Raw genomic sequence first — 72,089 nt, 5'->3', positions numbered from 1 at the left:
CAAAATGTTAAAATTCAAAAAGCTACTCAAAAATAACTTTTTCAATTAGCGTTTTGAGAAAGTGTAATCAGCTAACACAATTAACATCTAATTAACAAAAATTTTTCTACAATTAGTTAATGCTATTAACTAGTTAAACCCACTAATCATTTACCAAACGCCCAAGATCATTAAGTTGAATTTAAGAATAGTAATAGATTTATTAATGGCAGATATAATTTATTAAAGAGCGAGGCATACCGAGCAAGTGGCTTTGACAACTGTGTCACAATCAAAACCATTGAGAATATCTTCGTTGTTACCAATTTGGGAAAGCAATGCACCCATGAAGTCTTCTTCCCCTTCAGGTTTCATATTTGTGTTCTTTTTATGTTGTTGTAGCCAATCTTCCATTACCCTGTCCATCTCTTTAGTGTTCTCCTTAATGGCCTTCTCATATCCGCCTATGTCCAACCATCTTAACCATGGAAGGTAATCAGCCATGAGAGACATTCCTAGGAGCTCAAAGTTTCTCCTGAACACCGCTTTCACCCAGCCCCCTACTTCCTCGTACCGATGCCCGAAGAGCAGGTGTAACATGGAGTCTATGATTAGTTTCCCAAACCACTCCTTCATGTCCAGCTTTACAACGTTGGACTCGTTAATCTTGTCCCTCGCCCAAGTTCGGTAGATGTCTTGGATGAATGTTTTGGCTCCCGATTCGCGAAACCGCCTGAGCGCCTCCACGCGGCGGTTGGACAGCAACTCCAGCACCACCACCTTGCGGACGTCGCGCCAGAACGGAGTGTTTGAACCGAGCCCGAAGTTGGCGTAGTTGTAGCCTATGTGCTCGGAAGCTATGGCCTTTGGGCGGCCGGCGAGGGCTTTGTCGTTGGCGTTGAGGCATTGTTTGGCGGTTTGCGAGTCGCTCACCACCAAGACTTGATGCGCGCCCAACCTGTAAGGCAAAGGAGAAATGTACGTTACACCATGAAGAAAGATTACAGACTATAAATAGTAATATAAGGGAAGAGAATTAGAAAGAAGTTACAGGCTTAACACAACCTCATTTGGAACAAAGGCCCGTATTTGTCGGCCAAGTCGCCCAACACTTTGTGGGGCATCCGATCATTGCCGGCGAGGAGGTGGAAATGGCCGATTATAGGCCATGCGAGGCCTGGTTGGGGGATCTTTGGCTTCACTTCTTTGTTGCGGAAGAGGTTGTAGAGGAAGGTTGCAAGTAGAATAGTGGCAGCCAAAGCCGCTACAAGGCTCGGTAGAGGGAAAGAATCCATGGATGGTTAAATTTGATGAGCTTTTGAAGCCAGCCAAATTTATCTTTATATATACATATCTTTGATGAGCTTTTGAAGCCAACCAAATATTTTTATATATTTGATTTACTAGAAAGTTTGTTGCTGGTAGGCACTGGGGATGGGTCATGGGTGATTAGATAATTTGTATTCGCACTTTTCCTTACGACATCTTTGTTGCACAAGTCTACACCACTGAATTTTCAAACATTATGTCTTTAATTTCCTCATCTTTTTTTTTTTTGATGGGCAGAGAAACAGCATAATCCTTTCGAGTGTAAGTAAACTCTGCTTTTGTTTCCCTATCCAACAAAGAATCAACCTAATTAAGTTACACATAGTTGACTAGCTCAAAGGGAATTCGAACACGTGACATTGTAATTATAAGCTAAATCTCTTGCCATTTTGACTATGATTACCTCATTTCTCATCCTTCTTCTTCGCATGGATGGGACTTGACTAATTGTTAACTATCAAGCCTAATCATTCTGCATAGAATGAGAACGTACGATATTTTCTGTATATTAATAAAGTGAAACACAGTACAAAATAGAGTAAATTACACTTTTGGTCCTATGACTATAAGGGGCGTGTTAATTTCAGTCCGTGACTTTTAAAACTAACAATTTAGTCCTTTAACTATGTTTTTTTTAGCAGATTTGGTCCTCCGAGCCAAATTACCGGCCAAAATTCGCCGGAAAAACATAACCCATTTTAAAGTATTTATAATTGGGGGTAAAATGGTCCTTTCACGTCCGTTCTTCTTCTTCCTTACTGCGCCTTCCGCCGTCGATTAGTAGTTTTTTTTTTTATTGAACCACTATAAATATTGAAGAGTTCCAGCTCGCCGTCAACAATGGTGTGTCTGCGCGCAAGCCCAAACCATCCGGTAATCACCCCACCGGAATCCAAATACACATGCAAATACCTTCCCATTCACATTATCGCCACTAGTTTCTCGAAGCAGCTTCGGTTCTCAATTAGCGACGCATCAAGGCGGCCCTCATTCCAATCCTTCTCCGCCGCCGCCGTCCGCTGCGAGTCTTCTTCTCCGGCGCACCGGCCGGAATACATCCCGAACCGAATCCCCGATCCCAACTATGTTCGCATTTTCGACACCACTCTCCGCGACGGCGAGCAGTCCCCCGGGGCCACCATGACCACCAAGGAGAAGCTCGCCGTAGCCTGCCAGCTCGCCAGGCTTGGCGTCGACATCATTGAGGCCGGATTTCCCGCTTCCTCCGAGGCAGACCTCGAGGCTGTTAAACTGATTGCCGAGGAGGTCGGCCGTGGGGAGGGCGATCACGTGCCCGTCATATGCGGCCTCGCCAGGTGCAATAAGAGAGACATAGACAAGGCCTGGGAGGCTGTAAAGCATGCCAAGAAGCCCAGGATCCACACCTTCATCGCTACCAGTGAGATCCACATGAACTACAAGCTCAAAATGTCTAGGGAACAAGTGGTGGAGAAGGCCACTAGCATGGTTGCATATGCCAAAAGCTTGGGTAATCGACGGCAGAAGGCGCAGCAAGGAAGAAGAAGAACGGACGTGAAAGGACCATTTTACCCCCAATTATAAATACTTTAAAATGGGTTATGTTTTTCCGGCGAATTTTGACCGGTAATTTGGCCCGGAGGACCAAATCTGCTAAAAAAAACATAGTTAAAGGACTAAATTGTTAGTTTTAAAAGTCACGGACTGAAATTAACACGCCCCTTATAGTCATAGGACCAAAAGTGTAATTTGCTCTACAAAATATATACAGAGGATAAGTGGATAACCAACTAATAGAAATATACTACAATTAGGACCGTAGAGTACGTCCTAACACATAGAAGTACTATTGAACTTCATTAATAATATAATAACCCTACACTCAAATTAATTATTAAAAAAAAAAAAAACAAACAAACCAAAATTACTACTTGTACTCTAAAAATCTACTCTCAACTTTAACTCATACTAAGTATTCAAATTTTATTTGAAGAAAAATAAAAAGAAATAGATAAAAATAATAACCCTCCTTATATTAAGCAATCAAAACATGTCACATCATATATGGAATAAAAAATGAGAGTAAATATGAAATTACATACTTTTAAAAAAAAATATGTTTTGCTCGAAGAAGTATAATTTTGTTCAAATTATATTACTTTAAACATTCACACTATCCAAAGCTAGGCTGCGCTCACATTATTTTATTTTAATTTTCAATATCACATATTAAATAATGTTTTTTTTTTTTGAAATACTTATGATTATTTACAAGGTAGTATCTATTTGATATTTTGTTAAATATTTTTAGCTTAAAGAATCTAAGTCCTCACCACGAGGATTCGAACCTATGACTACCCATTTAGAGTGGTAACCTAGATGTCATCAAACTACATTGTAATTTTTTTTTTTATGTTTTTTGGTGAGGACACTACATGGTAATTGGTATATGCATTAATGTATTATTTATGAATTTTCTATAACTTTGATGGTTCACTAGTAAAATTTGCAATACTTTTTTTTCTTACACCCATAATTTTAGTAGCTGATCTGACCAAACTTAAGTTGAACTTTATTGATCGAGTTAACTTCTAAAAATATATACGGAGTATAATATTGTCGAAAGTTGATTAAAAATCTTAAGTTTTAGTTGAGACAGGATAGGTCTAAAGAGTGATCGAGGTAATTGTGCAACATGTGTAAAGCCGAAATGTTGAATTGGTTGTCCAATTGTTGTTCAATTTTGAAACAATTTAGTCCATTGTGATCGAATGGAGATGTTTTTCAGTTATGGAGCAATTTAGTCTTGGGTGATAACCAGCCCAGATTGAAAAAAACAAAAAAGTAGTATTGTTTTAAGCTTTATCGACAACGACGGTCTGACGAAGCAGCCTTAAGACATACCCTGCAGGAAACATAATTTGTCAATATACCAAGAAACTTAATCTTAGAATTATTGCACTTCTAGATATATTCATCTATTGCACTTCTAGATATATTCATCCATTGCCGTTGTTTAATTTGACCGCCATAATGGACTGCATAATATCAACCACAAATACTGGCGATGTTCAATTTTTGTGACAGCCAACATTGTCATTTATGAAGCAAATTGAGACTTCCCTTCAGAGGGTCAGACTAGGTTACGTAAGTGATGAATATGCATATATATATATATATATATATATATATATATATATATATATATATATATATATAGGGTTGAGTTCAAATGAGGACAACAATATATAGAGGACTGTGAGGACAAATAATGGGCACACAACAAATTACTATTAGGCACACAACAAATTACTATTAGGCACACAATTTAATACATAATGGCACACAAGAATACATGTAAACATCAGGTTTCGAACCCAGGCTCTATTAATTAACAAATGTATGCACGCGACATACAAACTGTGGCACACGACTACATTCGGCCATGCATACGACATACAGACTAATGGCACACACTACATCTGTCCTCACAGTCCTCTATAATATACTTGTCCTCATTTGAACGTAAGTATATATATATATATATATATATATATATATATATATATATATATATATATATATATATATATATATATTTGAGTTAATACCATCTGAGGTCCTCTGAGTATAATGGTTTTACCACGTTTAGTCCTAAACTTTCAAATTGATCATCTATAGTCCTTCAACTTTCAAATTTAACCATTCGTAGTCCAAGTTAACCACCCATGGTCCTTGAACTATTTAATTTTAACCAACCATGGTCCTTTCAAGAGGACCACAAGTGGTTAAATTTTGAAACTTGAAGGACCATGAGTGGTTAACTTGGACCACGAATGGTTAAATTTGAAAGTCGAAGGACCACAGATGGTCAATTTGAAAATTTAGGACTAAACGTGGCAAAACCACTATACTCGAAGGACTTCAAATGGTATTAACTCTATATTTTTTATAAGTCATGAGGGTCGAGTAATATATTTTTGAGTGAGTGACGAGAGAAATTCATAGTTATTATGCGTAGGTGTATACGGGATTACCTCCGTCTTGTGACCCTAGCCAGCAAAGGTTCACGATGAGGTCAACTAACATAGGTTACTTATAATTGACCAGTTCAAATCAAGTGAGGCAACCGTCCTAATTTTTGTTTAGATGATTACAAGATCGAGTGGTTTACATAAATCCCTTAAACACTTGGTTATTCTTCCTCCAATCTCATAGGTTCTTTGTTACATCTATAAAATAATGCTTCGTTTAACTTTTTTTTTTTTTAAAGCAAAGAGAGCATGAATATATTACTGCAGAAGAGCAGAAACAAAGTCAGGCGGGACACAGTCCCAATACATCGAACTAGCCTGAACCACGACTTGAGCTGCTAAAGAATGAGCGATCAAATTTAACTGTCTCGAAACTAATAATAAACGAAAAAAAAAGTAAACAAAGACAAAATGTAGACATTCATCAACCACCACGCCAACGTACGATCTCGGTCTAGTAGTACAAGAAGTGATGAAGCGGTGTAGCGTTGCACAATCAGTATGGAGAACCACTGACGTGACACCATGATTTTTCGACCACGAGAGGGCTTCCTTACAAGCCAATGACTCCGCCATGAGAGTGCTGGAACAAAAGGGAAGGCTTCCATTGACTACCGCGACGAACGTGCCATCCACCGAAAGCAAAACAGCGCCGAACGTTGCCGAGCCTGTAGCCGCGGAGTAGCCTGCGTCGAAAATACACTACATGGCTCCAGGTTGCTGCTGCTGTTGATTGTATTGCTGGCCGAAAGGCTACTGCCGAACACCAGCCAAGGAGGCCGAGCATTCCAGTATCATTGCTCCCCCCCCCCCCCCCCCCCCCCCACGTCAACAATGCCAAAGCAGCGTCCCTCCAAACTTGTTGTGGTCTCCGCATACAAGAATTCCAAACGGCACTGTTTCTGGCATCCTAAATGTAGTAAAGAGCTGCAACCACTTTGACAAGGACGGTAGGTGTTAACACACTCATAGCATTTTGGAACCACATAGGGAAAGAAATCCCATTCACACAATCAACAGGGACTTTGGCTCTAACCAAATATTGGGGCATATCAGTAAGGATCCTTGGATCCGAATCATCTAATAACCAGGGGTGTCCCCAGATTAAAGTAGATTCTCCATCACCAATTCTCCGTCTCATCCCGAACAAACCAACCCATGGGCAGCCATAATACTCATCCAGCAGTAACTCCGGTTATTTCCAATAGTAGCATCAATAAAAGAAGATTTAGGAAAATACCTAGCTTTGTATACCCGAGCAGCAAGCGAGTGGGGCTTAGTGAGAAAACGCCAAGCCTGCTTGCCTAACATAGCCATATTAAATGCACGAAGCTCCTTAAAGCCCAGACCATCAACCGCTTTAGGCTTACACAACTGGTCTCATGCCATCCAGTGTATACCACTACCATTAGCACCACCATTCCCCCACCAATAGCGGTTCATAGTTCTTTCAATAGCAACACACAGGGAATTAGTTAATAGAAAAACACTCATGGTAAAAGTTGGCATCGCCTGGGCCACACTATTTAAAAGAGTTTCCTTGCCAGCCTGAGACAACAATTTCTTGTTCCATGAAACAATCCTCTGTTTAATCTTTTCCTCAATATATGAAAAGATCTACTTTTTGTTCCTGCCTACAAAAGAAGGCAGACCCAAATATTTCCCAAAATCAGGAGCCCGATTAACGCCCAACCTAGCCACCACCTCCTCCACGTCCCCGGCCTCAGTATTTCTACTAAAGCAAATGCTTGATTTGTGATAGTTAACAGTCTGACCAGATAAAAACTCATAGGTTTGTAAGCACTTCTTCACAACACCTGCCTCCTGGCCATTCGCTTTAAAGAAAAGGAGGCTATCATCTGCAAAGAAAAGATGAGAAATAGCAGGAACACCCCTAGCAACTCTACATCCATGAATTAACCCCTGGTCCTGCACCCTCTACAAGAGAAGGGACAGACCCTCTGCACAGATAATGAAAAGATAAGGGGATATGGGATCTCCTTGTCTCAAGCCACGAGTTGGTGTTACCTTTCTTCCCCTGGAGCCATTAGTAATGAATTGATAAGAGACAGTCGTAACACATAACATTAACAGATTTACCCATCTCTCACAAAAACCCATATCCATAAGCATATTTCTTAGGAAGGACCATTCCATCTTATCGTAGGCCTTAGCCATATCCAGCTTCAAGGCCCCCCAACCAACCTTGCCACACTGCCTCCTATTCAGAAAATGGCCCACCTCTGCAGCTATTAAAATATTGTTAGTAATAAGCTTGTCAGGGATGAAAGCACTCTGAGATTCCGAGATCACTCTTTCCAAGAGGGGCTTCATACGGTTCGCAATCATTTTAGCCATAATCTTATAAACCACATTACATAGGGCAATAGGTCTAAAATCAGAAACAAACTCAGGCTGGCTCTTTTTAGGCATCAAAACCACATTAGTGTAATTCAAACCAACAGGGAAAGATCCATAATGCCAACAACCAATCACAAATTTAGATACATATCCCCCTAACAATTTCCAAAAATGCTGATAAAACCCAGGGTTCATCCCATCCGGGCCCGGAGCTTTATCAAGAAATTAACATAGAAAATAGAGCCGCCTTGACCTCCTCAGGTTCAAACGGCCGGAGCAGATCATTATTCTGTAATTGTGTGACACGAGGGGGACCGAGCTAAAAAATGGGTCGTTGGTCACGGACACACTAGAAGATTTATAGATAGTTTGAAAATAATCCATAATCGCAGCATTCATAGAATCACCCCTACCCAGTTACCAGCAGAATCTTAATTCTAGACAGAGAATTTTTCTTTTTACGATTAGAGGCATACCTATGGAAAAATTTTGTATTGGCATCAGCACCCCGTAGCCAGTGTTGCTTTGCCCTCTGCCTCCAGTAAACATCCTCCTGTGCTTCCAACCGTCTCAGCTCTGTATCTAACGCATGGTAATCGGCTAGAGCTACCGGGTCAGTCTGGCCACGCAAAGCTAACAATTTAGAACGTAATAGCTTTATTTGCTTACCAAACATGTGAAAACGGTCTCCTCCCCACTTCCGAAGGCGGTCACCACACAGTTTCAAGTTGCCCATCAACTCACCAACCTCCCCATCTCTCCAGGCCTTCTCCACCACCTCCCGGCAACCACTATCAAGCAACTGCAATCTCAAAACGGAACCCACGATTTAGACCACCCGCTCTCTCCCTGTCAATCTGAAATCTCCAAAAAGAGAGCTGAATGATCCGAAGTTCGGGTCAACAAATTTAGCCCCTTGGCCCTTTCTAAAATACCACACCACCCAGAACTAGCCACTGCTCTATCCAGCTTTTCCTCCACTCAAGCCTCCGTTCCACTTCCTCGTTCCCAAGTAAACGGATAGCCCTCCATAGGCAAACTCAGCAAGCCACACTCATCTAGAACCTCCCCAAAATTGCCTAGGAGATTATCTGGGTGTGGGTCCCTTCCCCGCTTCTCAGACTGGTAAAGAAGATCATTAAAATCCCCAATGACAACCCAGGGAAGGGACGAGCGGGGAGCCAAAGAACGAAGGAAATCCCACGACTCCCTCCTCCGCACCCGTTCCGGATAACCAAAGAAGCAAGTCATCCGCCACGGAGGCAAACCGACCATGTTAACCTCAACATCCACATGGTTTCTTGAGTAACAAATCAAACGTGTTGTGTTATTTCTCCTCCAAAGTAACGCCAAACCCCCTCCTCTGCCAACACTATCCACATTAAACAGCCCTTCAAAACCTAGCTTTAGACGTAACCGCTCCGCATGGTTACGCCCCACCATTATCTCCATCAAAAATACAAAGTCTGGCTTCTTACAGGACACCATTTCCACCAATTCGCGAAATGTCCGTGGATTGCCCAAGCCACAACAGTTCCAACTAAGGATACTCATTGGGACAGGCGGTCATCTACCAACAATCCCGCCATTCCCCCTTCGACGCTTTGATAGCGCCACCACCCCAACGTCCGAGCCCAAGCTACGCTGGCTCGAACTCCTACACTTTGCCTCGCTATCGACCCTGTCCGGCAAAACCATGTCACCTGCCGGCTATACCGGCTCATCAGCCGCCTGAATGAGACCAAAACTAGGTAAGAGCCAGGGTTCGCCGATTGGTCTCGGCCCCTTAACTTGACCTGCTCCCATCCAGGACCCATATGGATACAGTTCTAACGGCAACTCAGAATCATGAGCCTTCAAGCAGAATTTCTCAGAGTGGCCCAGGAAGCCACAAAAGAAGCAAAACGTATGAAGGCGTTCTTACTTAAAGGTGATCCAGCCCCAAGACTTGTCGCATCTTATCAACTTCATACGCCTCTTCAACGGCCTATTAACCGGAACAGATACCCGAATGCGATAGAAGGTTTTCAACGGACCCCCAACTGCCTCTCATCCAGCTTGATGAAAGCGCCAATAAAATTCCCCATCTAGTCCAAAACCACATCTGTATTATAACCAATAGGGAGCTCATATACCTGAATCCATAAATCCACCGAGTCGAGGACGGCATCCCCAGGCAACACACCATCCCCGAGCTCTCTACATAGCAGAGTATTATTTTTGAACGACCATGACCCCTCCTCTAGCACACGTTGCATGTCCGTTTTATGATAAAAGACGAACTGGAAAAGATTCGGGTGGACTTCAGAGATGGCCACCCCCTTCACCAGCTTCTAAACGGAGGCCATGACCTGCTTCATGTAGTCAACCTTGATGAGCTTTTGGGTGAGAAACCGGCCAACAACCGTCCAGGATAACAATGTCGCGCCCGTTAGATCCCTCCGGTAGCGAGACAGCCTCAAAACCGACCTCCTCATCCTCCAAGACCATATCCGCCCACCTAGCAGACAAACCCTCCATATTGTCGTTGCTTCGAGACCCCATGGACCCAAGCTAATGAACCGTAGAAAGAACCCTAGGCGTGCATAGAGTAGCGAAAACCCTAGGAGCACCGCTCTAACACAGCAAAGACACAGACTCCGGCGAAGCTGCGAAGGTAGAAGACGAAGAAAACCACCGCCAAGCGATGGAAAAGCGATCGAAAACCCTAACGAAAAGGGAGGAAAAGAGAGAAAACCCTAATGTGAGGGAGAGAACTTTTTAAAAATAATTTCATGCTTCTTTAACTTGAGTCTTTTATCTTCCTTAATTTTTTTATTTTTTATTTTTATCTCATCTTATTATCTTTTTTTTTTCCATTTGCTGGTTTTACTATTTGTTCATTATTTCAACTTACTATTTATAGCTTTTTTAAGAGTCAAACCATTTTCTATTGCTAGTGCCTAATCCATTTTGTTGTCACATGATTTGTGCCATAGCTTTCAATCTCTACTGGAATACAGTTTACGTATTTACTAATCACTCTACACATGTCATATACTATACATAATTCCGTGTTTAGTTGGAGTTTAATTGATTCATATATTCATACTTTTTGTTGCATGATCTCTGGAGAATGGTTCGCTAGTAATTGTGGGGAAAAGCACACGTGGAGGGCACAAGAGGGGTCATTTCTTACATAGTTACATATCATCAACAACACCATGTTAGTCATTCTAAGTATGAATTAGTGGTATAGCATTTGTCAGGTTCATAGAGAGGCTAGACAAACTACTATATATACGAACTAGATGGCTACAAATTTAAGTGTCGTGTAAACTGTTGGAAAAAATAGCATAAAATGCCATTTTAAGTGGCTATTTTGTGGTACAATTATTAGTGGGGTTCACTTTCGATTTGGGTCGATTCAAAGTGGGTTCGGGTTCTTCTTAGTGAGACGAAGAGATTGATATATTGTACGCTCAAAACGAATAATGGGTGAATGAGATATTGTTTCTCAAAGTAAACCCATTTGAGTTGGAAAAATGTAGGGAAAAGGCTTTAAAGTAGCCTTTGTCCCACATTGGTTTGGGAAGTGGGTTTGCACCACTATTTATACAAGAATCTTTTTAAAGTTTATTGAATTGTATGGTATAGAGATTAAGCTTGACTTATGTATGCTAATGATGACTTAGGATGAAAGTTGAATTAATTTTAGTTTTAAATGCTATCCATTCCTTCCTTCTTAGTCTCCTGTATTCAAGTGCTCAAACATTGAACCTTATTACGTTTTATCCTGGGAAACCTAGGCTACAACGCTCCATTCCCAGTTTTTCCCAGAAAATAATAATTCTTTTTGTAGGATTAATATTGGTTTTCTCAACCATTATTTGAAACAATCTTAAAACCTTATCTACCCTTTTTGTGTTTTCTCTAATTTTCTTGAAGAAATGGAGAACCCCGTACTGCCAAATCATGGAGAGGAAAATGTTGTTGAGAACAACAATAGTGGGAATGGCAACAATGTTGCACATTTCCAGACACCACCCGTGAGCGTAGGTTCACAAGACGGTGGGAGCACGGAGGGGTACATCCCCACGTCTCGGGTACCTTCAGTACCAAGTGGTTCGGCTGAAAAGCCGGAGAAGTTCACTGGCACGAACTTTAAGAGGTAGCAGCAAAATATGCTATTCTACCTGGCAACTCTCGGCTTGGCACGATTCCTTACCGAGAGGGTTCCTAAGTTGAAGGAACAAGATGCACAATCCGTGATGGCAGTTGGCTTTTGGAAGGATTTGAACTTCATTTGTCGTAACTGCATCTTGAACGGATTGTGTGATACACTATATGATGTGTGTCGCAAGATTGGCACAGCGAAAGCATTGTGGAAAGCCTTGGATCATAAGTATAAAAGCGAGGATGCTGACCCAAAGAAATTTGTGGTTGGTCGATTCCTTAACTTTAAAATTGTTGATTCCAAGACTGTGCTAAGTCAGGTAGAAGATTTGTAATTAATCTTTGACGAAAGTGACGAGGGCATGGTGGTGAGTAAAGCCTTCTAAGTGGCATCTATGATCCACTTGTTGCTTCCAGGGTGGAAGTGTTAGACTAGGGTTTATTATTATTATTATTATATTGTTATTATCTGATGTATATTAGATTAGTCCTAGTCTATAGCCTATTAGTTAGTTCTCTCTTCTAAGAGTATTATTATTGTAATCTGATTCTGTTATTCAATTGATTATAAGTTTCCATATTCATCTGGTATCAGTTAGCCAGGCATATTTCTCCCAATTTTTTTCCCCGTCGACAATGTCGAGTAGTTCTGAGCGTACCGTGATCACCATCTCCTCCCCCAATAATTCATCCAACAACCTAACGAGTGCACATCACTTCGTGTCGCTCAAGCTCACGCATAGGAACTATTTGTACTGGCGAACCCAGGTGATCCCGTTTCTCCGGGGTCAAGGATTATTAAGCTTTGTAGACGGTACGCGGTCACAACCGTCACCGTTCCTGGAGGTTCCCGCTGGCGACAACTCCAGCGACGCTATCTCCACCACGGAGAATTCGGCCAACGTTGCCTGGGTGCAACAAGATGCATCCATTCTCTTGCTTTTGATCTCCTCCCTGTCTAAGGAGGTGATGTATCTAGCGCTTGGACAAACCACCGCTCGTGGTGTCTGGACGGCAGCAGAGACGGCCTTGGGATCATCCACGCAGGTTCGTTGTCTCAATCTGCTTGGGCAGATCCAATCCCTTCGCCAAGGTGACAGCTCCACCTCCAAATATCTATGCAGGGCGCAGTATCTCGTTCAAGATCTCGCACTTGCCGGGAGGACTCTGACGCCGTCGGAGCAGAACCTGTATGTATTCTGGGGATTAAGGCCGGAGTTCCGATCAATGGCTTCTGCTCTGGTGATCAATGGCACACCAGTGTCCATTCCGCAATTGGCCGATTATCTCCAGGCCCAAAAATTCATCCACGAGGATGATTTTCCGACACACACACCGGCAGCAGCGGCCGGATCTCCCTCAACGCTGTACGCAGGTCGAGGTCGTCGTCAGCATGGAGATGGCGGCCGGCAGTCACGTGGTGGCGGAGGACGTGGCAACCAGCGTGGCGGCAGGAGGCCGTGGCCGGACCGGCGGGGTGCGCTGCCAGATATGTAGCAAGCAGGGGCACTCCGCTGCTTTTTGTTACCGGCAATACTCCGAACCACCGCCGTCGGCCCACGTAGCTGTCGCAGGTGGCGGATCAGCACCGGCGTCCTCGCCCACGGTTACAACCTGGCTGCCGGACACGGGGGCTTCAATGCATGCTACCCCATATTCCAGTATGCTCACGCAATCCGAGGAGTATCACGGTGACGACGTTCTGCGAGTGGGCGATGGCACAGGTTTGGCCATCTCGCGTGTGGGTCATGCAGCATTTCCGTCTGTTAATAAAGCTTTAAAAGTGTCTAATATTTTACATGTCCCTGAACTGTCTGCGTCGTTATTATCTGTTAACCGTTTTACTAGAGATAATAACTGCTATTTTGAGTTTCACCCCACGTTTTTTGTTGTGAAGGACTGCATCACTCAGGCGGTCTTGCTTAAACGGCCAAGCTCGGGGGGTTTATATTCGTTGTCCATTCCTAGTGCACATTATGCGTTTGTTTCGGCTCGTGCCACTTCCATGGTCTGGCATCAGCGTCTCGGTCACCCACACGGTCAAGCTCTTCATCGTGTCTTGTGGGAGTGCCCCGTTGAGTCAAATAAAGTTGTTGTTCCAAAATTATGTTCTCCGTGTCAACTTGGCAAATCTGCCCGATTTCCTTTAGATAGGGTAGTCAAGTCCAGTAATAATGTACTTGATCTGATTTTCACGGATATATGGGGCTTATTTCTGCGGATGGCTCCCGTTATTTTGTATTATTCGTAGATGATAACACCCGCTATTGTTGGTATTATCCTCTACGTCTTAAAACCGATATATATAAAGTTTTTGACGTTTTTCGGGCGACGGTAGAACGCACGTTTTCGCGGTCTATCAAGTCCATTCAGTCTGACTTGGGAGGGGAATACCAAAAATTACACAAACTATTCTCCAAATTAGGGATTGTTCACAGACAATCGTGTGCCTATACACACGAGCAAAATGGCCGTGTTGAACGCCGGCATCGACATATTGTCGAGACCGGCTTGGCACTAATGGCACAAGCGTCTGTCCCACAACGTTATTGGGATCACGCGTTTGAAACAGCCACCTTCCTAATCAATCGTCTTCCATTCTGCCCCACTCTAGTTTGATATACCATATTATCGCCTTTACAAGGCCCCTCCCACGTACACATATCTTCGTGTGTTTGGGTGCCTATGTTTTCCCTATCTACGCTCATATAATCACCATAAAATCGAGTATCGGTCAAGTCCCTGTGTCTTCTTAGGTTATCCACCATCCTTTAGGGGTTACCGCTGCATGAGCCTTGACACTGGGAAAACCTATACTTGTCGTCATGTCCGCTTTGATGAGTCTATTTTTCCTTTTGCAGCAGATAGTCCCAAAACTCGGGCAGTGCCGCCTGATATACCTAATGCACCGTGGGGCTCCAGTCCGGTTCTCCAAAATGGCAGTTGCACCATACCAACACCAGCACCTCCGCCACTTGTCCCTCGTGCACCAAGGAAAAGGCGTCCACGGGCCCAGCCCCTGAAACGGGCCCACGTCATGCGGCTACGTCATATGACTAAGGGGACTGGAGAACAATTACATGCACTCACAGCATCAACTGAGGACCCTACGTGCTACTCCCAAGCCATTGGGCATCTACAATGGCGAGACGCTATGGACCAAGAGTTCAATGCGTTACTGCACAACAACACGTGGCAGCTGGTTCCTGCTACACCGAACATGAACATTGTAGGGTGCAAATGGGTGTTTCGCACTAAGCGCAAAGTCGACGGTTCGGTTGAGCGCTACAAGGCGAGACTGGTGGCCAAGGGCTTTAACCAGGTTGCAGGTGAAGACTTTTTTGAGGCGTTTAGCCCGGTGGTCAAACCGACCACAGTTCGGATATTGGTGTCATTCGCCATATCACGCGGGTGGACACTCCGTCAGCTGGATGTCCACAACGCCTTTTTGAATGGACACTTGTCAAAAACTGTCTACATGCGACAGCCACCGGGGTATGAGGATCCCGATCACCCTGATCATGTCTGCCACTTGCAGCGTTCCTTGTATAGGCTCAAACAGGCCCCACGGGCCTGGTTTCATCGTCTGCATGATTTCTTACTTGTTACAGGGTTTGTTGCCTCCAAAACAAATGTATCTCTGTTTCATAATTCTGCTGCGAATTCCCGTGTATTCCTTCTTGTCTATGTGGACGACATCATCATGCTTGGCAATGATGTTGTCTTGTGTAACACCCCGTGTTACGGCCTTCAATCCCGGATTAATTATTAAATTAATCCCGTTAATAATAATTAAATATGATTTAATTCGGTTAGGTTTCCTTTAATTAATTAATAAAGGTCCACCATGAACCGTGGACCCTTGCCTAAATTAGAGTCCTAAGCCTATTAGGAATAAAGAAAGTAAACCCTTTACTATTCAGATTCTAATTAGGAATCCTAGACCTAGTTATCTATTAGGAATAAAGAAAGTAGGCCTTTTACTATTCAGACTACGATTAGGATTCCCTTTAATTAATTAATATGGTCCACTATGGACCATGGACCCTTATCCCTAAACCCAATCCTTAGTTCCAAAAGGAATAGAATTAGCAAGCCTATAATATTAGTTCCTAACCAGGACTCCTAAATATATAAATAGGGGACTTAAGAGGCACCTAGAACCCCCCACCACAATAAACGTTCCACCACCCCAAAGTGCTCCAAGAATCCCCTTAGAAGAAATCAAGAAAGCGAGAAAGCTTAAAGAAAGACCCTTCATAGCCAAGGAATTAATTAAGGCTAAGAGGTAACCCATGTCTCAACAAAACCTATTTTCATAGCTATGATTTCCCCTTAGGGTTTCCCCCATATGATTGTAAATGGCGAATTACTATGATTATTATTGATGTTGATTTAATGATTCCATGGGGAATCTTGATAATCTTGATATTGGGAGTTTCTTGATAATTATGATGTTCTTGATGATTAATTGGGATTTTGATGATTATGTGTTGTTCTTGATGATTATGATGTTCTTGATAATTAATTGGTATCCTTGATGATTATGTGTTGTTCCTACCGAATCTTGCAATTAAAAGACGAACCGTATTCTTGTTGATATAAAAGTGATTAGAACCCTAGGTTGTATCGTATGATCTTATTCTTGGGTTATCGGGTGGGAAATCGCATGTTTGGGTGTTGATTGCGTTTAGAAAAGCATGATAGGCCATGTACCGTTCGTTTCCCGTATTTGATCCGTTAATTGTCCACTTGTTGTTGTTAATTGCGTTGTAAAGTGTCTAAGCATGGTTTCGGGTTCCACAACGGTTCCCGGGGCGAAAAGTGATGAAAAGAGTCAGTGGGGGGTAGGTGGGGGTAGGGGACCCGCCACCTACCCGCGGCATTCTCGGGCAGCTCCGGCAGCGGGCAGCTGCCCGCCGGGTACCCGCTGCCCGGAACAGTGGCAGCCGGCGGGCAGCCGGCGGGTGGACCCCCCACCCACCGGCTACCCGCTGGAAATTACACTACCTCGGGCTCCCGGTTTCCCCGTTTGATGTTTCCCCGATCCCCGTGGTGTCCCAACGGACCCCGTTTGTCGTGCCTATGTCTAGTTTGATGTTTCGGGTACCGTTCGTAGGTTTATAAGTCTATTATATCGCATGCTAGATGAATTGGTATCCCGTTGACCTAGGTGAAGGAAGTATGAACCCCTTAGGACTATTCTTAGTATGTGATGGATCACGCATAGGGTTGTTATACGCTTTACCCCCTTCCCAATGTGTAACGTGGGTTGCATGTGCTTGCTATGTGTTATGTGTGTGTGCTACCCCAATTCGGTTGCGATCGGATTGGTTATCCTGAGCTGCGGTTCAGAAGCTGGCTGCGGTCAGATTAGTATTCCTGGCTGCGGTCAGATGACATTCTCTTGGGCTGCGGTCCACCGTTTGGTTGCGATCAAACGTTTCTATACGAGCTGCGGTTCGTCCTTTATCCTGGCTGCGGTCAGATGACACTCTCTTGGGCTGCGGTCCACTGTTTGGTTGCGATCAAACATTATGATGAGCTGCGGTTCATCGGTCGGTTGCGATCGACCTCCCCGTGTTGCGATACGGGGCATGGTGTTGCGGGGCTGTGTCAGAGCTATATGCGCTGACCCTCATGTATGGGCATGCGATCGGTCCCGTGGCGCCAACAATGTGCGTTATGTGTGTGATATGGACGAATTGTGGCTATGAGTGCCTTGGGGGATGTGACTATGGGATTTATATTGGGGATTGTCATGTTGGGTTATGATTATCGTTTATGCTTTGCCTTATCTGTTGTGAACTGTATATGTTTGTTATAACTGTTGCTCATGTCTAGCCTTATCTGTCGAGTCATTCCCGGTTTTAAAAGCTAGAGTTCGTAGGATATATCTTCATGTTCAAAATGGTTTTCGTATATCTATATATATATCTCTATATGTATTGTATTTCAACGCGTTGGAGTGGGTTACCAGCATCTCTCGCTGAACAGATATATTTGGCTTTCAGGCACAGAAGATTAAGTCACTGGAGTGCGCTAGAACTTAGAAGTAGATAGTTTCCCTCACGTTTACGTATTTACGCTTTGAGGATATTAGTTAGTTAGCCTGTGCACTTGGGTTCTCTAGCCCAGGTGTGGCATAGCACCCCGAACGCTTGTATTTATATCTTGGGATTTAATAAGATTCTACCTTTATTATAAGTTTTAAATGTCTTGAAAATCTGGGGTGTTACATCTTGGTTGAGTCCCTACTACAGCGATTAGCAACATCGTTTGAAATCCGTGATCTTGGGGCACCCACATTCTTCCTTGGCATAGAAACCATCATTATTCCAGATGGTATGATTCTCACACAGCGGCGGTACATAAGCGATATCTTGCAACGAGCAGGTATGACTGACTGCAAACCGCTAGCCACACCAGCATCCGTTAGTCAACCAGTGAGCCAGTCCACCGAACCTTTTGATAATCCGACACAATACAGGCGATTGGCGGGGGCACTTCAGTATCTTTCTATCACTCAGCCGAATATATCCTACGCGGTCAACCGCCTATGTCAATTTATGCACAATCCCACACAGGAGCATTGGGGTTTGCTCAAGCGTGTTCTCCGCTATATAAAGGGGACTCTTGACTACGGGCTTCGCATCTCACCGTCCAGGACCTTGGAAATACATGCTTACTCGGATTCTGACTGGGCCAGGTGTCCAGTGGATCGTAAGTCTACCAGTGGTTATGCTGTCTTCATAGGTACCAACCTTGTCTCATGGGTCTCTAGGAAACAGCGTACAGTGGCTCGTTCGTCAACCGAAGCCGAATATAAAGGCTTGGCAGATGTCTGTGCAGAGGTGATATGGGTTCTATCATTACTTCGTGAATTAGGCATCGACTCGGCAACACCACCGACTCTGTGGTGTGACAATCTTGGAGCTACATACTTATGCGCCAACCCAGTTTTTCATGCGCGTACGAAACATGTTGAGGTAGACTATCACTTTGTCCGGGACAAAGTCTCGTCTGGCGAGTTTCGGGTTCACTTCGTCTCCACCAAGGATCAGCTCGCTGATATTTTTACAAAACCACTACCGACTGCACGCTTCGGTGTTCTTCGTTCCAAGCTCAATGTGGTGTGTCACCCACCTTGCTCTTGAGGGGGAGTGTTAGACTAAGGTTTATTATTATTCTTAATATTGTTATTATCTGATGTATATTAGATTAGTCCTAGTCTATAGCCTATTAGTTAGTTCTCTCTCCTGAGAGTATTATTATTGTAATCTGATTCTGTTATTCAATTGATTATCAATTTCCATATTCATCGGAAGGACTTCAAGAATTACCTTAAGCACAAGCGAAAGGAGATGAACCTGGAGGACCTGGTCCAGCAACTCCGAATTGAGGAGGGGAGCAAGAAGAATGACGAGAAAGGTCATGTCATTGGTGGCACTAAGGCTAACATAGTGGAGCATGGTAAAAGCTCCAAGAGGAATAAGAAGGACAAGCAGAAGCTTGGTCAGAAGGGAGGCGTTACAAAGACTAAGTTTCATGGTAAATGCTTCAATTGTGGCAAGCCTGGCCATAAGTATTCTGAGTGAAAGGTTCCAAGGAAGGAACATAAGAGTTTTGAAACCAACATGGTTGGAGAAAGCAATTAGAAAGAGGCCGAGATTAGCCTTTCGGTCATGGTGACCGAGGTGAATCTCGTGGGGTTTAACCAGCGCAAGCGGTTCATCGACACCGGTGCAACAAGGCATTTGTGTTGCAACCAAGATATGTTCAGCACCTTTGAGACAATTGAGGGCGAAAAAGGTGTGGATGGGAAACTCTAATCAGTCTGCTATGGAAGGCATGGGCAAGGTAGTTCTGAAGATGACTTCCGGGAAAGAACTGACGTTGAACAACGCGTTGTATGTTCCAGAGTTGAGGAAGAATCTTGGGTCTGGCTCGTTGTTGAACAAACATGGGTTCTGCATGGTGTTCGAGTTAGACAAGGCAGTTTTGTCTAAACTAGGAAATTTTGTTGGTAAAGGACGTTATGTAACTGATGGGTTGTTTAAGCTCAGTGTAATGCCTATTACCAATAAAAGCAAAGTTAATTCTATTTACTTGGTTGTGTCTTCCAATTTGTGACATTGTATGCTTGGTCATATTAATTTTAATTCTATGCGTAGATTAATTAGCATGAACCATATTCCTAAGTTTCAAATTAACACAAATAACAAGTGTGAAATTTGTGTTGAGGCAAAACTAACTAAGACACCTTTCAAATCGGTTGAAAGGCAAACTGAACCACTAGGATTAATCCATAGTGATTTGTGCAATTTTAAATCGATACAAACAAGAGGTGGTAATAAATATTTTATCACATTTATCAATGATAGCACACGTTTTTGCTATGTGTAAAGCTTAAAAGCAAAGATGAAGCCTTAGAGAAATTCATTCTTTATAAGAATGAAGTTGAAAACCAGCTTAATCGTAAGATTAAAAATGTTAGAAGCGATCGGGGAACGGTGGTAAGTACGAAGCACCTATTGGTGACTTCTGCGCAAGTGTAGGTATCATACACGAGCGTACGACACCCTACGCTCCTCAATCGAACGGCGTTGCCGAATGAAAGAATTGTACATTGAAAGATATGATGAATGTGATGCTTATAAGTTCGGGCCTACCTCAAAACATGTGGGGTGAGGCGATTTTGACAAGTAATTACCTTTTAAATAAGGTACCCCACAAGAAGCTCGATAACACTCCTTATGATTTGTGGAACGGTAGAAAACCTTCCTACCAGTACCTGAAAGTCTGGGGGTGTCTTACCAAAGTTTTGGTGCCAACACCTAAGAAAATAAAGATAGGTGCTAAGACGGTGGACTGTATCTTTATTGGCTATGCACATAACAGTAGTGCTTATCGGTTCTTAGTACACGAGTCCCATAATCTGGACGTAAATAAGAACACGATAATAGTCTGCTCCTACTCCTTTCTAAGTCTCCTGTGTTCTTCCCATTGCTCTAGTTCGCTAGGTTCATTTGTTTGGGTGCTAAAACATTGAACCGTAGTACGTTTTATCCTAGGAAACCTAGGCTACAATGGTCCTAGCACTTTTGGGAGGTAGCAAATAAGGTTTTAAGGAAAGAGTGTTTCGCTCGAATCGTACTAAACACATTCCCACCATATCCTATTGTCCTTCTCAGTTTTTCCCAGAAAATAATAAACTTTTGTGTAGGATTATTATTGATTTTCTCAACTGTTATTTGCAACGAACATAAGCTAATTATAAGAGGGGTTTCATTTGTTGGAGTGTCCCCTACATTAAGTGGGACTTATTCTTGTAGCTAACATTATCGATGGAGTTCTAATACATGGTGTACTCTCAATTCTTACTCTTTAAATTTTATTTTCTTATGTGACGGACTCTGATAAGTTATATTTTTCATGTGAGTCGCATTACAAGTGTTTATATTAAGATTTTAAGTGTGGGAGTAAAAGTTGGGAGTAGAAATTAGGAGTATAGATAGTATTTTTCCTTATCGATGTGGCATGACCACAATTAGTATAATTTACTTAGGGTGTGTTTGGTTCGCACATGGGAATCAGAATCGGAATGAGAATCAAATATTTGGTAATGGTTAATGGATTTTGGTGAAAGTATTTTGCATGTTTGGTAGTATGGTGGAATTGGAATGATTACCAATATTGTTGTTTGGTTATGTATGATCCTATAATGGGAATAACGTTTTTAAAAATACAAGAACAAAAAATCAAGACAATTTATTCTAATATAAAGACATCCAAAGCACACATATGAACAAAGAAAATAAAAACAAAAATCTAAAAGCATTAATCCAAACATAAAAATCAAATTACCAATTAAGAGGGGGAATAATTGAATGAAACCCTTATTTTATTATGGAGTTTTATAATTAAGGGGGTAATCAAATCTCATAATAGTGTTCTAGAAACCTGCTGTCAACCAAACAATAACAATAACTTTGATTCCCATTCCTGATAGTTAAACACATGAACAAACTCACCCTTACTTTTCCCAAGTAGCTTGTAGTTCAAACTTCGGATAATTTTTGGTTAATCGACAAAGTTCGGTTAACTATTTTTTAACAGAACATTTTCGGTACGGTTAATGGTTAAAGGATTTTTCAAATTTCGGTTAACGGTTAAAGGATTTTTCAAATTTCGGTTAACGGTTAATTCAGTTCGAAAGCGTCGATTAACCGAAATTTTTAATATATATATATATATATATATATATATATATATATATATATATATATATATATATATATGTATATATATATATATATATAGGGATGCACTTAGGTGCGAATAAGTGCCCAGGAAGGAATATGCGAACGAATCAGCGCGCGACACGTGTCCAGATCTAATAACTTAAAAAAATGCGGTGGCATTTTCGTAAATAATTGAATATCGAAGTGCAAGTAAAATCACTTACAAGTGCACCTACTTTCACCTATAAGTGCATGTAATTTTGCCTTGTTAGCATTCACTTTCCGCAAACATTCATGCACCTGGGTGTGCTTATAACTATAGGTGCAACTATTTATAACTATAGGTGCAACTACTTATAACTATAGGTGCACCTACTTTCACCTATAAGTGCATGTAATTTTTTCTTGTTAACATTCATTGATCTGAGTTCAGCGGGTAGTAATACCCCTGAAAACCACTCGCAAACATTCATACACCTAGGTGCAACTACTTATAACTATGTGCGCAACTACTTATAACTATAGGTGCAACTACTTAGAATTATAGGTGTAACTAAGTATTGATGCTCAGGGTAAATTTTTACTTGCACCTATAATACATTTTACATGCACTTGTAATACATTTTACTTGCACTTCGATGTTCAATTATTTACGAAAATGCCACCGCATTTTTTTAAAAAAAATCAGTGTTTCTCATCCATTAGATCTGGACACGTGGATGGACAGAATCCATTCCTATTTCGCGCCTGGGCGAAGCATTCGCACCTGAGTGCGATTATATATATATATATATATATATATATATATATATATATATATATATATATATATATATATATATATATATATATATATATATATATATATATAGGGACGCACTCAGGTGCGAATAAGTGCCCAGGAAGGAAATGCGAACGAATCAGCGCGCGACACGTGTCCAGATCTAATAACTTAAAAAAAAACGCGGTGGCATTTTCGTAAATAATTGAACATCGAAGTGCAAGTAAAATCTCTTATAAGTGCACCTATTTTCACCTATTAGTGCATGTAATTTTGCCTTGTTAGCATTCACTTTCCGCAACCATTCATGCACTTGGGTGTGCTTATAACTATATGTGCAACTATTTATAACTATAAGTGCAACTACTTATAACTATATGTGCACCTACTTTCACCTATAAGTGCATGTAATTTTACCTTGTTAACATTCATTGATCTGAGTTCGCGAGTAGTAATACTCCTGAAAACCACTCGCAAACATTCATACACTTAGATGCAACTACTTATACCTATGTGTGCAACTACTTAGAACTATTGGTGCAACTACTTAGAACTATAAGTGCAACTAAGTATTGATGCTCAGTGTAAATTTTTACTTGCACCTATAATACATTTTACATGCACTTGTAATACATTTTACTTGCACCTCGATGTTCAATTATTTACGAAAATGCCACCGCATTTTTTTTTAAAAATCAGTATTTCTCATCCATTAGATCTGGACACGTGGACGAACAGAATCCATTCCTATTTCGCGCCTGGGCGAGTCGTTCGCACCCGAGTGCAAGTCTATATATATATATATATATATATATATATATATATATATATATATATATATAATATTTAATATTTAAATGTAATATGTTTATAGTGTTGTTACAGTATTGTTTTTGTATATTTTGTTATGAATTAAGATATGTATTATTTTAATTGAATTTATTATTTTAGGTTTTATTTTTAGGATTTTAAAGTTTAACTTAAAAATGCTCGATTAATCGGTTAACCGAAAAAAATTTTGGTTCGGTTAATTCGATAACACAAACTTCGGTTCGGTTAACAGTTAAAGATTTAAAAACTTCGATTAAATCGGTTCGGTTAACCGAACGGTTAATCGATTGAACACCCCCATCAATGACACATTCGTGGCTCTCTCAAATGGGAGGTCTCAGGTTCAAACCACAGTGGGAGCATTGACTCTTTGTGTTTCAATAGGTTGAGAAAGTATGTATGGATAGATACTACATTGTAATAGAGTCACTAATTAGTCTAAGTCTAGAGCTCGGGTTATGACATGAGGTTAGAGGGTTCCGAGCTATGATGTTGTAGGTTGAAATGCCAAAAGTACCCCCTCCCCCCCCCCCCCTTGCATTTAATGTGGTATTTATAGCGGACGGGAGGGAGCACATGTCGGGCACCGGGCATCCTTGCCACATGTCACACATGCAGCCGGTTGGTTCAGGAACAACTCTCTGCGAGCCACGTGTATCGATAATCCTGACTACCCAATGAGAGATGTAGTCAGGTTAAAGTTAGGAACCTAGGTCCAAATTAAATCTTCAAGTACCCTGGCTCGGGATGACTGTTCCGACCCAAACAGGTCGGGCTGATCCTAGGACAACGAAGTACTACTACAATTATGGTTTAGCTCGGGCGACGCATTTATGTCGGGAAATCGAGCTAAAGGTCGGCCAAGGTCAGAAATTATTATATTCTTTTCGGTGACCTGACCGAGTACCGAACATGTATATAGTATATAGAGGGAGATATACTCAGAGAATATTCCCTATCAGTTATGTATGAATTAACTAATCTCATCATGATTTTAAAAATGAATTAATAATAAAGCCAATCAAGAGAGAAATTAAAAAAAAAAATGTGACATCATTCTTTCTTCTTCTTCTTAAAATGTGACATCATTCTTTCTCCTTCTTCTTCTTCTTCTTCTTCTTCTTCTTCTTCTTCTTCTTCTTCTTCTTCTTCTTCTTCTTCTTCTTCTTCTTCTTATTATTATTATTATTATTATTATTATTATTATTATTATTATTATTATTATTATTATTATTATTATTATTTTCTTTTTGCTCATAACATGTTGGAAAAAATAGCTTAAAATGGCATAAAATGGCATGTTAAGTGGCTATTTTGTGGTACAATTATCAGTGGGGTCCACTTCCGATTTGGGTCGGGTCAAAGTGGATTCGGATTCTTCGTAGTGAGACGAAGAGATTGATATATTGTACGCTCAAAACGGATAATGGGTGAATGAGATATTGATTCTCAAAGTAGACCCATTTGAGTTGGAAAATGAAGGGAAAAAAGTGAGCTTTTTGTCCCACATTGCTTTGGAATGAAGATTTTCCCCCCTTATATACAAGAGCTCTTTTGAAGCTTGTAAAATTGTATAACATAGAGGCTCTCTCGTGCCACTGGTATCATTTTCCAACTGGTATAGCCACTTGGTTCGGCTAGAACCGAACCGAGAGCACCTACTCCCGTGCTACAAGAGAGCACGAGAGTTTGTGGTGCACCGAGAGCACAACTCTCATGTAACAGAGTCCACGAGAGGTGCAAGGGCCGAAACTGGATGAGGTCGAAAGTTGAGACCAAACCCTGTACGCTAACGGTCAGGAACCCGAAAGTTCTGACTGTTGAGGGGATTGAATTCATCTGTTACGGAATTAATTGTCTATTAATTCCCAGGCTATTATGATAGAACACGAAAGTTCGTTTTTTCAGCTTCAAAACCTCTCTGCTTCTACTCTTTCTTGACCTACTGTGTTCATAACCACGTCTTACTCGCCGGATTCTTTGTTTGAATGCTCAAACACTGAGTCATAGCAAGTTTTATCCTAGGAAGCCTAGGCCACAACGCTCCTAGCATCTTTGGGAGGTGGCAAATAAGGTTTTAAGGAAAGAGTGCTCACTCGACTCTTGCAAAAACCCAACACCAAACACTAGCCACTTTTCTTCATCTTTTCTTCCCTTCTTTCCAGAAAATAGTAGTCAATTTTATTTGATTATTATTTGTTTTCCTACCAACGGTACCAACAGTCTTAAAATCTTATTTACTTGTTTTCCCGTTGGTGGTCTTCTCCGAATTTCCTTGAAGAAAAAATGGAGCATCCCGTATTGCCAATTGATGGGGAGGATAATGTTGTTGCGGACAACAATGGAAGAAACGGCAACAATAACGTTGTTGCGGATAACAGTGGAGGGAATGGAAACAATGTTGCTAATTCCCAAGCTACACCAGTGAACGTTGGTTCACAAGATGGTGGGAGCACTGAGGGATATATTCCCATGTCTCGGGTACCTTCGGTACCGGGTGGTTCGGCTGAAAAGCCGGAGAAGTTCACCAGTGTTGGTTCGAACTTCAAGAGGTGGCAACAGAAGATGTTGTTCTACCTAGCAACTCTCGGCCTGGCAAGGTTCTTGTCCGAGAGTGTTCCCGAGTTGAAGGAACAAGATGCACAATCCGTGGTGGCGGTTGGCTATTGGAAGGATTCGGACTTCCTTTGCCGAAACTACATCCTGAATGGATTGTCTGACACGCTATATGATGTATATCAAAAGATAAGCACATCAAAAGCGTTGTGGGAAGCTTTGGATCATAAATACCGAAGTGAGGATGCTGGCTCAAAGAAATTTGTAGTTGGCCGATTCCTCGACTTCAAAATGGTTGATTCAAAGACCGTGCTAAGTCAGGTAGAAGATTTGCAATTAATCTTTGATGAGATCCGTGACGAGGGCATGGTGCTAAGTGAAGCCTTCCAAGTGGGATCTGTGATCCATTTGTTGCCTCCAGGTTGGAAGGACTTCAAGAACTACCTTAAGCATAAGCGAAAGGAGATGAATCTGGAGGACCTGATCCAGCGACTCAGGATTGTGGAAGGGAACAGGACGAATGATAGGAAGGCTCCTATCGTTGTTGGCGCTAAGGCCAACGTTGTGGAGCACGGTAAGAGCTCCAAGAGGAACAAGAAGGACAAGCGAAAGCTAGGTCCGAAAGGTGGCGTTACCAAGAACAAGTTTCCTGGTGAATGCTACAATTGTGGCAAGCATGGCCACAGAGCATCTGAATGCAAGGCTCCAAGGAAGAAGAACAAGAGTTCTGAAGCCAATGTTGTTGGAGATAGCAATTAGAAAGAGGTCGAGATTAGCCTTTCGGCTATGGTGACCGAGGTGAACCTCGTGAGCTCAAACCCTCGTGAGTGGTTCATTGATACCGGTGCAACCAGGCACTTGTGTTGCAACCGAGAGATGTTCAACACCTTTGAGACAGTTGAGGGTGAAAAGGTGTGGATGGGAAACTCTGCTCAGTCTGCTGTGGAAGGCATGGGCAAGGTGGTTCTGAAGATGACTTCCGGGAAGGAACTAACGTTGAACAACGTGCTGTATGTTCTTGAGCTGAGAAAGAATCTTGTGTCTGGCTCTCTGTTGAACAAGCATGGCTTTCGCATGGTGTTCGAGTCAGACAAAGTAGTTTTGTCCAAGTTAGGGATGTTTGTTGGTAAAGGATATGTAACTGATGGGCTCTTTAAGCTCAATGTAATTCCTGTTATCAATAAAAACAAAGTTAATTCTGTTTACTTGCTTGAGACTTCCAGTTTGTGGCATGGTAGACTAGGTCATGTTAATTTTAATTCTATGCGTAGATTAATTAGCATGGACCATATTCCTAACTTTCAAATTGACACAAATAACAAGTGTGAAATTTGTGTTGAGGCAAAACTAACGAAAGTACCTTTCAAGTCGGTTGAAAGGGAAACTGAACCACTAGAATTAATCCATAGTGATTTGTGCGATTTTAGATCGATACAAACGAGAGGTGGTAATAAGTATTTTATCACATTTATCGACGATAGCACACGATACTGCTATGTGTATTTGCTTAAGAGCAAAGATGAAGTCGTTGATAAATTCGTTCTTTATAAGAATGAAGTGGAAAACCAACTTAATCGGAGAATTAAGAAGGTTAGAAGCGATAGAGGTGGTGAGTACGAAGCACCTATTGGTGACTTCTGTGCAAGTGTAGGTATAATACACGAGCGTACTGCACCTTACTCACCTCAATCGAACGGTGTTGCCGAACGAAAGAATCGTACATTGAAAGATATGATGAATGCGATGCTTATAAGTTCGGGCCTACCTCAAGATGCTTGGGGTGAGGCGATTTCGACAAGTAACTACCTTTTGAATAAGGTGCCCCGAAAGAAGCTCGATAAGACTCCTTATGAGCTGTGGAACGGTAGGAAACCTTCCTACCAGTACCTGAAAGTGTGGGGGTGTCTTGCCAAAGTTTTGGTGCCAACACCTAAGAAAGTAAAGATAGGTCCTAAGACGGTGGACTATATCTTTATTGGCTATGCACATAATAGTAGTGCTTATCGGTTCTTAGTACACGAGTCCAATAATCCGGACGTACACGAGAACACGATAATAGAATCAAGGAATGCATATTTTTTCGAGAATATATTTCCTTGTAGGTCCAACGAGGGACCAAGTACGTCAAAACGAACGTTTGACGAAACTATGGATAATGATAGTGGGGAATCCGAGAGAGAACCCGAGCTCGAGCCGAGACGCAGTAAGCGGGCGAGAGTTGGAAAATCATTCGGTCCTGATTTTCTAACTTACTTGTTAGAGTACGATTCGGGTACTCTAACTTGTTTATTAGAAAATGAACCCGATCTTCTATCTTGTTTGATAGAGAACGAGCCTCGAACGTATGTAGAAGCCGTGACTTCTACGGAAGGACCAATGTGGAAAGAGGCTATAAAAAGTGAAGTGGATTCTATTCTACAGAATCACACTTGGGAACTGGTTGATCTTCCTCCGGGTAGTAAACCCTTAGGATCCAAGTGGGTCTTTAAAAGGAAGATGAAACCGGACGGTTCCATCGAGAAGTATAAGGCTAGGCTTGTGATCAAGGGTTACAGGCAACGCGAGGGCCTCGATTACTTCGACACGTATTCTCCCATGACGAGAATAAACTCCATTAGGATGATACTTGCCATAGCCGCGTTGCGGAACTTGGAAGTTCATCAAATGGATGTGAAAACCGCTTTCCTAAACGGCGAATTAGATGAGGAAATCTATATGGAACAACCCGAAGGGTTCATGGTTCCGGGCCAAGAAAGGAAAGTGTGCAAGTTGGTTAAATCGCTATATGGTTTGAAACAAGCGCCCAAGCAGTGGCACGAGAAGTTTGACCACGCGATGTTAACTAACGGGTTTAAAATAAACGAAAGTGACAAATGCGTCTACGTTAAGGAAACGATAGACGGCTATGTCATCCTTTGTTTATATGTCGATGATATTCTCATCGTTGGTAGTAATGATCGGATGATCAAGTCTACCAAAAACATGTTAAATGCAAGATTTGACATGAAGGATATGGGTTTGGCCGATTTAATCCTCGGGATTAGAATCATTAGAAGACCTGATGGTCTCGTGTTGAGCCAATCACATTATATTGACAAAATTCTTGAGAAATTTAACAAGGATGATAGTCAAGTGGCTAGGTCACCATTTGATACAAACATTCATCTAACCAAGAACCACGGAGAAGGTATTTCACAAGTGGAATATGCTCAGGTTATTGGTAGTTTGATGTATCTTATGAGCTGTACTAGGCCGGATATTGCCTATGCGGTTAGTAAGCTCAGTAGATATACGAGTAACCCCGGTGCTATGCACTGGAAGGCAATAGTAAAGGTTATGAGATACTTGAGGTATACTCGTGATCTTGGACTGCACTACGGGAGATATCCCGCTGTACTTGAAGGGTATAGCGACGCGAATTGGATATCTGATATTAAGGACTCTAAGTCCACGAGTGGCTACGTGTTTACACTAGCCGGTGCAGCCGTTGCATGGAAATCCTCTAAGCAAACTGTGATAGCTAGATCCATGATGGAATCTGAGCTGATAGCCTTGGACAAAGGTTGTGAAGAGGCTGAATGGCTACGCCATTTTATAGAGGATATTCCTAATTGGGAAAGACCGGTACCTCCAATATGTGTGCATTGCGATAGTCAGGCCACAATTGGGAGAGTACAGAGTCATATGTATAATGGTAAGTCTAGACATGTGCGTCGTAGACATAATACCATCAGACAACTACTCACAACTGGAGTTGTCTCGATTGACTACGTAAAGTTAAAAGACAATATAGCGGATCCGCTGACCAAAGGGTTAGGAAGAGAAGTTGTGGAGAAGTTGACCCGAGGAATGGGTCTAATGCCCTTGGACTGAAAAGTTCTATAGTGGATACCCAACCTAGCTGGCACCTAGGTTCAATGGGACAACTAAATTATGGAACGGAGCGCGTCACTGTGGGGGTCTCGGACTCCCTACCACTCCTCGTTAAAACAGTGACTCCCGCAAGAGGCTAGCATGCTAATGCTTTAATGATTCTTGAGTATGCGGGATACTCGAGAAAGAATCACCTATGTTAGAGAGAAGTGAGGGTCGCTTCAAAGGAGAATTGTTGGGCACAATTCTTTAGAAACTCTCGCAGAACCAGGAACGGTGACCCACGACCAAAACAGGCACACTCATGAGAGCAAGAGCATGGTTGGGAGATTCCTGTGTGAGATATGTCATCGTCTACACAAACGGCAGTCGGTTCAAAGACACCGCGTTCTACCGTACAGCCAGTAGAGTAAACATGTCTTCACGAGGGAAGGTTCAAAGGGTATAGTGACTCCCTACCTATCCTATGCAGGGATCGACCGTTTGAACACAGTTGTTTCCGATTTCAAAATACCCCGAAAATCAATTTTTCATTCATGTGGGGGATTGTTGGAAAAAATAGCTTAAAATGGCATAAAATGGCATGTTAAGTGGCTATTTTGTGGTACAATTGTCAGTGGGGTCCACTTCCGATTTGGGTCGGGTTAAAGTGGATTCGGATTCTTCATAGTGAGACGAAGAGATCAATATATTGTACGCTCAAAACGGATAATGGGTGAATGATATATTGATTCTCAAAGTAGACCCATTTGAGTTGGAAAATGAAGGGAAAAAAGTGAGCTTTTTGTCCCACATTGCTTTGGAATGAAGATTTTCCCCCCTTATATACAAGAGCTCTTTTGAAGCTTGTAGAATTGTATAGCATAGAGGCTCTCTCGCGCGGGGGGGGGGGGGGGGGGGGTGCAAATCAAATTCCAACTAGCAGAGATTGAAAAAGGCTTGATTCAAGCCCGAGCTCGTGTGCGCCGGCCGAAAATTGGCTGGCCTTGCGGGCTAAGTTATGCCAAACTTCGATATCATTTTCCAACTGGTATAGCCACTTGGTTCGGCTAGAACCGAACCGAGAGCACCTACTTGTAGCACCGAGAGCACAACTCTCATTTTCCAACTGGTATAGCCACTTGGTTCGGCTAGAACCGAACCGAGAGCACCTACTTGTAGCACCGAGAGCACAACTCTCGTGCAACAGCCACCTACTCTCGTGTAGTGGTGCACCGAGAGCACAACTCTCGTGCAATAGAGTCCACGAGAAGTGCAAGGGCCGAAACTGGATGAGGTCGAAAGTTGAGACCGAACCCTGTACGCTAACGGTCAGGAACCCGAAAGTTCTGACTGTTGAGGGGATTGAATTCATCTGTTACGGAATTAATTGTCTATTAATTCCAATTTTGAATTCTGAATTCAATTCCCAGGTAGTGGCCTGCTGTTATAGCTGTTGGAAGGCAGCTTTAATGTCATTTTTAATTGCCATAATAAAGGCTATTGGCTCCTTCAACCCTATATAAGAGAGGGTAGAGGCAGTAGAGTTTTACACACAGAAACATAGAACACGAAAGTTCATTTTTTCAGCTTCAAAACCTCTCTGCTTCTACTCTTTCTTGACCTACTGTGTTCATAACCACGTCTTGCTCGCCGGATTCTTTGTTTGAATGCTCAAACACTGAGTCATAGCAAGTTTTATCCTGGGAAGCCTAGGCCACAACGCTCCTAGCATCTTTGGGAGGTGGCAAATAAGGTTTTAAGAAAAGAGTGCTCACTCGACTCTTGCAAAAACCCAACACCAAACACTAGCCACTTTTCTTCATCTTTTCTTCCCTTCTTTCCAGAAAATAGTAGTCAATTTTATTTGATTATTATTTGTTTTCCTACCAACGGTACCAACATAACATTGAAAATATTTTAACATATCACATCATATCAAATCAAATGATATCAAATAAAATAATATAATGTATAACTAAATTATTAGAATTGTACTACGGAGTATTAAAATAAGTCATGGGGTAAGCTAGCCTACCATCTTAATTGGTGTGCTGAAAAAACCTCAATTGAACTCATCAACCCACCTTGAGCCACATCGGAAACAAGATACGGCAATTTTTATTCCTTTATTTATTTATTTATTTATTACATGTGCATGTTTCTAGATAATTTCAGCAATCAGATGAGATAGATCCAGACCAGTACAGTTGAGTTACAATCAGTAACCATGAAAATTAAATCAAATGAGTCACAATCACATAAGTAAAACCAGCAGAAACTCAACCAGATCAAATAGTCGAATGTTTTTATTCCTTTAATTTATTTATTTAGTAAATGTGCACTTTACGGCTTAGGAATTCATATAAAGTAATAGAAATATATATATTTATAAAAATGCCACAGTAATAACTTTATTCCACTTTCATATATGTCAAATTACATGCACGTAGCCATATTAGATAAAATTTGCTGTCACCTATATTTGTATTCTTTTATTTCAAAAAACTCGAAACTGAATTAAAATGGCGCATTCTTTCAGGACAAAAGAATTCAGGCATAGAGATGAGAAGGTAGACGTGGGGAGAGGAAAACTTTGAGTGGAGTTGCCTTCACATTTGACAAGCCCGGAGCCTCTGTCATGTCAATTGGCTTCTCTGAAATCTTTTTGACATCAAAACCATGAACAAGACTGGCCAAGGCCAATTGCACACTTTGGAGCCCTAAAGAAATTCCGGGACAGATTCTTCTTCCACCACCAAATGGAATTAAGTTAAAATGATTACCCCGCACATCAACTTCTTTGTGCTCTGCCAGGAACCTTTCAGGTCTAAATGTGTCCGGGTCTGACCAGAACTCTGGGTCACGATGTATCATTGAAACATTAACCAATAAACGTGTACCTTTTGCGACGTAGTAGCCGTCAACCGTGCAATCCTCTATGGACTCATGCGGCAGCAAAAGAGGACCAGGAGGGTACAAACGTAACGTTTCTTTAACAAGTGCTTGAAGATAAGTGAGATTATTTATGTCTGACTCCTCTACTTGTCTTTCTTTCCCGACATGCAGATCCAGCTCACCTCGAATCTTTTCAAGGGTACCAGGATTATTTAATATTAAAGAAAGTGTCCATGTTAATGTCAGCGCAGTCGTATCGGTAGCTGCCCCCAACACAGCCTGTCACGTACAAGAGTAACAAAATTATTTTCAATGAAACCAAAACATACAAGGTAACGAATTGAAGGGGATGGGTTTTTAGACACATATATACCATGCAAGTGGCTTTGACAATTGTGTCAGGATCAAAATCTTTAGGAATATTATCCTTATTGTCACCATCGAAATGAGACAGTAAAGCATCCATGAAATCCTCTTCCTCCTTAGGTTTGGAACTTCTTTTCCTTTTATGTTCTTGCAGCCAAGCTTCCATTACCCCATCCATGTCTTTAGCTGTCTCCCTAATGGCCTTCTCATGCCCGCCGATATCCAACCATCTTAGCCACGGCACGTATTCGCCGACCGGAGTCACATCCATGAGCTCAAAGAACCTACTGATCGTCTCCGACGCCTGGCTCCCTCCGTCGTGGTAACTCAGCCCGAAAAGCATCTTTATCATGATGTCCATCACTAATTTGGGAAACCACTCTTTCATGTCCAACATTATTACATTATCCTCGGACTTGTCGCTCTTCCAACTTCCATAGATGTTTCCCATGAATGTTTTCACTCCCGACACCCGAACCCGGCCCAGCATCTCCATCCGCCGTTTGGACAGCAGCTCCAGCATGACAACCTTGCGGACATCGCGCCAGTACGGGCCGTACGGGGCGAACCCGAAGTTAGCGTAGTTGTAGCCCATTACCTCTACAGGCAAAGACTTTGGGCGGCTGGCTAGCGCTTTGTCGTTGGTGGTGAAGCATTCTTTGGCGATCCGCGAGTCGCTGACCACCAAGACTGGATGCGGGCCGAGCCTTATTCGGAATATGGGCCCGTACTTTTTCGCCATGTCCGTCAAGATTTTGAAGGTGGCCTGAGGCGAAGCGAGGAGGTGGAGATGGCCGATTATCGGCCATGCTCCGCCGGCTTCCGGTGGTTTCCGGCGAGAATCTTTGTTAAAAAAGAGGTTGCAGAGAAAGGGGAGCAGTAGAAAAGCGGTGGCCGCCAAGGCCGCTGCAATGCTTATTAGAGAGGAATCCATAGTTTATTGATATGATTTGGACGACTAAACATCATATCGTACCGTTATTATATATAGACCAAAGGAATCCCTACCCAGACAGCCAGACTGCCAATCTGTTTAACAATATGTTTCATGGAATCTGTTTATATTAAAATATAAAGTAAAAATATACATAGCAGTGCAGCCCACCGTCATACTATCATATATATTCCCTCTCTCCCATTACTTACTATTTATTGGAGTGAATTCCATTTTTGGTCCTACTGTTATAGGGGCGTTTCCAATTTCAGTCCACTTTAATTTCTTTTGCCACTTTACAACCACTGTTATTGAATATGTTCCACTTTTAGTTCACCGTTAATATTTTCGTCAAGAGGCCGTATAATCAAAGGGTATTTTGATCTTTTTATGTTTGTCTCTTCTCTTTTAATCCAGGCCCTTCGTCCTCCTCCTCCGATATTCGAAGATGGCCCTTCGAACAACGAGAATGGGAAGCCAAAGCTACATCGTTCCGTTCGTTCCAACATGGGCCGAAGAGGTTTCTTAGGTTTCAGGTTTAATTTTCTCATTTCTTTAGTCAAACATAGTCTTGGATGGGAAGAAATGTCAAAATACCCCTAGATTACACGGCCTCTGGATGAAAATACTAACGGTGGGACTAAAAGTGGAACACATTCAATAATAGTGGTTATAAAGTGGCAAAAAAAATTAAGGTGGACTAAAATTGTAAACGCCCCAATAACAGTAGGACCAACAATGGAATTCACTCTATTTATCGTCAACTCAACTCTTTCTTTTTTGTTTATTTCTATTAGTATCTTTTACTTATTTTTAAATTTAATTTTTTTGTGTTTAATAGTACTTTTCGTGTAGTTTCTAAATATATAAATTTTATATACTAATACTAAATATAATATTATAAAAAATTAAATTAAAAATAACTTCAGTCAAACCTCGTTAACCAAATCAGACACATAAAATATAATGGGACGAAGGGATATATATTATTAAAAATATAAACTCAATTCTTTATTTTTATACAACCCCACGTTTCCAAGCACGTGGTTATATATTATATATAGAACGCCAAAACTGATCCACTATCCTTTCACCTTCACTGTCATGGTAACACTTATCTTGGAAAATATAGATACTACTACAATTTTGATAGGATTTCGACAACCAAACGAATCTCTAAGCAGACTGCCAAATCACAACAATTTAGATTATTTCCATTTAAAAATATATTCAATGCATCATATACTATCTGCTTATATTAAAATATCATACTCACTAACAAAGTATCATATTATTTATTTCTTCATTATTCTTAATTTAATACAAGCACACTTTCAAAAAATACTACATCATTTGATCTATCCTATATTGTCTGTTTTCGACTAATCGAAGTAAAATTCAATAAAATAAACTAAAAATAATATATACTCCGTATTATTTTTACATGGATTGTTTCCAATAACTAATATTGTATACATTAATTTTAAAAAAAGTATACTATATATAAAAATCGGCTATTGAACAAACCAACATATATACTAATTATTATTATTATTTTTAAAAATAATTACTTATTACGTCAGCTCTCGTCGAACCAACATAATACATTGCATTTAAAAAATAATTATACATATTATATGTCCAGTTATGTATATAACCCAACGTATAATACATACATATATATATATATATATATATATATATATATATATATATATATATATATTGTAACATACGTGGGAACTGACGTTGTATGTATTTTTAACACACGTGTATACTTTAATATATTATGTGGATACTTTTTACGTCACTTTAATAATAGATACAAATTAAGAAAAATTGGACATAAAATCATATAATTATATAGTAGTGAGTACACATTCAAAAAAAATATATATATATAGTAGTGAGTACACATTAAAATATATATATATATATATATATATATATATATATATAGTAGTGAGTACTAGCTAATAAAAAATAGATGAACAAATAATTGGTTCAAGATCAATTAGGTATACACGTATTTAGAAATCTATAGACGCACATTTTACATTTTACCTTCTCTATTCGTCTTCTATATAGAAATCGTGAACAATTTTAAAGTCGAAATTTATATTATTCACTTGGACATGTTTGGTAAAATGGCTGTTAGTTGATAGCCGTTAGCTGTTAGCTGATTGTAGTAATTAGAAGGTATAAATAGTTGATAACCTTAGCTGATTGTAGAAAAGTGTTTGGTAAATTAGCTGTTAGCTGATAGCTGTTTGGTATAATTTCTTTTCTCAACAAGCTAATTGAAAAAGTCGCTTGGAGTAACTTTTTGAACATTAGCCTTTTGGAGTTGTAAAAAGCTAATTAACTAAACATTTATATTAATATTTTAATTAAATCAAATAATTAATAGTGATCAAATAAGCCAAAATTGATTTATAGATCAATTTTTTACCAAACAGGGCCATTAGGAAAAGGTGGGAATTGAAAAAACAAAATAGTTAACATGCATGCACGCTACCATTTCTTTTAGAAGAATTTGTTAAAAGTTCTGGAATCGATTACTTGTTGGCCGACATATACTATAATATTTCAAAATAAAATTTGAATATTCTGTTTCTGTGATCTATCCTACAAGACACATCTGTTATGCATGCAGGTCACCTCGACTATTTCAAATTAAAATGTGGGCGGGCGCAAACAAAACTGTCCAAATAAATGTAGAACGCCACAACTGTACTGGTCCTTTAACCTTCACTGCCACTGTAACACATAGATTGGAAAATACAGATACTACTACAATTTTATTTTCCAATAAGTCCCGCCACGCACTATTGAAAATTATGGAATTTTCGACCATTTGAAAGTAATCTAGGTTTTTCCAGATACCAAAAAGTGGTCAGAAATAGCAACAAAGATTTTTCCGGATACCAAAAATGGTCGGAACAAGGATTTTGACTTGATTTAAGATCAGTTTCAGGTGGTCGGAAATATCATAATTTCCAGTAGTCACGCTGCCTTAAAATTACTTTGCAATTGATAGGAGACGTGTTATTGTTTTATTACCAATTTAGTTCAATAAGGGTTAGCCACTCAACTCATATCCATTTTGCATCTATTCGTTTTGAATTACATATTTTTAAATTAATATGAATGAGTGTAGTACTTGATTTTGTGTATGTGTACGTGTATTTTTTGTATTTTTTTTGGTTGAATTGAGTTGGCCGGAGTATCCACTGCTGTCTTTTCACCACAATGCATGCAATTAAATAGTTTGTCACATTGTGCATAAACCTTTTTTAAACAGTGGCTACATATTATATACCAAGTGTTTTTGTTGTCAAGGTTGATGTTGATTTTGCTTTTAATCCAAGCAGGTTGAGTCTATAAAATGAAATGAATTGTAAATTTATATTAGTTCTAATATATTTAAATGATGCACAGAATAAATATTTTACATATAGGACCAATGAATGATGTAACGATGGCTATTTTTGAAATTTCTTCATTTTTCTGAATTTGTAAGATTGATTGCAGCATTGTTGTAGTCTCGACATCTCTTCAATGCATCAAAGTATTTCACGATGTTCTATTGTCCTACATTGACATTTTTAATAACGAGTTTTAAATGTAACTACGTAAAATAATGATTTAATTACCATTTACATATTATTATTAATATAAAGCATACCAGTTCTTTAGGTGTTCTACTCGAGGTACTTTTGGTTCAACCATTATTGTCGTTGTTGAGACAAATAATTTTGGGAGTTTGTCAATGACAATTGCTATCAATAGAGGATGATGATAAATAATTCGAAATATATGATTACAATAGATATTGTTATAATGATATAGTAAAAAATTAACTTACAAATTTATTTAGAAGTTTTCATGCATTGATAAAATTCTGAGAATAATGTGTAAACATGTTCAATTGGAGCCAGTGAGGTGTAAACATTGTCAATTCTTAGGACAATGGTCCTACCATTTAGAATCCATGTGTAGTTGTATTTCTGATAAACAACTTTGTAGTTAGGTCGCGTAAGTCTAACAATGATGTAAGACAATTTTGACCAATAAAAGAATAATAGTACAATATTTGAAAAGTAATGTACAATTGTACCATTATAGAAATATACACAAAAAATATTAATACCATAATGATCTAAATCATTCCTAATAATGCAAAAGTATAATTGAAATATTGAATATTGTTTTAAATAATCAAAAGAAGATTAATTAAAAGGAAAAAAAAAAACAAAAAAGTTTAACCTAATTTTTTTAAATGCAAGAAGATGATTTTCAAGCTAAGGTTCATTATTTGTAATCTTTGATACTCAACTTTGAATGTTATGTATTTAATCAGGCTAATCATTTGACCAAAGTATTGAAGATATTGAAGAAGACGACGACGTGAAGGGCAGCATGGTCAAGTCAACACCATAAGCAAGGGTGTTGTCGTCTTTTCCTCCTCTCCTCAAACGGTTATAACCACCTTTGCCACCTCTTTTATTTCTCGCCAAAAGCTAAGCTTGCTCTGTATATATACTCTGATGCTTTCCCCTTTGAAAGGTTAATGAAACAATCTACCAGTTTTTCCGTTCTACCATCTTCTATGAATCAACACACACAGAGCTCTTATCCCTGAAATCCAATATGGTATCAGAGCGTCGATACGGTAGCTACGCCGCTGCACTCAACGCCTCCGGCGATTCCAATCCGCCACCTTCGATCAACCAGAACACGACGCAGGGAACTCCAGAAGCTGAGCGACAGAGAAGCTCCGTTCCGCAGAGGAACATGGACGATTTGGAGAATCCGCTATACCTAAACGTCAATGAGAATCCAAATGCAGTGATGGTGAGTCCTCCGCTATCAGGAAGCGCAAACTATGCTTCGTGGCGGATCTCCATGCAAGTGGCGTTGGAGGTCAAAAACAAGTGGGGTTTGATTGACGGAACCCTAGCACCGCCGGAGAGAACTCATCCGCAATTCGCTGCTTGGAGGAGATGTAACTTGATCGTATGCTCTTGGATCCTAAAATCTGTCACCGCATCGATCGCGCAGAGCATCATGCATATGGACAGAGCTAAAGATATCTGGAACGATCTCAAGAGACGCTTCTCTCAACACGATGCGCATAGAATTTCCTTCTTGCAGAACGACATCTCCAATCTGAAGCAAGGACACATGAGTGTTAACGACTACTATACAAAATGTTGGATCCTCTGGGAAGAGATGAACGCACTGTGACCCCTTCCAATCTGCAAATGTGAGCCGAGGTGCTCTTGCAACCTCCTTGACAAGATTAGGCGAGATCGAGAAGTCGATCAAATCATTCGATTCCTCCAGGGGTTAAATGAAGATTACAACACTCTTAAATCCAGAGTGTTGGTGTTGGATCCCTTACCTGATTTACACAAAGTATTTGTGATGGCCGAAAAGTTCGAAAGACAACTAACCATCACAAATATGACCATGGCAAATCCAGAGATGATGCAGATTAATGCTATTCAAAACAGGCAGAATACTGTAGAAGATTTGAATGCTGTTGTGAACTTCTCAAATGGAAAAAGGGTGATGAACTCACAAGGTGGTAACAAGAACAATGCTAAGTGTATTTTTTGCGGTATGACGGGGCATACCATCGAAAAATGCTACAAGAAGCATAGCTACCCACTGGGGTGGGTGCCAGGCTTCAAGTCAATGGTTGATTGAACTACTGAGAAAAATCCAAACAACTCCAGTTCAGAGCAAATTCGAAGCCTCATATCTCTCCTCCAAAGTCAGATAATGCAGAATCAACCCCTTTCTACTGCAGCAGCAACTCTTGTTCCAAGATTCAATCAAGAAACCTCAAGCAATGAAGGCAAGTATGTTAATCACATGAGCATTAATTCTGCTATATTAGATTCAAGTGCTTGGATTGTCGACTCTGGAGCCACTGATCATATAGTGTGCTATCTTGGTTTCTTTGATAAATACCAATCTGTGAATGGAGCAAAAGTAAATCTGCCTAATGGGAACTATGCTGCTATTGAACATGTTGACAGTATAAGATTGAACAATGGTATTTGTTTGAAGGATGCTCTACACATCCCTTCTTTCAAATTTAATATCATCTCGGTTAACAGATTATTACAGAATTCTTCTCACTCTTTGCTGTTTGATTATGGTCAATGTCTTCTTCGGGAGGACCATGGGAGAATGATTGGCTTTGCTAAGGAACGAAATGGACTCTACCTGCTGAATGAACCTCCAAGAAATAACACTAATGATTGTAATGCTTTTGATATGCAGTGTAATAGCATTGAATTGTGGCATCAAAGATTGAGACATTTCCATGTAAATAAGATGCATCTTATTGACAATATTCCTATTTCTAATTAAAAGAATTTGGTTTGCCACACCTGTCACCTTGCCAAACATAGAAGATCCCCTTTCCCTATAAGCAATTCTATTTCAGCAGCATGCTTTGATCTTGTTCACATGGACATCTGGGGTCCCTTTCAAGTGAGATCACTGGGTGGGGAAATATACTTCTTACCTATCGTTGATGACTATTCCAGATATACTTGGCTGAGATTAATGAAGAACAAGGCTGAGACACGTGAATGCATAAGGAATTTCCATAAGATGGTACTCACTCAATTTGGGATGGCCATCAAGACTCTGCGAAGTGATAATGGTCTTGAATTCAAGATGGATGACTTCTTTAACAATAATGGTATGATCCATCAGAAGACATGCATACACACACCCCAGCAAAACGCCATAGTGGAACGTAAACACCAACATATACTAGCAGTTGCTCGTGCTCTCAGATTTCAAGCCAATCTTTCTCTGCAGTTCTGGGGGCACTGTTTCATCAACGCTGTTTACCTCATAAATAGGCTTCCTTCAACCACTATTGGATGGTCAAACCCTCATCAAAGGTTATATGGAAAGAGTCCAGACATCAACAATCTCAAAACCTTCGGATGCCTATGTTATGCAGCCATCATATCTCCTTCTCGTCACAAGATGGCACCCCAGAGTAGAAGGTGTATTTTTATTGGAATTCCGATGGGAGTAAAAGGGTACCTGTTATATGACCCTCTTGATAACTCAACATTCATATCTCATGATGTTATCTTTTATGAAGACAAATTCCCAATGGCTCAGACAAAGGAAGCGGATTCACACATTGTGCCTCCTTCCCTACTTAACATTCCAGTGACAGAACATGAAGGCCACAATTTTCAATTAATTGGGGATGATGAATCCCATGTGCAAGCAGAATCACCAACCGTGCATGCACATATACACCATGCAAATGATGATAGTAACACTGGGGAATCTCTTCTACACCTCAGTCTCAACTTCAGCCATGACAACAATGAGGACATCCATAACAACAATGAGGACAGCCATGATAGTGTGGCCACTGAATCTTGTAGCACAAATAATGAAGATACTAACAGCCCCAGAGCTTCAATTCAACATTCACCCAGTCCTAATTTGCAGCCAAGAAGGTCCACTAGACAACGCCAACCGTCTAGCAGGTTAGATGGTTACTACTACGACAATGTTATGCAAAACAGAACTTCCCCCCCACAGCTTGTCAAAGGTGATTAGTTATGACAATCTTGGAGATTCACACAAAAAATTCTCCATGGCCGTGACTTCCTTCTCCGAGCCACGTACCTACAAACAGGCAGTGCAACACGAATGTTGGAGAAACGCCATGAATGCTGAAATCTTGGCTCTGCAAGAAAACAACACATGGGAACTTACTGATTTACCAGCTGGAAAGGAACCCATTGGCTGCAAATGGGTTTACAAGGTGAAGTTAAAGGCAGACGGCACATTTGAACGGTGCAAGGCGAGATTAGTTGCAAAAGGGTATACTCAACAGCTTGGCATTGATTACCTCGAAACCTTTTCTCCGGTGGCTAGACTGACCACCATTCACATCTTCATTAGTGTGGCTGTCTCCAATTCTTGGCACATCCATCAATTGGATATAAATAATGTTTTCATCCATGGGGATCTCAATGAGGAAGTCTATATGATACTACCACCCGGCTTCGACAGTAAGAAGCCGAACCAAGTATGCAAGCTGTTGAGATCCTTATATGGATTAAAACAAGCAAGCCGACAATGGAATGCCAAGCTAACTTCTGCTCTTCTTCATGATGGATTCAAACAGTCTACTGCTGACCCCTCATTATTTACAAAAGGTGATGATATCACATACTTCATAGCATTGCTGGTATATGTTGACGACATATTGGTTACTATTGCAAATATGGAGCTCATTCAGAGCCTCAAGAATATGCTGGACACTGCCTTCAAAATCAAAGACTTAGGCTCTCTAGGATACTTTCTGGGAATTGAAGTTCACAAAGAAAGAAATGGTTTGAGCTTATGTCAACGCAAGTATGCTCTAGAAATTCTAGAGGAAGCCGGATTCTTGGATAGTAAGCCATCAACCACACCCATGGTCCAAGGCATGAAACTGATATCTAATGAAGGTAATCATCTTCTAGATGCTAGTATATATAGAAGGTTAATCGGGAGGTTATTATATCTCACTGCCACTCGCCCAGACATTGCCTTTGCTGTTCAACAACTGAGCCAACATGTAAATACCCGTACCGACACACATCTAACTGCCGCACACATCGTATTAAGATACATAAAGGGGTCACCAGGGAAAGGGTTGTTCTACACTACAGATTCTAACTTGCAACTCAAAGCTTTTTCGGATTCAGACTGGGCAGCATGCTCAGAAATCCAAAAATCAGTAACTGGATATTGTGTGTTCCTTGGATCATCTCTCATCTCATGGCGAGCCAAGAAACAAGCAACGGTCTCCCGGTCGAGCTCTGAAGCGGAGTACCGTGCGTTAGCATCAACTGTATGAGGTACAATGGCTAACATACCTGATTCAAGACTTGAAAGTTCCCATACTCAAACCAGCGACAGTGTTCTGTGACAACAGATCCGCAGATTGTCATGTTGTCAGGGAGAAGCTATGTCAAGGCCTAATCAAACTCATGCCGGTTGCCTCAGAGAATCAACTCGCCGATGGATTCACAAAACCTCTTCCAGCTGCTCTATTCCATAAGTTCTCATCTAAGCTGGGAACACATAATGCATATGTTCCAAGCTTACGTGGGGGCATTGAAGATATTGAAGAAGAAGACGTGAAGGGCAGCATGGTCAGGTCAACACCATAAGTAAGGGTGTTCTTGTCTTTTCCTCCTCTCCTCAAATGGTTATAACCACCTTTGGCGCCTCTTTTATTTCTCGCCAAAAGCTAAGCTTGCTCTGTATATATACTCTGATGCTTTCCCCTTTGAAAGGTTAATGAAACAATCTACCGGTTTTTCTGTTCTACCATCTTCCATGAATCAACACACACAGAGCTCTTATTCCTGAAATCCAATACAAAGTTCACATTAAATTTTATACTGTATTTTTAAAATATACTCTACATATTCGTAGTTTATGTTCAACAATTATGGCAACCCTTATTGGGACCGGGTTTTAACCTAAGACCTTTCTTATAGAAATAATGAGTAAGTTAAGATCGAATAATAAATAGTTAACCAAATATTATGTTACTAAAGTTTATACTAACGGAATGCATGAGTAATTAAGGGAAAAAAAATATAATAGAGGGTAAAGTAGGAAAAAAAATACTAAAATCATAATAATCTGAACCATTCATTTCATCAAATAATTGGACGGACATTTTTTAGTTCTCGTTATATGCCTAACTTTACTAGCTCTTATTAGTATACTAGGTACCACACGCGCATTGCGCGAATAGTCCAATACCAAATGTTTTTTTTTTTTAATTAGTGTTTCAGAATTTATCAAAGTATCATTTGGTATCCTAGCGTATATCAATATAAGATTATCAATTTTTTCATAAAAGTAAATATTCAACACAAATACTATTAATTGTTGTGATCCATACTTCCTAGTTTATCAACCACTCTCGTAAGCAATAAACAAGGATTAGAACAAAAAAATTGCCTCATTCTCATGGTGTATCAATTCCAATTTCATCAAACACACAAAGCATCTAAAACCCCAAATTTCTCCTATTTTCATATGAACAAATTGGGTTTATGCAAGGGGTGACTCAAATCCTTGACCCCATTCTCATTGTAGCAAAAAAATCTCCAAAAACATGCTAATGAATGTATACTACATCATACATTAACAAAATATAAACACAAAACCTTCACAAACACATGAACCCTAGGTTAGAGTTCTTCCCCTTTTGCAATAATCACAAATCAAGCATCAAGATAGATAATACAACCCTAACTCAAGTCCATAAACTAACCACTCATGATTAAATAGCATAAAGAACACAAAAACACAAGTAATAAACATAAATCTTGCAAAATAAAGAGATAAAAGGAAGGAGAACTTATTTATTGAAAATGGAAGAACAATCTTGAAATGTTGGAATCCAAGCTTCAAATCCAAGATTACAAGCTTCCAAAATGAAATAGAACCTAAATCTAAACCTAATCTAACCTAAAAATATGAAAGGAAGTGAAAAAGAGAAGTTAGAGCTTAACAATAGGTCAAAACCGAGCTAAAATGAGTGAAAATGGGTTAAAATAAGTGCAGAGCATATGTGGCACGGCCGTGTCCAAAATGGGCAATGGCTACTGGAATTGCACAAAAACTGCACGGCCACAAACACGGCCATTCACTTGGCCGTGTCGTTTGACTTCCAAAACTTCTGAATTTAGATTTATAGTCTTCATGGAAGTTGTAGCCCTTTAAGTCTTCTTTCCAATGGCTTAAGAATCACTTTATTTGAACATTCCTAGGCTGAGATTTGATCAAAATGCCAAATAGTGGTCGGTTTTTGATTGCAAGTTTGGAACTTCAACTTCAAGGATGATTTTGACCACTGTGACTGTAACACCCCACTTTTCTTAAACTTAATTAAAGTTCTAGAACCAAATTAAGATAAACTCAGCAGCGGAAAATCAAACTTAATTAACAAACTTAGTAGGAATGTCACCTCCACAACCACCTTCTCATGGTGATTGCACAGACTAAGGGTAAAACTAAACATCAAGTCAAACTAACATTTGAAATTTACTACATTAAAATAACTTGGGGAAAAATACCTTGGTGTCTATCACCAACAAAATGAAAGATGTCTACATCCATAAACTCCAAAAAACAACGATAAAAGATTAAGAGTTTAGACCAAATAGCGACTAACTACACTAGTCTAACTCGAGCACTCTTAAGAGCTGGGCCCACCTGAAAGGGGTTTTGCAAATAGACAAATAGAAAACACTCGTTAGCACGAAGCTAAGTATAACTCCACTCAACCCTGTAAAATACTATAGTATATACTTTGGAAAAACATTTGTTCACATGTAATTTTTGCATTTTCTCATTTTTAATCAGATTAACTGGATTAATCAACTGCTGAAATGGACTGACTGATTCAGCGATGAAGTCAGTCAGTAAAAACAAATCATAGAGATGTTTAAAGAAAGAGATAACAGCACAAAGCAAAACACACGATGTTTACCCAGTTCGATACACTGTATCTACGTCTGGGGGACGATCACATAGGCGTCCAATCCACTAAATCATAATCCAATGTACAAAGGTAGAGAAACAATAATCTCACCCAAGTGCCCCACACAAGGTACGTACCCAGTCTACACAGGTTTAGTGGATTGTTGAAGGTGGAGAGCCATGCATACAGAAGTCCAATGAAATCCCTTCACTTGGAGAGCCAACTCTGATGCAGTCCACTTCAATGACGCTCTTTACGGTTGTTCCCACAACAGTGTGATCACAGTGTCCTTTCGTTTAAGCAGCAGTGATTCTTCTCAAGTTCTTCATCTTAATCACCATGAACATGTTGTATTGAGAAGAGGCGTAGTTGTAACACCCCGTGTTACGGCCTTCAATCCTGGATTAATCATTTAATTAATCCCGCTAATAATAATTAAATATGATTTAATTATGTTAGGTTTCCCTTTAATTAATTAATAGGGTCCACCATGAACCGTGGACCCTTGCCTAAATTAGAGGCTTAAGCCTATTAGGAATAAAGAAAGTAAACCTTTTACTATTCAGATCCTAATTAGGAATCCTAGACCTAGTTATCTATTAGGAATAAAGGAAGTAGGCCTTTTACTATCCAGATTATGATTAGGATCCGCTTTAATTAATATGGTCCAATGTGGACCATGGACCCTTATCCCTAAAACAAGTCCCTAGTCCTATAAGGAATACACTACAAGAAAAATCACAAATCGCGATGGAAACATCGGGACAAAACGTAATCCGTTGTTGATTCGCGACGGTTTTAGCTACGGAACGTGTTTCGTCACGATTTTACGTCGAAAATGGTGACAAAATTTAATTCCGTAGCGAGTTTTGGCGCAAACTGAGAAAAAACCCAGAAAATTTTGGCGCCCACATTTTGGTGACGGATTTTGTGACAGAATTAAGTTTTGTCACCACAACAGCGACGGAAAAAGCAACGGTCGATGGTTCTATCGCGGTTTTGCGACATAATCGACGACGATAATAAATTCTGTTGTGATATTTGGCGCAAAGTGAAAAAATATTCCCACATAATATTTACACCAAGGAATTGACGACGGAAGCTGACAATGAAAATTGCGACGGGTATTTTTCCGTCGCGAAAATATTTAAATTTTGAAATAAAGTTTATTTTTGCTACAGAAAGGACGACGGAATCAATTCTGTCGCAAATATGTTGACACATTGGCGACAGAAAATGTGACGCCCTACATGTTTGTCGTGATATGGCAATGGAATCCGCAACTAAAATTTATTATGTTGTGATGTTTGGCGCAAAGATAGATTTGACGTTTGAGGTTGGCGATGGAACTTGCGACGGTTGTTTTTCTGTCACTAAAATATTTAATTTTTTAAGTAAAGTTTATTTTTGCTACAGAATGAGACGACGAAATCAATTCCATCGCCAATATGTTAACACATTGGCGAAAATGCGACGCCCCATATGTCTGTCGCGCTATGGCAATGGAATCAGCAACAGAAATTAATTTTATTTTAATGTTTGGCGCAAAGATAGATTTGACGTTTGAGGTTGGCGACGGAACGTGCGATGATCGTTATTTTCGTCACTAAATATTTAATTTTTTAATTAAAGTTTATTTTCGCTACAGAATGACACGACGAAATCCATTCCGTCGCTAAATATGTTAACACATTGGCAAAAGAACATGCGACGCCCCACATGCCCGTCGCGCTACGACAATGGAATCAACAACGAAAATTAATGTTGTTGCGATGTTTGACGCAAAGATAGATTTCACCTTTGAGTTTGGCGACGGACTTGCGACGGTCATTCTTTTCCGTCACAAGAATATTTAATTTTTATGTAAAACTTATAACTTTTTAATGGTCAAATTTTGCACTAGGTTTGGTATTACAAGTGGAAAAATTTCAAAATTTAATGTAAAATTGAAATTGCATATGAATTATTTAAAATTATTAATGTTATTAAATTTTATATATAAAAATGAAATATGAGGTTATTTATTTATAAATATTTTATTTAATAATTATGTTGATTTTTTAAGATAAAATTGTGAACATAAATATTTGAAATTACAATAAGAATGGATATTTATGTGGGTAATTACTAAAAATAATAAAATATATTAAATTAATAATACAAACTATTTAAAATTACAAAAATTTTAAGAATTTCTTATTAAAGTACATTAGTAATTGAATTACAATTTGTAGAATTATCACAAAATTAAAAATTTGAAACTTTTTTTTTTGGCAAAATTTATAGAATAATTATATAATTGAAATTTAATTTGATCTAGCAAAATAATTCTACTTGGGCAATGCATCATGCATGGCACAATATTCATTTTATAAATTAATTAAAATTTAATCATGTTTAATATGATTAAGCACACATTATTACAATACAATTATTTTTACAAATCTAATTTAGATGTATAAAATAAAAATCTTTATCTTATTTAAAAATAAATTTCATAAAATATTATATGTTAAGACCCAAGTTATAAATTTTGAGAAAAAAATAATCTAGTCTATTATAATCACATGAACTATTCTGATATTATAATCTAGCCCAGATCTAATCTGACCCAACTAGCCCAAACCCAACAACCCACCCTTGTGACGTAACTTGCGATGGTCGTGCTTTCTGTTGCTGGATTATTTTATTCTTTAACTAAAACTTATAATTTTTTAATGGTCAAATTTTGCATCAGGGTTAGCATTAATAAAAGTGGAAAATTTTAAATTACATATTAATTCATATGCTATAACTAAATTGCATAACTCTTTCATCACTACTCCCTCCATCCCATTTTACCTGCCTTACTTTCCTTTTAAGTTTGTCCCGAAATAGTGTCTTTTATTCTAAATTGAACATAACTATTATTTTACATTTTACAATTTTCCCTTTTTACTTCTTCAAATTTCTAGACAATTAATGAGGTAAGTAAAATTATACTTTATACAAATGACACCTACTTTTGAAGGACATAATTGGAAAGATAGAAATACGTGTTTTTCTTGTATTAAAAATCTTGCTAAAGGCAATGTGACATGGAATTAGGAACAAATGGAGTATTTCATAATAACAGTAAACTTATTATAATACACTAAATTCCACTTTTAACAAAAATTAAGTTAACTTTTACGGTTTAATATTAAATTATAAATTGAATTTATTTTAATATAAAAAATTGTTAGGACATCATTTTTATTATCGTTTATAACTATCTACAACAATATTCATCTTTACTATTATTTTTACTTGAAGTTTAAAATACTCAGTTTGATTATATAAAAATAATCATTTTTATCTTATATTTAAAATGGTACTAAACATTTACATATTTTACCTTTCGTGTTAGATTTAGTGTTTGATATACACACATACACTAACTATATACTTAATCGATATGTTAATTCAATTAACCAATACTTTATAACCACGCTATCAATAACTAAAATTTGTAAAAATCTTTAACCATAGATCGAACTAAAATATTTTGTTTAAAAATTAATTAATTGAATTATTTGGTTCGATCATTTAACAAATTTTCACCGAATTTCACACACTTTTAAAGATAATAATTAAAGTTTGGATGAATATTTAAATATAAAAAAATTTTGATTGTACACAAATTTTAAAAATAATTAAATAATTAATTTTCTCAAATATTTTTGAAGTATATTTATTGTAATCATTAATTCAAAACCACATAATATTTATAAGACAAATTAAATAAAAAAAATTAAAATTCGAACCCAAATTTTTAATTCTTAAAATCTATATTACAATCAATATATATATATATATATATATATATATATATATATATATATATATATATATATATATATATATAAAATTTCAAATACTAACCTTTAACAATTAAAAATTCCTAAATCCAAAATTTAGCTATTAAAAATTTAAATTAAAACTTTTTTAAATGCAATTTAAATTAAAACTTAAAATTCCTAATCCTTAAAATTCTTAAAAATTCCTAAATACTAAATTTACCAAAAATCCATCTTCTCCAAAATCCTAAATCCTAAATAATCATTCTAACCAAGTAACCGTAACGATGCAGTTTTTCCCCACACACAACGCCTCAACTCTCCCTTTCTGTCGACGAAGCAGAAGCAACAGCCGCCATCTTTCGTCCTCTCTTGTCGCCTCCCCTGCCGACGCAAGTAGAATAACAAGTAGATGGCGACGTTGTTGTCCTCCCCTGTCGATGCAAGCAGAGCCAGAAGCCGGAGATGTCGCCGTCCTCCACTGCCGACGCAAGCAGAACCAGAACTAGAAGCCCGAGACGCTGCCGTTCTCCCTTGTCGACGGAAGTATTGCCAAAACTAGCTTAGGTATTTTATCCAAATCTTTCCTTATTTCCTAATTTCATTATTTTGATTATTTAAAAAAAAATTGTGGGGAAATTTCTACAGATCGTGTTAGCTGCATAGACGAAATAGGTAAGCATATGACTGCTTTTTGAGGATTCTCACTGATCTCCCTGAATTTGCATGCTAATTTGTTGTTTGAATAATAACTTTGAACTCCAGATTTCTTTGAAATTTCTTAAACAATGACGCAGTAAACATGCACTCCAGGTGTTTGTTCTTTTGCTTCTTAGGATCGAATAGTGTAGAGATCATTATTGAGGAAGAGAACTTTGCATGTTGCTTCTTGAGAAAAATAACCTGTTAGTGTAATAGGAGATTGCATTTTCTGAGATTTTGCATGTTTCATTTGCTTCTTCCATTCATGTTAATACACAACTCAAACTACCAATTCTAATTGGAATGGATGAATAAAAATGTTGATCAAAATATATAATAGATGATTATTAGCATTATATTATATAGTCATTTTATGGTGAGTTGTTGTTTTTGAAGTAGCGTTGATTCGAGGATGGAGGAATCTAAGGCTTTGTTCAAGCCATTTCCTTTTTGTAGTTTTTCATTTTGTGTTTTCTTTCTGGTTTTTTAAATTTGTTTTATGTATATATTTATCGTATCATGATGCAGAGTGGAGATTAATCTCTCGTAGTGATGGACCATGTTTGTGAATATCCTCCTATTATCCTTTGATCCCTGCATTTCACTATTTTGCAAGCTATCTCTCTCTCGCTATATATTTGGATCTTTCCTCCCAATCTTCCCTTGTGCACACACTTCACTATTTTTTGCTTACAAACACTCTTTTCTGCTTCCTTGTACGTTGAACCAACCTCGAACACTCTTCAATCCAATCTCCCACTGCACATTCTTTCCTCCCACTGCCTAAATCTATCTGTTCTGTTCTCTTTTCATGCACATGTAATATGTGTTTCCCAAATCTGTGTGCAGTATCTATCAAGTTACATCTTTTAGTTAAAAGATAATAATCTAATATTATAATAATAATAATAATAATAATAATAATAATAATAATAATAATAATAATAATAATAATAATAATAAGATTTATTTCTTTTAGGTAAATTGTATTTTGTATCTTCAGACAAAGTAAAATCAGAATTAGGTAAGTAAATAGCCGACGAGGTGTTTTAGATGGAGTTTCCAATTCACGCATACCACATTATTAACACCTTATGCCAAAGTTGCCATTCAACTTGGATTGTTTGAATTATGTGTTATTGTGTTGGTAAAAACTTTTATTGAGATTATTGTGATTTTATTTTATTGTGCCTATTGAGTTGATGTTTGAGATGTTTGTGTTATATATTAAGCAGAGAGATAGTTCTATTTATAAGGGAAACTTTGCAGAACTATTTTTATTAGAATTTCATTTGTTTTAAAATTATAATTATGTATTTTTTGTGTTGGTAGAAACTTTTATTGAGGTTATTTAGATAAAAACATTGTGATTATGTTATATTCTGTGTATTGAGTTGATGTTTGAAATATTTGTATTATATATTATAGTCTTATTTGTCTTGCATTCAAAAAAAAAAATAGTCTTATTTGTCTTAATTTTTGTTTTTGTTTTAACTAATTTTTTGGAAGAGCAATTCAATCATCGTCCATCATATTTTGAATTGTTCAAGCATACACATACCAAAAAACATGATGGCCAAACGTTTATAGTTGAAAAAGACAAACAAATCCATGTAAATTTATTTATCTTGATTTTCCTTATATATGAATTTTGATAAAAATTATACTAAATTTTTAAATTTTTGTAGGAGCAAGTTGAATTGCAATGGGAGATATTAACACAAAATAGAGAGGAAGTAGATGAGAGTCAATTGTACTCTGATGCAGTTGGTGGGCATGATAAGAAAAGAAGAGTTTATGGGCTTGGCTCATATGGTACCTTCATTCGTGATCAAATAAATGTTGACACATCAGATAGTATAACATAAACCTCGCAGCTATTAGACAATTCTAATTCTGCAAAGATGCAAGATGAGATTGAGAATTTGAAGGTTTCTATGGTTCTTATGCAGCAAAGCTTAGATACTCTTGAGAGTAAGAGAGATGGTACTTCATCATCACCCTCATCACAACCGAATTCAACGTAATATTGATTTTCTTTTATAGATTACTGTATTGTTGTTTAGCAGTTTAAGCATAAATTTTGTATTAAATATAATATTTAATTTTTTGAACTATAAAATAGTATTACTTTTATATTACAAATTATATTGTATTTTAGTTTGCATATCAAAGTTTTAAATACAAATATTTGAATTTTAACAAAATAATAATAATTACCAAAATATTTAAATAATAATAATTTAACAGAGTCGCGACGAAATATGATTTTAGCGATGGAATAGTTATTCTCATTATGGCGACGAAACTGGTGACAGAAAGATTTTTGTTGCCCAAAACACGACGGAATCACGACAGTGATTAGTTCCGTTATCTTTTTTACGACATAATTTTGTGATGGAAAACAAATTTTGTGACGGAATATTTAGCGATGCAATCACTATGGAAATTTGTTTCGTCGTTTACTTACGACAAAATTTTGCGACGTAAGGTGAATTTTGTAACGGAAAAGTTAGCGACGAAATCGCGACGACAATTTGTTCCGTCATTTTTTAACGACGAAATTTTATAACGGAATACAATTTTGCAACGGAAAGGTTAGCGACGGAATCACGACAATAATTATTTCCGTCGTTATAATTCACGATAGAAATATGCAACGGAATATGAGTTTCGCGACGGAAATGTTTTTCACGAGATGGCGAAAGAAACAAACATTTCCATTGCCAAAACTGTAATGGACTCACGACGGAGTGATTTACGTCTCCTACTCAGTGACGGAATTTTCCGTCACCATTTTTCGCCGCCATCGCTCGTGACGGATTATTTCCGTTGTGAAATGAAATACGACAAGCCTTGACACTACGGAATGGATTCTGTCGCGAAAATGTAAAATTTCGTCGCAAAACGGGATTTGCGACTGAATTTTGCATTTTCGTGACGGAATTTTTCCGTCGCTAATCGCAATTTTTCTAGTAGTGATAGAATTAGTAAACCCATACCATTCAGGCCCTAATTAGGAGTCTTAAATATATAAATAGGGAACTTAGGAGGCACCTAGAATTCCCACCACAATAATCTCTCACCATCCAAAGAGTTCCAAGAATTCCCCTAGGAGAAATCAAGAAAGCAAGAAAGCTTAAAGAAAGATCCTTGATAGCCAAGGAATTAATTAAGGCTAAGAGGTAACCCATGTCTCAACAAAACCTATTTTCATAGCTATTATTCCCCCTTAGGGTTTCCCCCATATTATTGTGATTGGCGAGATATGATGATGATTATTGATGTTTGATGATCCCATGAGGGATCTTGATAATCTTGATATTGGGAGATTCTTGATAATTATGGAGTTCTTGATGATTATATGGAGTTCTTGATGATTATGTGTTGTTCTTGATAATTGTGTGATGCTCTTGATGGTTATGTGTTATTCTTACCGAATCTTGCAATTAGAAGACGAATCGTATCCTTGTTGATATAAAAGTGATTAGAACCCTAGGTTGTATCGTATGTTATGATTCTTGGATTGTGGGGTGGGGAAATCGCATGTTTGGGTGTTGATTATGTCTAGAAAAGCATGATAGGTTATGTGCCGTTCGTTTCTCGTATTTGATCCGTTAATTGTCTACGTGTTGTCGTTAATTGCGTTGTAAGGTGTCTAAGCATGGTTTCGGGTTCCACAATGGTTCCCGGGGCGCAAAAGTGATGAAAAGAGTCAGTGGGGGGTAGGTGGGGGGGGGTAGGGGACCCGCCACCTACCCACAGCCGTGAAACACCGCCCAGCAGCGGGTAGCCGGCGGGCGGGCAGCTGCCCGCCGACGACCCGCTGCCCGGAACAGTACTTTCCGGCGGGTGGCCCCCACCCACCGGCTACCCGCTGGAATTTCCCCCACCTTGGGTTCCTGGCTTCCCCGTTTGATGTTCCCCCGACCCCCGTGGTGTCCCAACGGATTCCGTTTATCGTGCCGATGTCTAGTTTGATATTTCGGGTACCATTCGTAGGTTTATGAGTCTATTATATTGCATGCTAGTTGAATTGGTATCCCGTTGACCTAGGTGGAAGAAGCATGAATCCCTTAGGACTATTCCTAGTATGTGATGGATCACGCATAGGTTTTGTTATACGTTTTATTCCCCTTCCCAATGTGTAATGTGGGTTGCATGTGCTTGCTATGTGTTATGTGTGTGTGTTACCCCAATTCGGTTGCGATCGGATTGGTTATCCTGAGCTGCGGTTCAGAAGCTGGCTGCGGTCAGATTGATACTCTTGGGCTGCGGTCCACCGTTTGGTTGCGATCAAACGTTTCTATACGAGCTGCGGTTCGTCCTTTTTCCTGGCTGCGGTCAGATGACATTCTCTTGGGCTGCGGTCCACTGTTTGGTTGCGATCAAACACTATGATGAGCTGCGGTTCATCGGTCGATTGCGATCGACCCCTCCGTGTTGCGATACGGGGCAGGGTGCTGCGGGACCGTGTCAGAGCTATATGCGCTGACCCTCATGTATGGGCATGCGATTGGTCCTGTGGCGCCAACAAAGTGTGTTATGTGTTGTGACATAGACGAGTTGTGATTACGAGTGTCTTGGGGGATGTGACTATGGGATTTATATTGGGGATTGTTCATGTTGGGTTATGATCATTGTTTATGCCTTGCCTTATCTGCCTTATCTGTTGTGAACTGCACATGCTCGTTATAACTGTTGCTTGTGTCTAGCCTTATCTGTCGAGTCATTCCCGGTTTTCAAAGCTAGAGTTCGTAGGATATATCTTCATGCTCAAAATGGTTTTCGTATATCTATATATATCTCTATATGTATTGTATTTCAACGCGTTGGAGTGGGTTACCAGCATCTCTCGCTGAACAGATATATTTGGCTTTCAGGCACAGAGGACTAGAGCACTGGAGCGCGCTAGAACTAGAGCGTAGAAGTAGATTAGTTTCCCTTTCGGCCTGCGTGCCATATTATGCATTGTATTTCGGTGGAGATTAGTTAGACAGCCTGTGCACCTGGGTTCTCTAGCCCAGGTGTGGCATAGCACCCTGTACACTTATGATATACTTTGGGATGTAATGAGATATTACCTTTATTATATAAGTTTTAAACGTCTTGAAAATTTGGGGTGTTACAGTTGGTATCAGAGCCTAAGTTTGACCCTAGGATAAGACTCTTAAGACAGGACTTTAGGACATTAGGCTTGAACTCTAGGTATCTAGGAACATAGGACTCAGGAATCTTAGGACGCGCGGTGAGATTGTGAAACCTACACATAACCTCCCCTCACTTTATCCCTCCATGACTTACAGAACCCCCCTATGTAACACCCCAGATTTTCAAGACATTTAAAACTTATAAAATAAAGGTATTATCTCATTAAATCCCAAAACATAATACAAGTGTACGGGGTGCTATGCCACACCTGAGCTAGAGAACCCAGGTGCACAGGCTAACTAACTAATATCCTCAATAATGGAAATAGATAATGTGGCACGTAGGCCGAAAAGGGGACTATCTACTTCTACGTTCCGAGTTCTAGCGCGCTCCAGTGACTTATTCTTCTGTGCCTGAAAGCCAAATATATCTGTTCAGCGAGAGATGCTGGTAACCCACTCCAACACGTTGAAATACAATACATATATATATATATATATATATATATATATATATATATATATATATATATATATATATATATATATATATATATATATATATATATATATATATATATATATATACGAAAACCATTTTGAGCATGAAGATATATCCTACGAACTCTAGCTTTTAAAACCGGGAATGACTCAACAGTTAAGGCTAGACACCAGCAGTAGACATAGCAAGCATATGCATTTCACAATAGATAAAGTAGTTACGACAAGGCATAAACGGTAATCATAATCCCATCATAAACAATCCCCAATATGAAACCCACAGTCACATCCCAAGGCAGTCATAGTCACAACTCGTCCATATCACACACATAACGCACATTGTTGGCGCCACGGGACCGATCGCATGCCCATACATGAGGGTCAGCGCATATAGCTCTGACACAGCCCCGCAGCACCATGCCCCGTATCGCAACACGGGGAGGTCGATCGCAACCGACCGATGAACCGCAGCTCATCATAATGTTTGATCGCAACCAAACAGTGGACCGCAGCCCAAGAGAGTGTCATCTGACCGCAGCCAGGATAAAGGACGAACCGCAGCTCGTATAGAAACGTTTGATCGCAACCAAACGGTGGACCGCAGCCCAAGAGAGTGTCATCTGACCGCAGCCAGGATAATGGATGAACCGCAGCTCGTATAGAAACGTTTGATCGCAACCAAACGGTGGACCGCAGCCCAAGAGAATGTCATCTGACCGCAGCCAGGAATGCCAATCTGACCGCAGCCAGCTTCTGAACCGCAGCTCAGGATAACCAATCCGATCGCAACCGAATTGGGGTAGCACACACACATAACACATAGCAAGCACATGCAACCCAAGTTACACATCGGGAAGGGGAATAAAGCGTATAACAAAACCTATGCGTGATCCATCACTTACTAAGAATAGTCCTAAGGGGTTCATACTTCTTCCACCTAGGTCAACGGGATACCAATTCAACTAGCATGCAATATAATAGACTCATAAACCTACGAACGGTACCCGAAACATCAAACTAGACATAGGCACGACAAACGGGGTCCGTTGGGACACCACGGGGATCGGGGAAACATCAAACGGGGAAACCGGGAGCCCGAGGTAGTGTAATTTCCAGCGGGTAGCCGGTGGGTGGGGGTCCACCCGCCGGCTGCCACTGTTCCGGGCAGCGGGTGCCCGCCCGCCGGCTGCCCGCTGCCGGAGCTGCCCGAGAATGCCGCGGGTAGGTGGCGGGTCCCCTACCCCCACCTACCCCCCACTGACTCTTTTCATCACTTTTCGCCCCGGGAACCGTTGTGGAACCCAAAACCATGCTTAGACACTTTACAACGCAATTAACAACAATAAGTAGACAATTAACGGATCAAATACGGGAAACGAACGGCACATGGCCTATCATGCTTTTCTAAACATAATCAACACCCAAACATGCGATTTCCCACCCGATAATCCAAGAATCAAAGCATACGGTACAACCTAGGGTTCTAATCACTTTTATATCAACAAGAATGCGATTCGTCTTCTAATTGCAAGATTCGGTAGGAACAACACATAATCATCAAGGATACCAATTAATCATCAAGAACATCATAATCATCAAGAACAACACATAATCATCAAGAATCCCAATTAATCATCAAGAACATCACAATTATCAAGAAACTCCCAATATCAAGATTATCAAGATTCCCCATGGAATCATTAAATCAACATCAATAATAAACATAGTAATTCGCCTTTCACAATCATACGGGGGAAACCCTAAGGGGAAATCATAGCTATGAAAATAGGTTTTGTTGAGACATGGGTTACCTCTTAGCCTTAATTAATTCCTTGGCTATGAAGGATCTTTCTTTAAGCTTTCTTGCTTTCTTGATTTCTTCTAAGGGAATTCTTGGAGCTCTCCTGGGGTGGTGGGGCGTCTAGGCGTGTGGGGGTTCTAGGTGCTCCCTAAGTTCCCTATTTATAGATCCAAGGGTTTATTTAGAGTTTAATCCTATTGGGGTTAGGGGTTGGGTTTATATATTTGGGCCCATGGGCTATGGTGGCCTTTTTCCCTAGTTAATCATTATAATTTATTCTTTCTCCTAGGTTATTAATTAATTAATTAATCAGTTGGTTTTAGGATTCGTAACACGGGGTGTTACACCCTACGCTTAACACACCAAGGTAAGGGTGCAGCACACCGACCCATCACTACAATAAATATTGGCCCTAAAGACCAGCAGCACGGCGCCAACAAAGAAGACAGTCAAGGACCCCACACTCCTCGCAGAACGAATCCGAACCTTCAAAAAAATCCTTGGGTTAATGGAATGCCCAGGGGAGCACCGCGTAGAGATAGCCTCGTTCAAAGACACGAGGCTGATCCTTGATAAATCCAAAAAGGACCCACTTATGGGTAACAACCGGGGGTCCAACTAGGAGTGCCTAGGGGCACGACTACAAGGACGATTCCACCCCGCACCCGCAAGGGAAACCACGTACAAGAAATCCCCCACCACCTCCGTCGAACACAAACGCAGACTTTGCCCGACAAGTCTCTAACCATCGACCACCCACATCTTCAGGAGAAGAGGATCCCGTAATCCTAGGAGAATGGATCCGAACCCTCGACAAAATCCTCGAGTTAGTAGGACGCCCAGAGGAACGCCGCGTGGAGGTAGCCTCGTTCTACTTCGGACACGAGGCCGATCTCTGGTAAATCCACGAGGATCCCACTTACCAACAAGAACCAGGGTTCAACTGGGAACACCTCAAGGCGCGACTTCGAGAGCGGTTTTATCCAACACACGTAAAAGCATCCATGTACGAAGAATTTCTCCATCTAAGACAAGGGACAACTACCGTCATGGAATACCAACAAACGATTCCTTGAACTAGCACGCTTCACACTAGAACTAGTCCCACCGAGGTAACCGGAGTAGAGAGATTCGTATCGGGCCTCAACTTTGAAGCCCGAAAAGCACTAGTGGTAAGCAGACCTCGGACTCTCAATGAGGTTTACTCCAGTGCCGCTAATACCGAATCCAACTACTCCAAACGCAGAATCCAGGAACAAACCCGAAAGAAGAAGTAACAGAAGTGGGAAGCCTCTCCCTCCAGCATGAGCGAACCCTTTCGGAACTAGTCACGAATGGGCGCAACTATCCCAGCCCGGAGACTGGGAACGCCAATTAGAATGCAAGGAAGTAAGGTAGTACGTCAACGACACCCTTTCCTAATCGTTGGCAAGAATCACCGAAAGAGGCTCGATATGACAAGAAGAGGCAACGAACACATGGAAAGTATCATACAACTAGAACCTCCCAGCAATAAGGATCTTACCTTGGAACAAGGACTTTGATGGTTTTAAGGCACCGTGAGAAGTACGTGAGACACGTAAAGTCGCCAATACACCATGCGACGTCAAGGGCAGTCAATCAAATGCATCCTAAGGAAGGGAAATGCATCACCGAGCACTCGGTCACCAAAGGATTGAACAAAGAGCGGGCGACAAGCCGAACTCCAAGAAGAACCAAGAGGGCTTACCCTTAATCAAGCAAGGAAAAGACGAAGTTGGTTTATAACCAAACTACCCGGTGAAGATGACGATGTTGCTGATTGGAAACCGGACCCGACCTACTAAGCGGAACGAACATACAAGAGTCTTGACTCATCTAGAACTCGTGCTTAAGGATCAATAAACGTTGTACGATGGGTCATCCTATGTATTCAAGCCCCTTTTAGTGCACAAGGGCATGGGACTTGTCAGGACAAGAATCGGTGCCTTTTTGGGGCCTTTCCCGAGGGAATTGACTCTTCCTAGTCATTTTCCCGCGGGTCCCCAACGGGTCCTTGACGGGTCCTCGGCAGGAGCTTGGCAGGCGGACAACCGCCCACCTTGCGCCCACTGGTACAATGTGCTGATTTCTTAACCCCTCATTTTATTGATTTTTGGCGCACTTGTGTGCCTCGATTGATGAAAATGAGTCTTGGGTAAGGAACCATGGGCCACCCAGACATAGTGTCCTACGCACGAGGCACCATCGGAAAATCCCAATCAATTGCATTGCACGAGTAATTGAAGTTGGATTCTACGATACAACCGACTAGGGATGTTTGGCGTAAAGGATTGCGCAAACCAAGGAGGCAAGTTGGGAACTCGTGCCAAGAACCCACGAAGACCTTAAAAGTCAAAATGCTAAGGATGGACCGGGAATCCTCCAAACCATGGATATCGTTCAAGCAAATCAGAGGACTCCTTACAAGTTGTATAGGAACCAAGAACTACGTAGTCCATGGTGCTAAGCAAAAAGGTAAAGAGCACATTTGTGCCAAGACCTCAAGAGTCATTAAGGACCCACAAGGAAATGAGATGACTCGTAAAGACACCGAGTCATCCCACAACGAGATTAGGTAACCTACTGCGCTTCAAGAAGGAAAAGAGCATGCAAGGACACCTTCATCATTAAAAGTTACACAAAAAGGGCACCACAAGCCGAACCTCGGGGAAGACATGAAGTCTTACTAAGAATTTCATCCACTAACGAGGAGATGAAATTCAATAAGGAGAGAAATTCAACCCAAATTCTAGCGACTCCCAAGAGACTTTGGGAAGAATTTGGGAAGTGCGCCCTAAAAGATTGGCTTGGTCGACCCAACTTGGCCAAGACCTTGGACGCATTAAAGAGGTAAGTGTTAAATCACCACGGGAAACTCCCTCAAGATAGAAGAGAAGGATGAAACCATAGCCTGGGAAGCAAGGTCTAACAAGGATCTTAAAGTCAAGCAAGCGCCAACACCGAGGAAGGAGGATCAACGGCTCGTCGACGCATCGTGATCAAAACATCAAACCAGATTATTCACTTGAGATCAAGAACCCTTAACCCATCCTAGCCGAATTCCTTTCCCTTCCTCGGAAAATCGGCCCCGTCCTTATTTCAAAACCCTTTCTACCCTTCAAACCCCATTCTTGATTCCATGTTTTAACGACTCCGCACAAGGCGACAACCTCACAACCTAAGTTGCGACCTCGAAAACCTTGATCCTAATTATTGAATTCAATTTGTCCTCAAGTTGAAACCCACTCTCTTAGTCTTGTAAACCTAATCGTTCCCAAAAACCCAACACACATAGACATACAATTATACAGTTTCCCCGTAGAATACCTTCTCTATAGGACCACCGTTCTACTCTTGACTCGTTAACCCTACAATGATTTCTAAGCTTCGGGGACGAAGCTTCTCGTAAGGGGGAGAGAGTGTAACACCCCGTGTTACGGCCTTCAATCCTGGATTAATTATTTAATTAATCCCGCTAATAATAATTAAATATGATTTAATTATGTTAGGTTTCCCTTTAATTAATTAATAGGGTCCACCATGAACCGTGAACCCTTGCCTAAATTAGAGGCTTAAGCCTATTAGGAATAAAGAAAGTAAACCTTTTACTATTCAGATCCTAATAGGAATCCTAGACCTAGTTATCTATTAGGAATAAAGGAAGTAGGCCTTTTACTATCCAGATTATGATTAGGATCCGCTTTAATTAATATGGTCCAATGTGGACCATGGACCCTTATCCCTAAAACAAGTCCCTAGTCCTATAAGGAATAGAATTAGTAAACCCATACCATTCAGGCCCTAATTAGGAGTCTTAAATATATAAATAGGGAACTTAGGATGCACCTAGAATTCCCACCACAATAATCTCTCACCATCCAAAGAGTTCCAAGAATTCCCCTAGGAGAAATCAAGAAAGCAAGAAAGCTTAAAGAAAGATCCTTCATAGCCAAGGAATTAATTAAGGCTAAGAGGTAACCATATCTCAACAAAACCTATTTTCATAGCTATTATTCCCCCTTAGGGTTTCCCCCATATTATTGTGATTGGCGAGATATGATGATGATTATTGATGTTTGATGATCCCATGAGGGATCTTGATAATCTTGATATTGGGAGATTCTTGATAATTATGGAGTTCTTGATGATTATATGGAGTTCTTGATGATTATGTGTTGTTCTTGATAATTGTGTGATGCTCTTGACGGTTATGTGTTATTCTTACCGAATCTTGCAATTAGAAGACGAATCGTATCCTTGTTGATATAAAAGTGATTAGAACCCTAGGTTGTATCGTATGTTATGATTCTTGGATTGTGGGGTGGGGAAATCGCATGTTTGGGTGTTGATTATGTCTAGAAAAGCATGATAGGTTATGTGCCGTTCGTTTCTCGTATTTGATCCGTTAATTGTCTACGTGTTGTCGTTAATTGCGTTGTAAGGTATCTAAGCATGGTTTCGGGTTCCACAATGGTTCCCGGGGCGCAAAAGTGATGAAAAGAGTCAGTGGGGGGTAGGTGGGCGGGTAGGGGACCCGCCACCTACCCACGGCCGTGAAACACCGCCCGGCAGCTGGTAGCCGGCAGGCGGGCAGCTGCCCGCCGACGACCCGCTGCCCGGAACAGTACTTTCCGGCGGGCAGCCGGCGGGTGGCCCCCACCCACCGGCTACCCGCTGGAATTTCCCCCACCTTGGGTTCCCGGCTTCCCCGTTTGATGTTCCCCCGACCCCCGTGGTGTCCCAACGGACTCCGTTTATCGTGCCGATGTCTAGTTTGATATTTTGGGTACCGTTCGTAGGTTTATGAGTCTATTATATTGCATGCTAGTTGAATTGGTATCCCGTTGACCTAGGTGGAAGAAGCATGAATCCCTTAGGACTATTCCTAGTATGTGATGGATCACGCATAGGTTTTGTTATACGTTTTATTCCCCTTCCCAATGTGTAATGTGGGTTGCATGTGCTTGCTATGTGTTATGTGTGTGTGTTACCCCAATTCGGTTGCGATCGGATTGGTTATCCTGAGCTGCGGTTCAGAAGCTGGCTGCGGTCAGATTGATACTCTTGGGCTGCGGTCCACCGTTTGGTTGCGATTAAACGTTTCTATACGAGCTGCGGTTCGTCCTTTTTCCTGGCTGCGGTCAGATGACATTCTCTTGGGCTGCGGTCCACTGTTTGGTTGCGATCAAACACTATGATGAGCTGCGGTTCATCGGTCGGTTGCGATAGACCCCTCCGTGTTGCGATACGGGGCAGGGTGCTGCGGGGCCGTGTCAGAGTTATATGCGCTGACCCTCATGTATGGGCATGCGATTGGTCCTGTGGCGCCAACAAAGTGTGTTATGTGTTGTGACATCGACGAGTTGTGATTACGAGTGTCTTGGGGGATGTGACTATGGGATTTATATTGGGGATTGTTCATGTTGGGTTATGATCATTGTTTATGCCTTGCCTTATCTGCCTTATCTGTTGTGAACTGCATATGCTCGTTATAACTGTTGCTTGTGTCTGGCCTTATCTGTCGAGTCATTCCCGGTTTTCAAAGCTAGAGTTCGTAGGATATATCTTCATGCTCATAATGGTTTTCGTATATCTATATATATCTCTATATGTATTGTATTTCAACGCGTTGGAGTGGGTTACCAGCATCTCTCGCTGAACAGATATATTTGGCTTTCAGGCACAGAGGACTAGAGCACTGGAGCGCGCTAGAACTAGAGCGTAGAAGTAGATTAGTTTCCCTTTCGGCCTGCGTGCCATATTATGCATTGTATTTCGGTGGACATTAGTTAGACAGCCTGTGCACCTGGGTTCTCTAGCCCAGGTGTGGCATAGCACCGCGTACACTTATGATATACTTTGGGATGTAATGAGATATTACCTTTATTATATAAGTTTTAAACGTCTTGAAAATCTGGGTTGTTACAGTAGTAATCAAAGATCTGATCTCATAAAACTGATAAGGAGTGTTTCTTCTCTCTTGAAAAGCGTAACCCTAATTCTCGTCGAATGAGGATACTTATAGTTCCATAGTTAGAACACTCTCTCCATAGATATCTTTGATTGTAGATGGTAGGACAATATTTGAAGAGTGTAATATTAAGGATTCGGTCTATACCTTTCCAAAGCAGATACGCTGATCTTCTTTCCAAATCTGTCTTCTGTAAAACCGCGTACAGCTTTTAAGTAAATAGCTTCCTAAAACAGATCTTCAGTGTCAGTCCCTCTGTTGTTGTATCTGATTGATCAGTCCTCTGTAGAACAAAATTGACACTAAGCTAATCCTATCTTAGTATGCCATAATAATATTGACAATTATAAGTTGGGGTTTTTGAGCAATTGAAACACTAACATCACATTATGAAATTAAGCAACCTCAATCACTTAGACAAAACCTTGATATAAACCACAAAGCTTTCTACATGCTCACAACCTAACATATCAAATAGGCATACTTCAACAATATCAACCTAAAAACATGTTCATACTATCACATACTTAACATAGCAAATCTCAATCCTGTATAACATTTCAATAACAATCTTATGCTAACAGATAAACTTATAAAGCAATTTCGTGCTATCAATTAATAAGAAATTATTCTCATACTTTCAAGTTCTCATCATCCAAACTATAAATATCATGCATCAAAATGCAACTAAAGCAATAATACTCAATATACAATCTCGGGTAATCATTCTCAATATGCAATCTAGTGCAAACATTCTCGATATGCAATCTCGTGCAAACATTCTCATTAGGCAATCTCGTGCAATACTATACTCAAATGCAATAAAATACTATAGGATAAGTATACTTATACACTCATTTGTAAATAGAATACTTTTATGTGGAGGTTTCTTAGAGCCACAAGGACTCGCTTGCTCTTTCTTTCTTAGAGTCGCAATGACTCACTTTCTTTCTTGCTCAAGCTTTCTAATACTTCTCATTTCTCTTCTTGTGCGAGACAGGTACACCGCCGCAGCGAAGCCCTAGCGTACGGTGCAATCTCATGCATCAGCCACATCCGTAGCTACGGAACCTCTAACTCGTGGGGAGGTAGGTCTTCACGAATCGTAAATGGACCTAACCGGCTTGGCAATCTAGTCGGCCACATACTCAACTCGCCCACAGAACCACTCTTTTAGTTCTTTATCTTTCTTTCTTGCTTGCTTTCTTTGTGGAATCAGGTATCGTACTTTTAGTGTGCACACCCCCTAACCAGGATTCCAAGCCTGGCGGGCAGTCTCCAAACTCGTAATGTGGGAATACACAGCGTTACATGATAAATCTGTCGGATCGCAATGTCCGTTACTTTCTCTTTTACTCCGAAAGGACATAGTCCCAACGGGTCCTCCAAAACCTCACTTATATAGATAGCATATATATCTCATGCAACACCTCTACTTATGCCAACTTATGCACGTAACTTCTCAACAAATTCTCAATGCAACAAGATAATGACTTTCCTCATGCTCATGAGTTTTTGGAAAATAATACTTAGGCTCACGTTGGCCACTTATGCATTTTTAAAACATGACATGCTTGGAATGCAATTTATTATACAACATACTTCAATTTTATATTACTGTTGATAAGTGTTTATTTGTCAATATTTTCCTCCCTTTCACTAAGCCATTTTGATTATAGATCATTCCAAATTTCATGAGATTATGATTAAATTGTGTTATTTTGCTAGGAGTTTTGTTTGGAAACAAAGATGAGTATTTTCAGGCATTTTGGTGGACATTGGAGTCAAATGGAGCATTTTGGATGCATTAGGAGTCCATGGGAGCCAATGAGAAGTTAAGAGGATTGACAAAATACTTCCAAGGGAGCCTAAGAGTGGTGTATTCAATGGTCTTTGTCATTTGGGCAAACCAAAACAAAAGAGGAGCAAAAGATCAAGACATTGTAATTTTCGCTCATTTTGGACACTGTTTGGTTTTTGGACCATATCTCGGCCTAGGAATATCCAAAATGGAGTGATTCTTGCACTATTGGAAAGAAAACTTAAAGAGTTACAACTTTGTTGAAGACCATAAGTGCAAATAAAATGGTTTTAGAGGAGGAAAATAACCTAGAAAACATGACAAGTGCACAGAATTCTGTTTCCAGGAGCCTCGTACGCCCTGCCGTACGCCCGTGCGCATGCCAGTACGCATCTCTTCTCCCTGATCCAGTTTTCACTGGAAATGCACCAAAAATCATACCCCTAGCGTACGCCCATCCAAGAGGCCGTCCTAACCTGCTCTGCCTCTTTTTAACCCCGTTTTCTCTCATTTCTACATGGTTTTGACCCATGGTTGAGCCCTAGCTTTTCTCTTTCACTTCCTTTCATATTGTAGTGTTAGATTAGGTTTAGATTTAGGTTTCTTAACATATTTCAAGCTTGTAATCAAGGATTCAACACTTGGATTCCAATATTTACCATCCATTTCTTAGTGAAGTTTTCTTCTCCCTTTTATCTCTTTATCTTGCAATGTTTATTCTTTACATTTATGTTTTTGTGTTCTTGATAAGTGCATAATTGTTCATATTTACACCTCATGTCTACCCCATATTTAGCCCTGTTTTGCTTATGAAGTGTCACAATGTTGTTCAAAATGATCTTTATTTTGTTCATTTGATCCATTATGCACAATTCATTATCTTTGGATAGAAATGAAGGATTTTAGATCATGTTGGATGCATTTGGAGTCAAGAGGAGCCAAGGTGAAGCTAAGGAGATGGATGCAACACTTCCAAAGGAGCCAAACAGTGCTGTTTTTAATGGTGTTGATCATATGGACAAATTAAACCAAGGCAAAAGTGGAACAAGTGTCAACAAGCTAAAATTCTCGCATGGATTGGCCATTGATATGTTTTTGGGCCATATCTCGGTCTAGAAGTATCCAATTTAAGTGATTCTTGTTCCATTGGAAAGGAGACTCAAAGGGATACAATTCTTATAAATACATCAAAGCCTAAAAAGGAAGCCACAGGGGTCCAAATTGTCCTTGAAGTTGAAGTTCCAAACTGACAATCCAAAACTGACCACTGTTCGGTTTTTGGACCATATCTCGGCCTAGGAATGTCCAAATGAAGTGATTCTTGCGCCATTATAAAGAACACTCGAAGGGATACACCTTTCATGAAGACCAAAGTTCCAAATTACGAAGTTTTGAAGGCCAAAAGACACGGCCAAGTGCACGGCTGTGTCTGTGGCCGTGTAATTTCTGTGCAAATTCCAGTGTGCACTGCCGTTTTGGACACGGTCAGGGACATGGTCATGTCCCTGGCCGTGTCACCTGTGCTCTGCTTTATTTATGCATGATTTTTGGTTATTTTTACTTGGTTTTTACTCTTGTTAGAATCCTAGACACTCTCGTTCATTCTCCTTCATATTTTTAGGTTAGATTAGTTAGGCTTAGATTTAGGTTTCTCAACATATTTCAAGCTTGTAATCTTGGATTTGAAGCTTGGATTCCAACATTTGAAGATTGTTCTTCCATTTTCAATACATAAGTTCTTCTTCCTTTTATCTCTTTATTTTGCAAAATTTATGTTTAATGCTTGTGTTTTTGTGTTCTTTATGTTATTTAATCATGAGTAGTTAGTTTATGGACTTGAGTTAGGGTTGTATTATCTATCTTGATGCTTGATTTGTGATTATTGCAAAAAAGGGGAAGAACTCCAACCTAGGGTTTATGTGTTTATGAGGGTGTTGTGTTTATATCTTGTTAATGTTTGATGTACACATTCATTAGCTTGTTTTTAGAGGATTCCTTGCCTCAACGAGAGTTGGGTGATGAATCCAAGTCACCCCTTGCATAGACCCGATTTCTTCCTACGAAAATAGGGGAAATTGGGGGCTTTAGATGTTTTGTGTGCTTGATGGACTTGGAAATGATTCACCACGAAAGTGGGGCAATTCCTTGTTCTAATCTTTGTTTATTAATCACGAGAATGGTTCGTAAACTAGGATACCTACGTGCATTCCCGCTTGATTCCTTGGTTGTTCTCCCTAATCCCTTAGGTTGTTAAAGCATCTAGGTGATAATGCTCCCTAGCTTGAGTCCTATTTCTTTATTTTGTATTTATCTCTGTGTATATGTGTTAGTCTTATCATTTCCTTAAACTTGTAGTTTGCTTAGCTTCTTGTTGATTTCCTTATGCTAGTGCCTAGTTTATTGTGATTGCATATTGCGTGCCATAACCCCCAATCCTCTGAGGACGACATTACACACCCGATCTCACATCATTATTTTTGCTAATCAGTTCTTTATGCTATTGAATCATGAGTAGTTAGTTTATGGACTTGAGTTAGGGTTGTATTATCTATCTTGATGCTTGATTTGTGATTATTGCAAAAAGGGGAAGAACTCTAACCTAGGGTTCTTGAGTTTATGAAGGATTTGTGTTTGTATTTTGTTAATGCTTGGTGTACAACATTCATTGACATGTTTTGGAGGATTCTTGGCCTCAATGAGAGTTGGGTTAAGATTCCAAGCCACTCCTTGCATAAACCCGATTTTTCCTATGAAAATGGGGAAGTTGGGGGCTTTTGATGCTTTGTGTTCTTGAAGAACTTGGAGTTGATTCACCACGAGAGTGGGGCAATTCATTGTTCTAATCCTTGTTAATTTGCTCACGTAAGTGACTTATAGACTAGGATTCCTACGTGCATCCCCTCTATTCATTGGTTGTGTGATTTTCCCCAATCCTTCGGTTGTGTTATGTATCTAGAAGATAATGCTCCCTAGCTTGAGTCCTATTTCTTTATTTCATGTTTACATCTTGTTAATATGTATTTGTGTTACTTTGTTTAGTTACCGTAGCCTCAATCTCGTTATGATTTGCTTAGCTTCTTGTTGATTTCCTTATACTAGTGCCTAGTTTCTTGTAATTGCATATTGCATGCCATATCCCCCAATCCCCTGAGGACGATATTTCACACCCGAGCTCACATCTTATTTTTGCTACTACATAAAAAATTGGTGCCGTTGCCGGGGATTGGCAATTTGGTGGTTATATGTGATTACTTTTTGCACTAGCATTTGAGTTTAGGGAATCTTAGGAGACTAAGCTTTTTCTTTCTTTTTTTTTGCTTTTATTATTTAAAGAGCTTATTGTCTTACCCTGATTGAGTTTTGGTTGAAGGATCTTTACTTTGTGCATTCACTGTTAATTGAAAAGGAAGAGCTTTCACCACTCAATCAAGAACTTTGAATTATGGAGGGTTATGATTTCCAAGAGCAAAGAATGTCATTGCCCGATTTCATCAAAATGGGTATAAAGACCTTTCAATGTAGTCCACTTCAATCATTCCTTTCTTATCCAAGTGGTGTTCCTATTGTGGTGAAGCCCATGCATTGGAGAATTGCTACAAGTTAAACTTCACAAGCCCAACACCACCTCAAGATTGTAAACCTTTCCCTCAAGAGTGTGGTATCAACATGAGTCAAGAAGTCCCTCAAGAAGAAACTTTTCAAGCTTTGGAAATTTGTCATATTTTGACTCCCACTTACAAAGTGCCTCATCAAGATGATCAACAACCAGCTTTGGAATATAATGTCAATGTCAATGAAGAAGCTTTTCAAGGAGGTACACCACCAATGTTCATGCCACAACCTCTTTGGTGTGCCATATGTGGAGGACCACATGAAGCCGAAGGATGCTACATCTTTGATCCAAATTTCCAATATCAAGGCCAAGTTCAAGAACCTCCACATCAAGAACCTCAACAACAATATGAAGACCAATTTCAAGAAGTCCATTACCAAGAACTTCAACAAGAATGTCAACCATTTGATCAAGAGGCCGAGATGAAGTCCATGATGTCCAACATGCTTATGCAATTGAATGAGATACAAATTCAACTAGACAACTTGATGGCTCAAAGACAAGGTTTGGCAACTCAAGAACCCATTAAAGATTCATCTTCCAATGAAGAGGTTCTACAAGAGTTGCTCTTGCAAAATGAAAGTCATGTGGTTGATGGAAATGAAAAGGAGGGTGAGGACCTTGAAGATAAAAATGAAGATAAAGATGATGAGGTTTATGATGAGTGTATTGAGATGGAGACACCAAGTTGGAGAAGTGTAGAATTGCAAGGGATTGGTGATAAGGAGCAACTTGAAGATGGTAAGAGTGAAGAAGTGTTCAAGAATGACAAAATTGATGAAATTTGTGGCACAAATGAGGAATGCCCTTCGATGAATGACACTCCTTTGGATGAGGACTTTAGAGTGATTTGGGAACCGGGAGGAGTCAATATTCTTGAAAGTGTAGGTCCTCATTGGCCTATATTCATATCCAAGCATTATTACTTCCTATTGGTGCATGACGAAGACCCAAGGTTTCCATTACTTGCTCAAGAAAAGGGAAATCAAGAGGAGAATGAGAATGGAGACTTTGGGATTGGTCAATCTCATATCTACTACCAAGAAGCAATGTTTAGGAAGAAATCCTTGTTTGACTTATGGATTAAAAATGGCTTTGAGGAAGGGATATGTTTGAAGTTTGATTTGGATGAGCATAGTTTCTTAAACTTTGAAGTGGTGAAGATGCGCTTAAGAGAATTTATTGATGGCTATCACTTGAAGTGCTTTTTGGAAGAAAAGGTCGATGGAAAGAAGGGGATCTTCATTCTCAAATCCTTTGATGGTTTACCTTGAGAAGTTGAGTCGAGCTAGCGATGTTAAATTTAGCGCTTCATGGGAGGCACCCCATGTTATCTTTCATTTTATTGCACTTTACTTTCTTCTTTATTTTTCTTAACACTTTTATTTTTGATATATCATGCTTCCACTTGTGCTTTCATGTATATATGCTCTTGACTCTAGGAATAACACTAATGAGTATGCTTAATTCCAAGAAGGCTTCATGATGATTCTTTGACACAAGAAAATTCATTAGGGGAGTGTCATCTACCTTCTCTACTTTCTTTAATGGTGTATAATGCTTTATTTTGTGTAGATAGTAGAGATTGTGCTCCTTGTGCTTATTGTGCTATCATTCCCCCTTGTTCTTTGTTGTCTTTCACATCGAGGACGATGTATCCTTTAAGTGTGGGGGAGGGGATAATTTGGGTGTTTTCTAAAAAAAATTGAAAATTTTGAAACTTTGCTTGGATGACTCATTGTGCATAGTGTTTGGTAAATTGTCTTTCCTTGCTTGAAGTTGTGATTACTCCCTCTTTGTTGGGTTGTGGTTTGTTTTGGTAGAACTTGTTGCAATTCAACTTGTGATTGATGAGCCAAGGGGTAATACATGATTGATCTATTCTCTTGCCAATAATCTTGTTAACCACTTAATAATTGAATCAATTCTTTATTTTGTGTGTTATGCATTGGTAGTGAAGGCTTATGTGAGATTCCGGTCATGGTTGTTTTGCTAGAACTTGCCTCATTACTCTCCAAGTGAAGTCTAAGATTTGCATGTTTTGAAATTATTTAGGCCATTTTTGTTTAGCCCGAGCCTTTCAAGCCTACCCCTTACATATGTTTTTACCCCTAGTTGTCCCTGTTGAGCCTTTTGTGTTTGTTTAATAAGTTCTAAGCACTTTTCCCTTCATTGTGTTTGTTTCTCCTTGTGTTAATCCCTCATCATTTAACCCTCAATTGACTTAGCCAAAATGTTTCCCTCCACCCTTGAGAGAATAGAACATTTATTCTTTTTTTTTTTCATTGAAGAGATCTTTATTGGAGCTTGTTTTGTAAGCAATCCTCTTGTTAATCTTGTCTAAGTGTGGGGGTCATGTTTCATAAGTTTGTTTATTGAAATGAAAAAAAAAATGAAAAAAGAGAATGTTGAGAAAATTGAGAAAAAAAAAAGATGTGAAAAAATGAAAAGAAAAGGAAGAAGAATAAAAGTTTGAAGATTGATTCTAGTTTGTGTTGAAAGTTGTACTCAACCCCCACCTCTTTAGAGTGTTGCTTTGTGTCAATTGTAAATTGCTCCTTTGTCCATAGAAGTTATATCTCTTCTAGCTCCAATTGTGAATAAATGTGAAGTTTTCTCTTTTGTTTATTTTCCTTACCCCTTCTTTGTCAGCCATTCACCCTTAGCTCCATAACAAGCCTAATAAAAGACCTATTTGATCTTAGCATGCATTCTTAGAGTTGAACTAGTGAGAGTATGAAGGGCAAGCCTATGGAATCTCATTCAAAGCCAAGTTTTGCATAATCTCAACTTAGTATTTGTGCACACTTGATCCTCACGTACTTTAATAATTTTGGTGCTTGGTTATTGGCTTGAGA

The 72,089-nt window shown here is 39.8% G+C and overlaps 4 protein-coding genes and 1 long non-coding RNA gene across 5 annotated transcripts in view; 3 read left to right on the top strand and 2 right to left on the bottom strand.

The window, feature by feature from the left end:
* LOC109152116 (cytochrome P450 CYP82D47-like) overlaps positions 1–1,355 on the bottom strand; it is a 2,205-nt gene extending 850 nt beyond the window's left edge. The window contains exons 1-2 of the mRNA XM_019299692.1: positions 1,045–1,355; positions 241–937 (exon numbers count right to left, since the gene is read on the bottom strand). Of these exons, the coding sequence (XP_019155237.1) occupies positions 241–937; positions 1,045–1,274 (927 nt within the window). The 5' untranslated portion in view covers positions 1,275–1,355. The remainder of the gene's footprint in view (positions 1–240; positions 938–1,044) is intronic.
* An 11,118-nt stretch (positions 1,356–12,473) lies between these two features.
* Positions 12,474–13,334, top strand: LOC109152123. The gene has a single exon (XM_019299698.1). It carries the CDS (start codon positions 12,474–12,476, stop codon positions 13,332–13,334), a length of 861 nt encoding a protein of 286 aa, XP_019155243.1.
* Positions 13,335–32,397: 19,063 nt separating this feature from the next.
* LOC109152114 (cytochrome P450 CYP82D47-like) lies at positions 32,398–34,320 on the bottom strand. The gene is made up of 2 exons (XM_019299691.1): positions 33,373–34,320; positions 32,398–33,278 (listed from the first exon to the last, which is right to left on the bottom strand). Exons 1-2 carry the CDS (start codon positions 34,297–34,299, stop codon positions 32,655–32,657), a joined length of 1,551 nt encoding a protein of 516 aa, XP_019155236.1. The 5' UTR covers positions 34,300–34,320; the 3' UTR covers positions 32,398–32,654.
* Positions 34,321–41,950: 7,630 nt separating this feature from the next.
* LOC109152122 (uncharacterized mitochondrial protein AtMg00810-like) lies at positions 41,951–43,204 on the top strand. Its single transcript, XM_019299697.1, has one exon. It carries the CDS (start codon positions 41,951–41,953, stop codon positions 43,202–43,204), a length of 1,254 nt encoding a protein of 417 aa, XP_019155242.1.
* Positions 43,205–43,301: 97 nt separating this feature from the next.
* LOC109152115 lies at positions 43,302–65,767 on the top strand. The gene is made up of 3 exons (XR_002049355.1): positions 43,302–43,317; positions 46,397–46,399; positions 65,660–65,767. It is a non-coding gene; the product is annotated as an uncharacterized LOC109152115 (long non-coding RNA).
* Positions 65,768–72,089: the final 6,322 nt, after the last annotated feature.

Source organism: Ipomoea nil, unplaced genomic scaffold, assembly GCF_001879475.1.
Source record: "Ipomoea nil cultivar Tokyo-kokei standard unplaced genomic scaffold, Asagao_1.1 scaffold2387, whole genome shotgun sequence".
In the NCBI taxonomy this organism is placed as follows: domain Eukaryota; kingdom Viridiplantae; phylum Streptophyta; class Magnoliopsida; order Solanales; family Convolvulaceae; genus Ipomoea; species Ipomoea nil.
This window is presented reverse-complemented; position numbering and strand designations above follow the sequence as displayed.

What these genes read in the sequence shown, in the direction of transcription:
- LOC109152123 (XM_019299698.1), top strand. Translation starts at nt 12,474, where the DNA reads ATGTCGAGTAGTTCTGAGCGTACCGTGATCACCATCTCCTCCCCCAAT.
- LOC109152114 (XM_019299691.1), bottom strand. Translation starts at nt 34,299, where the DNA reads ATGGATTCCTCTCTAATAAGCATTGCAGCGGCCTTGGCGGCCACCGCT. An exon ending in TTGTCAAAGCCACTTGCATG is followed by an intron (nt 33,279 to 33,372) that starts GTATATATGTGT and finishes TGTACGTGACAG; the next exon opens with GCTGTGTTGGGGGCAGCTAC.
- LOC109152122 (XM_019299697.1), top strand. Translation starts at nt 41,951, where the DNA reads ATGGCCGTGACTTCCTTCTCCGAGCCACGTACCTACAAACAGGCAGTG.